The 72,089-nt window shown below is 44.1% G+C and overlaps 2 protein-coding genes and 1 pseudogene across 2 annotated transcripts; 1 reads left to right on the top strand and 2 right to left on the bottom strand.

The window, feature by feature from the left end:
* Positions 1-11,690: 11,690 nt before the first annotated feature.
* On the bottom strand, positions 11,691-14,995 carry LOC148815468 (uncharacterized; annotated as a pseudogene).
* A 21,737-nt stretch (positions 14,996-36,732) lies between these two features.
* On the bottom strand, positions 36,733-45,536 carry LOC148815467 (uncharacterized). Its single transcript, XM_088905732.1, has 19 exons — positions 45,446-45,536; positions 44,322-44,464; positions 43,837-43,971; positions 43,461-43,623; positions 43,138-43,236; positions 42,859-42,986; positions 42,404-42,550; positions 41,919-42,011; positions 41,491-41,613; positions 41,254-41,379; positions 40,764-40,886; positions 40,260-40,408; positions 39,965-40,085; positions 39,105-39,293; positions 38,721-38,870; positions 38,344-38,415; positions 37,922-38,018; positions 37,353-37,418; positions 36,733-36,815 (listed from the first exon to the last, which is right to left on the bottom strand). Exons 1-19 carry the CDS (start codon positions 45,534-45,536, stop codon positions 36,733-36,735), a joined length of 2,298 nt encoding a protein of 765 aa, XP_088761858.1.
* Positions 45,537-54,154: 8,618 nt separating this feature from the next.
* LOC148815466 (maestro heat-like repeat-containing protein family member 1) lies at positions 54,155-56,115 on the top strand. Its single transcript, XM_088905892.1, has 5 exons — positions 54,155-54,175; positions 54,391-54,510; positions 55,298-55,420; positions 55,652-55,731; positions 56,079-56,115. The coding sequence occupies exons 1-5, from the start codon at positions 54,155-54,157 to the stop codon at positions 56,113-56,115; spliced, it is 381 nt and encodes a 126-aa protein (XP_088762018.1).
* Positions 56,116-72,089: the final 15,974 nt, after the last annotated feature.

Here is a 72,089-nt window from a genome sequence, read left to right as displayed (position 1 = left end):
CAATGGCTGTACATCCTTTTGCAGAGCACAATCCCTGACACATGTGCTGTATCATTTTCTTAAAAATGACTGATTTCCAAGGTTTGGAAAAGGAGGCATTAAGTTGGAAAACGTATGGAAATCTTAGTATCAAAATAATGCTGACCCAGTGAAGTTCATTGCACACAAATATATTGGTGTTAAACAAAAATACACTCAAGCTGACCTCCTCCGTGTTTCCGAAATCATCCTCCCGAGAAACGCCAGGCTGTTACTCATGTTTGTCTGAGACAGCAGTTGGCTGGGTGTCAGAAAGTGGCTCAGCCAGTCAAGCTGAAATCTACCTGTGTCAAAATAACAGAAGGAGGCAGAGTTCATTTCCAATTTGTGATTTCAGTTACATTGAAGTTCATATGTATGTAATATTTAAATGAGTGATTAAAGATTTGCCATTCGTGCCCGATCACTCACACGTGAACACAGTCGACTGGTCCCTGCAGCTCACCTTCACCAACAGAGTGTGATGAGACTGTCAGCAGCGGAGAGCTCTCATGATGGTGTAATATTTCCATCCAGTCCTCAGTGTTGTCTGTTGAGTTGAGCTATTATGGACGTGATTTTGAATCATGAACAGTAAGTCTTCACAACTGTCTTGTCTTTTAAATTCGACAGTTCATTGCAGGGCATCAATGTCGATAAGCAGGCGAGCATAAAAACAGAATTACAGAACCTCTTCGGAACCGAACTAAGCTGTTCTCTGAGAGTCACACTAAGCAATTGCTATTTTAAACATTTGTATTTGAAATCAGTGATCAGTATGAGTTTTAAACTTACGAGACATCTAGCTAACAGTAATGTTTACAGTTTGACAGTGACACGTTGATGACACAAAGGGTTCAAACGATATTTATAGTTACAGTCAAACCTCAGTCCTGCTGGGCAAGCTGATCAGAATTCGCCAGATAAGTTTGATAAAAATTTTGGAAAAAATAATACTACCTAACAGAAAAATGTCGTAATTAGCCAGATATTTTTTTTTGCTAAAATCGTTTGAGTAATCTAGTTTCTGGGAAAATATATTTAGCCACAGCTAAAAATATGAGTAAATTAGAAAAATGTAAACAATGTAAAATACAGACTAGCTATTGCTGTACTATAGCTTTAGTCATCAGTTCAATACATCTGAGGAACAAAAGCAGCACAAATACTACTTTCTGTGGCGTTAAAAGAACCTCACAGTCTGTTCACAGGTAGGGCTGCGATTCCTTGTGGCTGGAGCGGTTTTTTACTGTGTAGGCTACTCGGAGTGCTTGCAAGAAGGAAAGTGATGTCTGAAGTGTGTGAGTCGTTACTTTCAGTAACTGGCACCTCCTCAAACAGAAATGACTTAGACAAAAGCTGTCCTATATTCAATTTCAATTTAATTCAATTTGATTTATTTTTATATAGCGCCTTTCACAACAAGGTGTCCCCAAGGCACTTAACAAAGCTGTGTGACAACACATGATGTTACAGCAGGGTGCGAATGATATCTTGGCATCAGGGGGAGCTCACCCCTGGTTTGGGGGGGGATGCATCACGTGTGAAAGGCCAGTCATATAACACATACAAAGTGAGCACTGGATTATATAGTTATAGTTTAACAGGAGTTACTCTTACCTTACAATAGAAGTGACCACAGAGGCCTGGGCTCAGCTGTCTGTGGTGTCCGTCCTGTTGCCCATGAAGTGGACGAGTGGTGGCCTGCTTTACTCCAAGATGATACAAGAGGCAGGGATCGAATCTCTCCAGAGGAGGTCCATTCAGATCAACAAAAAGAAGTGAGGAGAGGCTTCGTTTTCTCTTAGTGTCACTCAGGGCAGAGAACCCCCGCTCGCAGTCGGCTGAGGTGGCGAGGCACGTCCGGCCTGCTGTGGAGTTTTCCCAGCGTCTGTCCTGATGCTTTGCCTTGTAATTTCCAGTCGCGGAATTCCTCCCCTGCCTCTCTGACGGGTTCGCCCAGTGCTTTAGCAAGCGCGCCAACTTCACCTTCCCCGTAAAGAATTAAGACCTCACGATCCTGTGGCCAGAAGCCCTTATCCAGCGGTTTCAGCATCTGGACTAATTCAGATTCCGAGTCGCTTTGTAAGGCTATTGATCACAGACTGATAGAACTGGAGCCGGTTTATCTTTCCTGTACCCTCTGAGATTTCAACATCTTTAAACATGCCCAGTGACGAGCGCTGCTTGGCCTTCACTGCGGATTGACCGCCGGTGTCTTTCCTGGCTGTCAAGATATCGAAGGTCTGCTGAATGTGGCAACTGGACTCCACCAGAGATGTGTCTGTGTTTCGGAGTTTCAGGGAGAGGTCCAGCGGCTCACGGAGAGCGTCTTTCATAGATGCCAAATCAGCAACAGATGAGGAGTTAGTGAGGCATTTGTGTAGTCCCTTGTGTTTCTGTCTCTCAGTGGCACTGCGTGATGCATCCTCCCTCGCTTGCTGTTTTAAAATGGTGTGCTAAAGCAGGGAAGTCTTTCCATACTGCTTTTACAGTATTAAAACTGCTTGCCACCCATCTAATATTCAATTTTCAAAATCTGCACAGTTAGATCTGCGGCTGCTTTCTCGAGCATCCGAGCGTTCTTAGTCGATTGGTGATAAAGTGAATATAGTTTTGCGATAAAGAATTCGAAACGGTTACACCCAGCCACTTCTTTGAGAGCATCTTGGACTGCCAGTTCACGGCGATGTGCCAGACAGTGTATGGAATGCACTTTAGGAAAGTCACGCTTTAGCCTAGCAGTCAGTCCAGAGGATTTGCCAGTGAGCACTGCAGCCCCGTCAGTAGCTATGCTGATGAGATATTTCTTCATGAACTCATCATCAAAACCCACGTTACTAAGGCTCCCTCTCAGGCAACTGTAGATTGATTCCACGTCTGTGCCATCCGTCAGCTCTGTGATGTCCAAAAATACATTGACCACATCCCCTTTCCCACTCTCATCGCATCTCATGTATATGATGAGATGAGCACGCCCGTTCACTGTGCTTTCATCAATAGTGAGGCTATTTTGTGACTGAAGTTCTTTTATACTCGACACAAGCTTGTTCTGCATTTGCTTTGCAATATGACCTATATATTTATATATATAAAATATTTAATATAATTTCAGCACAGGAATGGTCTGACTTATGTACAGTGCCTACTTTGGCACCATTAAGCTCCGGTTACATTATTGAAAGAGTGAACTTTTTATAAGCTAGTCTTTCCTTGGACACCATATGGGCAGATCTGAATGAAACTGCAGTTTCTTGAATTAAATTCAAGTACCTTGTTTGGGAGAATTTCTTTTTGCTTTGTTTCTTCAATATCAACGGCCCTTTTATGTGATAAGCTATCACGGTGTTTATATATTTTTTCCGCTTCTGGTTCTGCAAAGGCCTACTCACATCTCCATGAATCCACTCCTCAGATAAATGCATGCCAAGTGCTTTTTCTGACAGCAGAAGACTCTTTGCATCTCTGCACAGTGTGCATCCCAAGTTTCCATTCTTAACGAAAAGCCATGGGTTACGTTTTTCCACTCTGTCCACTGCTGGCTGGTCCAGTTAGCCGGTAGATCGGTGCCGACTGGGGTCACAGAGGGACCAGCCTCTTCCTCTGGGGAGCCAGTGTTGCTGGTGGACGTATTCGGAGGGGCAGGCCAGGCAGGCGGGTCAGCAGATGAACTGTCTGACGAGCAACCACTAGCAGCAACAGTCAGATCGCCCAGTTTGGGTTGTTTTGTGAACCCAAAATTAGCGAGTACAGTTCCCTGTTTTCTCTTGGGTATTATCGTCGTTTTTCAGAAATATGTATTGAAAACTGAATGTCATTGGAAAGTTTCTCTGCATATTTACTGTGCACTTTTTTTTTTGAGAAGACGTAACCAAGAGTGACTTGTTAGCTTGTCCGTTTGTCACGTGAAAAGGAACGTTGCCTACTTTTGTAACAGCACCACCATGCCTTGATCGGTAATAGTATTCAATTGCTTAGCTATTTCTATGGCAGCAACACGCTGAAAACAGAAACGCAAATGTAGTCTATACCGGAAAAAAGCGACACATACTGTAGAAATAGGTACTACGCACTACGTGTTACAGTACAGAAAGAGAAGAGGCCAAAACACAACAGAGGAGAGGAACCCAAAACTCCTCAGTAAGGAGAAGAAAAACCTCTGGGGGTCCAAGGTCAACTGGCTGCCCAACCCCTCTGAGCATGCTAACATTATACAATTCAAAAAAAGTACTAAGTGTGGAGTATTAAACCTTCCATCATGTCCTTCTGTGTGACAGTACTCCATGCAGATCTCTGTAGACCAGCAAATTCTCCCTAAACGATGGCTATATTCGCGATGTCCCCCTTGGATCCGTGGCAGTGATGCAGCATCCGACTCAGATGGTCCCCAGCCCGGGCACCAACCGGACATGTGGGGAGGAGAATAGGATAGTTTGGTCAGAACAGATGTATCTACCTGGCAGGCCAACACAGAGACACACAATGGCATGTACAGCAGCACCAGCAGCCATAGCTCCAGCAGGCTATGATGTAAGGTGTGAGTAGGCTAGGCTGAAGTAATAGGTTTTCAGTCGGGATTTAAGTCCTGAGATTGACTTGACATCCCGTACGTAGGCTGGCAGATTGTTTCATAAACTAGGGGCCCTGTAGCTGAAGGCTTTACCTCCAGCTGTTATTTTATTAATATGTGGATTAAGAAGAAGACCTGCATTCTGTGATCTAAGTGGGCGACTTGGATTGTATACATTAATCAGCTCCATTAAACAGACAGGCACCTGACCTCTGAGAGCCTTATAAGTAAAAGAACTTTGAAGTCTACCCTGTACCTGACAGGAAGGCAATGGAGAGAGCTACCTATACAGTAGCTGTGTTTGTACTTTCTACTCGTAGTAACAAATACACAAAACCGCGTTTTGAATTCGCTGTAAGGTGTTGAAAGTGCGATAGGTGCTCCCTGATAGTAGGGCATTATAATAATCTAATCTGCTGTATACAAAGGCATGTATTAGTTTCACTTTGTCTTGAGTGGAGAGAAGATGCCTTAGTTTTGCAATGTTTCTTAACTGTAGGAAGCACACCTTCGATACTGCATTAATATGAGAGTTAAATGAGAGTCTTGTATCTAAGATGACGCCTAGATTACGTGCCGAATCTTTAAGGCAAAAGAGTTGAGTGACAAAAGGTTTTCACATATCCAAGTCTTTAATTCATTAATGCAATTAGCTAAAGTTACAATTGACGAGTTGGGTGATTACTTAACTCTTAGTAACCATTAGTCTAGTTACAATGACTCACCTAATCCAAATGTGGATTTGTGCCAGATCAGTGAAATATTGTAAAAAGGTGGAGATGAGTGGTTTGCTCTGTTTCCATTGGTATCTGTGGTGACTTGGTCGAGGCATGACTGCGCACAGTATCTAAAGAGGGGGTGGGGCCATGGGGAGGTTAGTCCTGCTGGGATTCACTTTCGGGATTTATATTGCACTCAAGCCAGAGGGCTAAATCTCTCCGTGTGTAATTGACTTTACACACTCCAGTCATCTTCTTACAATTATTACTTATTTCATTTTATTTGAAGTATTATATATTTAAGTCGGTGAAAATTTTATTTGAAGTATTATGTATTTACTTATTTAATTCATGTTCAAAACTTTATTTTATTGTTTAAGTTCTGCAAAATAAAAACGTGCTTAAAATGTTCGACATGCACTTCAGTTCAATGTGAAATTTCAAAAATACTTAAGGAACAACACAGTAGCCAACCAACAGTTAATAATAACCTAATAGTTAACTCAAGGCAATAAAAAAGTTGTACTCCTTTTAAACCATGTTCTATTGAAATTATGAGAAAACTATCTATATCGTGATATATATCGTTACCGTGCAAAATTAAAATTATGCTGGGCAAACAATTTTTTTAAGTTAAAAAAAAGAAATCGAAAATATGATACTGTAGCGTTTTGGAGTTCACACAGGATAAAGGACAAGTGGGGAAGAGATGGCGAAACAAGCAACTGCTTTTATTCTCTCGTCAAAACAAAGACCAACATAGGATTTACACACACACATAAGGGGACTGACGGAACACATACACAGTTTAGGGTGGTAACTCGTTAACAGAAGACTACACACTTACAAAGCTACACAGGACACTTAAACTAATATAACACTATTTACATAAGCAGGGTCAGCTGCTGGTCATTGTGTTGACCCTCAGACTCTCCCCGGCTACAACTCCCAGCCTAGGTGCGCTTCCTCCTCACCACCGGGAGAGGGCGCTACACTGCCCCCACCTGAAGTGTCTGGTATCCCGCCGACGTCGAACACCCCCCTCAGGCTGTCCTCATACTCGGCTAAAGGCTGTGGAACTCTGCGTGAGCGGCCGCTGCGCCCGCGGAGGCCCCACTGTCGGCCGACTCCGGCCCCGGCTGCTCCTCCGGATCCTCCCCACGGGGCTCCTCCTCCCAGACCCGGTAGGGTGCCAGGCGGTCTCGGTGCAGGACCACCACTCTCCCCCGTGTTCGCAACCAGACCCGGTAGCAGACCTCGGCCTCCACCCCGAGGACCTCAGCAGGCCCCTCCTACGACGGCGCCAGCTGAGGTCTGAGGCCTTTGCGGCGGCGCGGGCTGTACCCCCAAACCTAGTCCCCGGGCTGGAAGGCAGGCCCCCTGCAGCGCAGGTCGTAGTGCCGCTTCTGCCGGACTCCCGCCTGAATCAGGTGGGTCCGGGCAAAGCTGTGCACCTGCCACAGGTCCCACTTGTAGTCCGGTCCAGCCAGCGGTGCCGAATCATCTCCGGACAGCGGACCGAAGACCAGGTCCACCAGGGTTCGCATTTCCTGGCCCAGCATGAGCAAGGCCGGGGTGCACCCAGTAGATTCCTGGACCGTGGTCCGATGTGCCCAGAGCGCAAGGTGAAGGTGGCCCCCACCCGCTCCATAGGAGCCCCCACCTGGTGTTGTTGGAGGGGGGCCCGAGAGCGCTCTGGGGAACCCTCAGCACCATGCACACCGAACACATTCAGCAGTACCGCTCCACGTCCCGGTGGCAGAGACCCCAATAAAAGTGGCCTTGGAAACGCTGCAGGGTTTTGTTACAGCCGAAATGCCCCACGCCCGGCTGGCCGTGCACCGCTCGGAGCACAGCCCCGCGGAGCGACTGTGGCACCACCAGCTGACACCGGATCTCGCCACTGGAGGGTACCCGCCACCCCCAGCGCAGCACCCCGTCCCTTACCTCCAAGGCCTCCCACAGGGAGCAGAGGGCCTTGAGGGACTTTGGGTGCGGGGCGAGCTCCTCCGGCACAGGCCGCGCTCCTGCTGCCTTCCAGCGGAGCACCGGCCCCATGTCGGGATCAGCTGCCTGTTGCTGCGCCAGGTCTGACAGGCCCACCCCCAGTGACCCCTCCAGGGCCATGGCCGCAGTGCTCGCCTCCGCCACGGTGTGGACGGCCCCTTCACGCTGCTCCCGCCGGGTGCAGTAGCGGCAGTCCGCGGCCTCACGGTGTGCCGCGAGAGAGCGTCGGCATTGAGATGGCGAGATCCCGCACGGTGCGCGACAGTGAAGTCATACTCCTGCAGGACGTCTATCTATCGCGCCATCTGCCCCTCCGGCTCCTTAAAGTGGAGCAGCCAGATGAGGGACGCTTCATCGGTCCTCAACCAGAACTGGGTCCAGAACAGGTACGGCCTGAAGTGGCGGACCGCCGCCATCACCGCCAGCAGCTCGCGACGGGCAACTACACGCTCCCCATCTGGCCCCTCCTGCACCAACAATACGCCCACCCTTGAGTCACTCACGTCGGTATCCAGGATATACAGTAACCTAGGATCGGGGTAGGCCAGCACGGGGCCCCCCCCCAGGGCTTTGCGTAACCGGCCGAAAGCCGTCTCAAAGCCTGAGTCCCAGTCAAAATGGCGGCCCTTGTTGGTGAGGCAGTGCAGCGGGGCAGCGATGCTGGCAAAGTCCCGGATGAACCTCCAGTAGTACGAGGCCAACCCCAGAAAGCTCTGCAGCTCCGCGGCGGTGTGGGGAGTCGGCCAACCCCTCACTGCAGCGACCTTACCTGGGTCTGTAGCCACCCCTCACGGTCCAACAACATGTCCCAGGAAGGTCACCTCCTGCTGCAGGAGCTCGCACTTGCAGGGGTTGGGCCTCAGGCCAGCACGGCGGATGCAGGCAAGCACTGTCTGGAGGTTCGTCAAGACCTGGTTGAAACCCCGGGCATGAACCAGCAGGTCGTCCAGGTACAGCACACACTGGTTCCAGGGGACCGATGCCAGCATACTCTCCATCAGCCTCTCGAACGTCGCCGGGGCATTGTAAAGGCCAAAGGGCATGACAGTAAACTGCCAGGGGCCCTGTCCAATGGAAAAGGCCGTCTTCGGGCGACATCCTCCTCCGGGACATCCAGGAGCAACTGGCAGGCCGCTCCTTTCAGCGCCGCCGCCAAGAGGCCGGCCATCTCCTCCCGGCTCCAGCCATTCGTCTGGGCCGCGAGCTGGAACTGCGCCTTGTATGTCTCCCAGGGCGCTTCCCCATCATAGTGACCGGGTCGCAACTACGCCGCGGGTGTAGGAACAGCTGGTCGGCTCCGGCAGGGAGGGCATCTCCTCTCTGGGGCACCTGCTGGGCGGGAGTAGCGGGCAGTCGCCCCAATTCTACCGGCGGGACCACTACTGAGTAGCCCTGGTAAGGGCTGTGGCCACCTGTCGCACCCAGGAGTTGCTCAGGCTCCATGTGTGCTGCTGGTGGGCTTTGTCTCTTTTAGGGTCAGCCAGCGCTTGACAGAATCGGCTAGTGTCTGCCACAGGTTGTCCATCCTGTCCGCTTCTGACACCAATGTAGCGTATACAGGTTCTCTCAGGACAAAGGACTAGTGGAGACGCGATAAGTAAACCTAAAACTGAACGCAGGATATGCACACACATGAGGAGACTGACGGAACACGTACAGTACACATCATTAGGGTCGTCCTTACTTAACAACAGGCTATACACTTATATAGCTACACAGGACACTAAAACTACTATGACTATTTACATATGCAGGGTCAGCTGCTGGTCATCGTGCCTGGAATAATCACAGAATAAGTCAGACTCACAACCCTCATGCTCCCAGTGGACGACCTTCAGTGATGCATGCCTTCCCCATGTTTATATGGCGCACAGAACTACTTGCAGGCAGTTGACCAAATCAAAGTTGATATCTGTCGAGAGACTGATAGAGAAAATAGAGTACAAATAATATTCATTAAACGCAAGGCATTTGAACTCATCAAATTTGAACTCATCTGCACGTTTCATAAAAATGTCGGATAAAATCCACAAATAACCAAACAAGTCAAACAGAAATAAAAAAAAAATCAGGTTCTGCAAAGTTACCGCTACCCCAAGAAACGTTTAACTGAAGAGTTAATGACAAAGATTATTTCTAAATCAAGTGCTGACCAAAGTGAGCACTTAGAATTCATCTTCGTCATGAACTGTCCAGTTGTTGTGCAAATAAACTCTGCTGCCATATTGTGACTAAATAACATACAATGCAAAAGTTGTAACATTATTAGTCTCAAAGCCTGAGTCCCAGTCAAAATGGCGGCCCTTGTTGGTGAGGCAGTGCAGCGGGGCAGCGATGCTGGCAAAGTCCCGGATGAACCTCCAGTAGTACGAGGCCAACCCCAGAAAGCTCTGCAGCTCCGCGGCGGTGTGGGGAGTCGGCCAACCCCTCACTGCAGCGACCTTACCTGGGTCTGTAGCCACCCCTCACGGTCCAACAACATGTCCCAGGAAGGTCACCTCCTGCTGCAGGAGCTCGCACTTGCAGGGGTTGGGCCTCAGGCCAGCACGGCGGATGCAGGCAAGCACTGTCTGGAGGTTCGTCAAGACCTGGTTGAAACCCCGGGCATGAACCAGCAGGTCGTCCAGGTACAGCACACACTGGTTCCAGGGGACCGATGCCAGCATACTCTCCATCAGCCTCTCGAACGTCGCCGGGGCATTGTAAAGGCCAAAGGGCATGACAGTAAACTGCCAGGGGCCCTGTCCAATGGAAAAGGCCGTCTTCGGGCGACATCCTCCTCCGGGACATCCAGGAGCAACTGGCAGGCCGCTCCTTTCAGCGCCGCCGCCAAGAGGCCGGCCATCTCCTCCCGGCTCCAGCCATTCGTCCGGGCCGCGAGCTGGAACTGCGCCTTGTATGTCTCCCAGGGCGCTTCCCCATCATAGTGACCGGGTCGCAACTACGCCGCGGGTGTAGGAACAGCTGGTCGGCTCCGGCAGGGAGGGCATCTCCTCTCTGGGGCACCTGCTGGGCGGGAGTAGCGGGCAGTCGCCCCAATTCTACCGGCGGGACCACTACTGAGTAGCCCTGGTAAGGGCTGTGGCCACCTGTCGCACCCAGGAGTTGCTCAGGCTCCATGTGTGCTGCTGGTGGGCTTTGTCTCTTTTAGGGTCAGCCAGCGCTTGACAGAATCGGCTAGTGTCTGCCACAGGTTGTCCATCCTGTCCGCTTCTGACACCAATGTAGCGTATACAGGTTCTCTCAGGACAAAGGACTAGTGGAGACGCGATAAGTAAACCTAAAACTGAACGCAGGATATGCACACACATGAGGAGACTGACGGAACACGTACAGTACACATCATTAGGGTCGTCCTTACTTAACAACAGGCTATACACTTATATAGCTACACAGGACACTAAAACTACTATGACTATTTACATATGCAGGGTCAGCTGCTGGTCATCGTGCCTGGAATAATCACAGAATAAGTCAGACTCACAACCCTCATGCTCCCAGTGGACGACCTTCAGTGATGCATGCCTTCCCCATGTTTATATGGCGCACAGAACTACTTGCAGGCAGTTGACCAAATCAAAGTTGATATCTGTCGAGAGACTGATAGAGAAAATAGAGTACAAATAATATTCATTAAACGCAAGGCATTTGAACTCATCAAATTTGAACTCATCTGCACGTTTCATAAAAATGTCGGATAAAATCCACAAATAACCAAACAAGTCAAACAGAAATAAAAAAAAAATCAGGTTCTGCAAAGTTACCGCTACCCCAAGAAACGTTTAACTGAAGAGTTAATGACAAAGATTATTTCTAAATCAAGTGCTGACCAAAGTGAGCACTTAGAATTCATCTTCGTCATGAACTGTCCAGTTGTTGTGCAAATAAACTCTGCTGCCATATTGTGACTAAATAACATACAATGCAAAAGTTGTAACATTATTAGACACTAGATGGCAGCAGAGTTCATTGGCACAAGTGCTTGGTAGAGAATGCACATGGCTCAAAAAAAGAACGTGTTTATTAAACTGCATCACCATACTTTTTTGAAGGTGAAAAAACATCCATTAGTTTCTCACTCAATATATGAACAATCAGTCTAAAAGACATTCTTGTACCAAAATGACAAAAATAAAAGTGCAATTTAACCTGAGACTTTTTAATTTCTTAAGTGAAATGATGAACATTCTATCATAAGTACACTCAAAACTCATATTATCATCTTTTATGCTTATATACAGTGTATAAAGGTACAGACTTGGTCAGATGGCCTTTAAATGCGTACTGTGAATAAGTATACCTTACCAAAAGTTTTGAATGGTGAAAGATGCACATATTTCTAATCTGGGTAGTCTGTAGGTTGACAGACTAAAATACTAAATTATGTCTATTACCCATATATTACTTTCCAAAATTGTGTTCATTTCACACCTGAAGTCAGGATAGCTATCATAATGAATAGACACTCTCAAATACCAGCCACATGTATGTGCCATAGGTCTTCTCTCAAATCCTTGCATATCAGTGAAGTCAACAGTTACAGTCTTGCCAAGAAAGAGATCTGAGCCTGTGTTTCCTTCCATCACACTCTCGCAGGTATGTTGTAATATGCTTTGATATTTCCTTTTCCTGTGCATTCATTGTGCAGAGAAACTTCAGTGACTGCATGCGTTTCCTTGCCGTTGGCTGCAAGTTTTCATACACAGTTTCCATTTTCTCAAGGGCTTTGCTGAGGGGAGCGAGTACACTTTCCCACTGTTCGATAACATACTGTAAGCAGGCTCTTGAATAAGGGTTTTGCGAGCCTGTTCTTGCAGAATTTGTTCAATGTTGTGTGCACTTGGCATTCTTCGGCAGCTGTAGTTGTCCAAGATTTCCAGTAATTCATCTTGGTCAGAACTGTTGAAGTCTCTGCGACAACATTCCAAGGTATAACGGTCAGATTCTGAGACATACTTTAGAAAATTGTCAACAAGATCACTCTTCACATATCCAAGAGCTGCCTGTTCCAAGATTACAGGAGCAAGCTTGATGAGCAAATACTTCTCTTTCTGCCAACCAAAAGAAATGGTATCTTGAAAGTGCTGCCTGTTGTACATTGTTCATAGAATTCATGCCAGAATTCAGAGAGGCAATCTCTGAGAACGCCTCCTCATCATATCCATTCTCATATTGCCCATTTGATAGTAGAAGCTTTACTTGAATTTCTGATTGAGTATATGAAAGGTGTTCCTCAGTGAAATGTTCAATAAGCTCAGATAGTATTTGGCTGCGATGGACAACAAGAATTTTTTTGTCTGGTTCCTTGTGCCAGAGGCAAAGTGTCTTCTAGCCTTTGTTCTCCCATCTCAGAGAGGTCTCCATTGAAAATTGTAATGATATTGCTATCCTCCACATTTTCCCCAGTAGTAGAACTTTGCAGAGCTAAACCGGAATCATCTGTGACATTTGCAGGATAAAATTGTGCCACGTCATCACTGCCTAAGTTCAAATCATTTCCAGTATTTCCAACATAGATGACATCTAATGTTTCTAATTCCAATGGTGGATCAATTTGTGAGTCTGTAGAGGGAAACTCCTGTGTGTTTTCCTGTGAGGGACCTGCAGTGTTTGATTCTTGCTGTCTCCACACCACCACTGTCATGTTTCTTTTTGGTTGACTGATAGAACCTCATGACAGTTAACTTTGAAGCTTCATATAGAGCTCCCACTGTACTGTCCTCATCTAAGGAAACTTCTTGGTCATTTGTCAGATCCACCTCAGACTCAGAAATATTTCCATGTGCATTCTTTCCATCTGGGAAAAACAAACTTATTGCCTCCGCTATGAGGTCTTTTTTTTCCAGTGCTTTGAAACACTTAACTTTCGTGTTCCACCACCCTTTTTGGTTCTCACCTGGATAAAGCCTCCTTCTCCTTCCTCATACAGCATCCAGCCCAACTCCACTTTCCTTACTTTCCTCTCTGTGTTCCCCTCTTGATGAGGAGTGATATTTTCTGGATGCTTATGCTTTTTTCTTTTATTCAGTTTTGACTTCAGTCTATCAAAAAGCTTTGATTTCCTACTGTTGGGCTGTTTTTCGTGTCTCCTACAATATCCCATCACTGCCAATCTGCCTCCATAAGACGGCAAATAATTCCTCATCTGTTCATCTGTCATTAACATCAGGACACTGGCATCAATCTAAAAATGAATAGTGTATTACCAATTTTCAGTTTCAAAATACCATACTTAAAGCATCATTTTATGTGGATCAATATGCTGATACTGGTTTAAGGGAAAAGTCCATTTGGGATTGTTGAGGTATAAAGTGAAAATATCTACTATACATGAAAATATCAATATACTGTACAGTACTGTGCAGAAGTCAGAGACCACCCTTGCATTTATTTAATTTTCAGTTAAAACAGCCATTCAGTGCAAATTATTTAGTTTTTGGTGTCAGAAAATAATGCAAGAAACATATTTGACAGAAAAGTACACTAAATATAACATCAAATCAATCAGTATTTATTTTGTCCACTCTTTACTTTTGTGCACCCTTCTGGCACTTTAAGTCTTCCACCCTTCCACTCAAACAAGTTACAGCTGTGTCCTCCCAACACAAGTTGATCCCAAAACTGTCACTGACATTATATTAGAACACTTTCCATTAAAAGTGACACTAACATTGGGTAGACACTAACATTGGACACTAACTACCCAAACACACCACAGCTGCCTTGCATATATCTTTGTCATGTGCATCTGAAATGGCTAGAGGCGATATTTCTGATAAGATTAGCTATAAAGATAATTCACTTGCGTTAGGAAAATATAAGTCAAAGGAAAATAAGTGAAAAACAAGAGTTTCCAAAACTGGAGTTAAAAATTACTACAATATATAGAGAAAATGGGACTCCTAACAATCGTGCAGGGCCTGGTAGACATCACCATCACATAGACAGAAGTGAATGTTTTTATCACTCCTGCATCAGATCTGAAAAAAATCCACAAGTGTTTCTGTCAATACTTCCATTGTAAGAAGACAACACAATGCAATGGGTCTGAAGGGGTGTGTAGCTGTCAAAAAGTCACTATTTGAAAAGGAAATAGACAGAAGAGAAGAAAATTTGCCCTAGAACACCAAAACTGGACACTTGAGGTAAGTAAGGCTTTATGGACGATGAGTCATTGAGTGGATTTGGATTTGGATCGGCAGAAGCAGAAAATACAACCAACTTCTAAGACTGAACTTTGGAGGTGTTTACAAGAAGCATGAAAAAATATCCCAGTGGATTTATTTGAAAAACTCAAAGAAGGTCTCCTGTAAATAATGGAAGCTGTAATAAAGGCAAAAGTTGGACACACTAAACAATGAAAGATCTGACATTATATTTAGTTGTGGATGCTTTTGTGTAAATTTGTGTTAAATATATGTTTCCTGGAATAATTTCTGACATTGAAAAATAAATTAATTGCACTTAATGGCCGTTTTGACGGGAAATTAAATAAACGAAAGGGTGGTCTCTGACTTTTCACAGTACTGAAAGTGCGGTCAATATCTGCAGTAGGTCAGTGGGAGTTAGTTACAATAAACATGAACACATCCATTCTGTTAACTACCTTTACTTCCTTCATTCTTTCGATAGTGGACTCTGGAATGTCCCTCTCCCTGAGGAAATCGATAAGATCCTCCATCCTGCAATTGTGGCCTAGGAAGCACACATGGGACAGTGGTGCAGCATTGATTAGTTAGCATAGTGTAATTACCTAGCCTCCTGTTTGCCCAGACTCCAACAGTATGCATTATAGTACATTTAGAAGTAGTCCAGGACAGGCAATGATGACCAACCCTCGCCACAAATTTGCATTCATGTTACTGTGCTGAAATAGCTGCTGGTAAAGTGTTTGCAGGAGCTGCCTTGTACAAACAGACGAAACCCCACAAGAGTACAGGCCTACTGTTAGTTTTGACTCATTAATTAGGTCGCACTTGAAAAGGTTAAATTGCTCAACCAAAGTAGCTCTTGCATATGTTTTTTTTAAACTTAGCTACGTTAGTCTATGTACAGTTTACGCAGATGTTATTTAAGTCTGTGAAATGTATGAAGATATCAGTAGAATGTGGCACTGTACGTGGACTGAATTGTGAACAGTGGATTTCCTATGCCAGATGAGCAACCTACTGTACTTTCATTGCTGGCGCCAGAAGTGACGTCAAAACTGTGAGACTTGAAGTCGGAATTCTGAGATACCATAGCTCGTTTTTTTTTACTCCCTGGCGGAAACGGGCTTCCTGTGGTGTGAAACAGATCAGCGGGTCCGTGTTCCCAGTCAGGCTATTGTTGCTCTTTTTTCCATATCTTGTAAAAAGTGATAATTTACAAGACTTTGGTCAAATGTGCATTTGATCTGACAAACTAAAATCAAAATATCACAAAATGAAAGAAAACAAGTAAATTATAAAAAATAAATTTGGCACTAGTAAAATAAAATATATCAAATTAAAGTTCTAAAATAATAAGAAATAAAATGTAAAATATACTGAGAAAAGTTCCTTTTCCCATCGGCCCTGAGATGAAGCCCATCAGCAGCAAAGGCCTGAGCAACGGGCTGCTGGTTCTGCAGAAGCACTCTGTTGCTCCTGAGGAGCTGCACATAGCCCATGTGAGAGGGGAGCTGTGAAAGAGCCCGGGCAGCTTCTTTCACAGCTCCAGCAGTAAAGAGGCATCCCAGAGCCGTGGCAGAACTGAGCAAATTGCCATGTGAACCTTACAAGGAGATGCTCTTACTGCCACAGTCAGTTCTTTCCTAGCTCTAAGGATGTCATAGGAGGAGTCACCCTGGGCTCTGTTATTGGTCCCTATGTTAATGATCAGTAATATATCCTCATTCAGGGCCTGGAAGTGGTACAGGTGCTGGTGGGCACTGCGTGTTGTGCCAGGGTGCAGCCACACCTGTTCTGCTGGCATCAGTGTTTCCAGGCCCCACAACATAGAGTCGCTGAGGACATACACTTTCTTTGGACCTGATGGGAAAAAAGGCATTATCGCAGGCATTGCACGGCTACATCATAAGATAAATCTTAAAAGTATATAAACTGTACCTGAACAACATACATATCCAACGAATAACAATGAACAACAGTGTAAAAATCATAACTCACACGTAACTATAGACAGTGCTGGAAACCAGCTATCACAAGGCACGGGGAAGTTATTTGCATCAGCAGTTATATATAGAGCAGTAATTTCGCATTGCTGGCTCCAGGGATCAACTTTTCACCAGCCTCCCTGGTGCATCAGCATCAGCAACAAGATGTTTTCCTTTTCGTCTTCCTCAAAATTATCTGCATCTGACACACAGTGTAACATTAGTAACTGCCCGAACTTAAGAAACCTAAGCAACAATCCTCACCTCATTATCCATGTGATCATCTAACAATGGATAATCAATTAAAGCCACTAATGTCATCATCACCCTCCTCTACACAATCCACAACAAACAAGTCTCCTGTTCTGTTTACACGGACTGCCCTGCCTGGCCACAAACATTCACTCCCATCTTCACTGCTCACAAATGTGCTCCATTTTCTTGCCTACAAAGTCCTCTGCACTAACAGGAAGCAATTCTAAATAACTATTCATATAATCTTTGCACAAAGCAAACCACCACATTTTTCTAAATCCATCATCATCTTCTTCTTCTTCTTTTTCACAGCCTTAGTCCCAGACTGTCCTGGGGTCAGCTGCTTTGGTTGTTCTTCTCCACTTGTCTCTGTCGAGCACATCTTCCTCACTCACTTCTCATAACTCCATATCTTTTCTCACACAATCTATCCATCTCTTTCTAGGCCTGCCTCTTCCCCTATAACCTTCCACCTCAAATTCCATCACCCTCTTTGTTACTTCCTCAACGTCCCTCCTCATGATATGTCCATACCACCGTAACCTCGCCTCTCGCATCTTCTCAACTACATCCACCACCCTACATCGTCTACGGATTTCTTCATTTCTGATCTTATCCTTCATTGAAATCTGCAGAATCCATCTCAACATCCTCATTTCAGTTCTTCTCATCAAGTTCTCTTCCCTCTTTCCAACAGCCAAGCATTCAGCTCCATATAGTAGTACAGGTCACAGTCTTGTACATTTTGCACTTTAACTTTCTAGGAATTTTCCTGTCACAGATTATTCCAGCTATTTCCCTCCACTTGTTCCATCCAGCTTTCACTCTTTGTTTTACTGCCTCCAGTGTTTCTCCTCCCTTTACCAGTTTTGATCCAAGGTATTTAAAGCCATCAACCTGTTTCAGTTTTCCTCCATTTGTCTCCTCAACATTGGTCATAGTATCTCCTCTTCTCTCCATTACCATTATTTCAGATTTTTCTGCATTCATTTTCAGTCCACCCTTTTCCAGACTCCCCTGCCATTTGAACACTTTCTCCTGTAGTTCTACTTCTGAATCTGCCATCAGTGCCACATCATCAGCAAAGATGAGTTCCCAAGGCACTTCTGTTCTTACCTCCTCTGTCAGTGTGTCAATAATGTTTATAAAAAGGAAAGGACTTATTGCTGATCCTTGGTGTACTCCAACTGTGATTTCAAACTCTTTTGTCTCTCCCCATTGTGTGACCACCTTCATAGTTGGATCTCTATAGGTTGCTTGAACGAACTTCACCATGCTTTCTGGTACTCCTTTCTTCCTCAAGCACCAATACACCACCTCTCTGGGCACACGGTCATATGCCTTCTCCAAGTCCAGAAAGGCCACATACAGCTTTTTCCCTTCCTCTAGTGTCTTCTCCTATAACTGTCTCATCACAAAAATGGCATCTGTTGTGCTTTTCCCCGCTGAGAATCCAAGTTGTGAGTTGTGGATCCTGACTATCTTCCTGAGTCTCTTGTCCAGAATTTTTTCCAGGATTTTCAATCCATGTTCCAGAAGTTGTATTCCTCTATAGTTTTTATACTCCATTGGGTCTCCTTTCTCCTTGTAGATGGTAACCATGCTGCTTTTTGTCCATTCTTCTGGAATTCTCTCTTCCTTTGCAATATTATTTAGCAATCTCGTCAGCCACTGAATCCCCTCTTCATCGAGGTTTTTAAAGTGTTCTGCTGCTATTCCTGATGGTCCAGTTGCTTTGCCCACTTTTATCTCTTTGATAGCTTCTGTCACTTCCTTTACTGAAATTTCTTGGATTGGTCCACACACTATGTCTGCCTCCACTAGGTTCTCCCTCTCATTTTCTACATTTAACAGATTTTTGAAGTACTCCAGCCATCTTTTCTTGATCTGTTCTTCTTTAATCAAGACTCTGCCTTCTCCATCCTTGAGTACTGCCACCCGGATAATATCTTTTTTCTGTCTCGCTCTATGTTTAGCAATCTTGTAGATTTGGTCCTCTCCTTCCCTTGTTTCAAGTTTCTCATACCATTCTTTCCAGGCTCTTTCCTTTGCTCTTGCTACACTTCTTTTTGCTACCTTCTTTAGTCTCTTATATTCTTGTAATTCTCCAGTGCCATCTTTCAGTGCCTTGTATGCTTTTTTCTTTTCCTTCGGTGTTTCCTGAACTTCCATATCCCACCACCACTCTTCATTTTCCCTCGGTCTGCCCCCTCTTGTCTTTCCACAAACCCTGGTAGCAGCCTCTTCTAGGATGTGGCTCATCTCAGTCCACTCTTCTTCAACTGAAGGCTCCTCTGTTTCCTCTGTGTTGTTTTTCATTTCTCTCACCAGCCTGTTGAAATCTACTTTGTTTTCTCTCAGTTTCCACACTTTTGTTCGTGCTGGGTGTTTTCTCTGCTTTATTCTTCGCTCCTTCAATATTCTGATGTCCATCACCAGTAGCCTGTGTTGTCTGGTAACAGCCTCATAGGGCAGGACTTTAGCATCTTGGACTTTCGCTCTATCAATTCTTCTCACTAATATGTAGTCTATTTGGGTATGGCCTCCACTCCTGTCACCTTTTGCTCATAATTCTTCGTGAACCCTGTGTTCACTGCAAACAATTCAAGAGCTTGGAGTGTTTCTAGTAGCCTTCCTCCTTCTTCATTTCTCTCTCCTAGCCCTCCCTGACCATGTTCATCTGGATAATCTGGGCATTTCTCTCCTAAATGCGCATTGAAGTCTCCTCCAATTACCACCATTTCATTTCCTGGGATTCTGTTAACCACTTCTTCGAGATCTTCCAAGAAGCTATCCTTTTCCTCCTGTGGTCTTCCTACCTGTGGTGCGTATACAGAGATGATATTCTACAACCCGCCCTCAAAAGCCACCTGTACATTGATAATCCTGTCTGAGTGTCTAACCACCCTCACTATCTTGTCTGCTAGGTCACACCCACTCCATTCATTTTTGTACTCTTTCCAGCGTATAGAATCTTGTATCCCTCTAATAGGTGTCTTGAGCTGTTTCCTTTCCACTTGCACACACAAGATCTCCACTTTTCTCCTTGCCATAGTTTCAACCAATTCTCTCCCTCTCCCTGTCATGGTACCAACATTCCAACTCCCCACTCTCATTGACTTAACATTCCTTCCAGGCCCCTTCACCTTGTTTCTTTTCTGTAGCCCCCACTCTACAGTTTTCCCCACAGTAGCATAATTTCCATTAGTTTCCTGTTGGGACACAGCACTAATGGCGGCCGTTGTTAACCCAGGCCCCGACCGATCCGGTATGTGCTTTGTGTTCTTTGCAACCATGGTTTTGGCAAGATGGTTTTACGTCGGATGCCCTTCCTGACACAACCCTTTTAGTCGCCTCTTATGACAGGCAGGGATACCCAGGAGGTATTCTGATCCCCTTCCCGAGGGAATTCTAAATCCATCATATTTATTTAAAAACATACTCCTGGCCATCTAGTCTCATTTCAACGACTGTGCCCTTGTACCACACCTTCCTATCTTTCTCATCAAAAGCAGGTCTAACTCTCTTTCCTAACAAGTGTTCTGGTTTAATTAACATAAGAATTCCTGATCTTTTGTTTTTAGAAACTTGTCTCGCTTCTAACACAAGATATTTACAAAAACTTTCCCCTGGCAATCTGTCGACCTGAATACCTACAGTACCATTTTATCCAAAACTATTCTGACTATCTTAGAAGCCTTTGGTGCACGAACGCCCATGTTTGCTACTAAATCCCTATAAGCCTCTCTTACAGCATCACTATACTTTCCTTTTTCACATGTGCTAATATTGTGACTCGCTCTCCAGTCTGTCTCTGTTTTCAAGCCTTCATATTCTCCCTGCCAGAACTGCACCTGCTCATTCAGGTCCCTCTCCCCATGTGCTAAATCTGCTTCAGAATCACATTTCCTTTTGTAATACGCAACCTTCTGTGATTCCTTTTATTGTATATCTAATCTTTTGCAACTGTTCCTGCAATTCATCAGTACTCTTCTCTAGTTGTGCCTTTTCCTTCTCTAACTCACTTTTCTGCAGTTCATTCAAAATGACTGCCTGCTCACATTCCACAACTTTTTGCTCAAGTGTCCGAAGTTTACTATCCCTGCGTCTAAGCCTTTTTTTCACATTCCTAACACTTCCATGTCCTAACTTTTCATTTGCCTTGTGTAATTTTGAGAGAGCTTGAATTTCAGCTTCAGCCTTATAAAGCAGAAGTTTTTTTCCTTCTCTACCCTAGCTCTTTCATCATCTAGTTTCCTGCATTCCTCCAGTAATCTATGTACATTTTTAAACTGTGCTCCTAATAATAATAATAAACTTTATTTATAGAGCACCTTTCATACAGATAGCAGCTCAAAGTGCTTTACAAACCAAGCGTAAAAATAAAATCTTAAAATTAAGAGATATACTTTTAGTTGTAAAGGAAAACACAGTAATACAGTAAAGCAACATAAATGTCAATTTATGCTTGAAAAATAAATAGAAATTAGGAAGGTCGTAATAGAATAAGAACAATAAAAGATAAATAAAAAAGAAAGATAAATAGAAAGAACAGAGAACCATTTTAACTAAAAGCTAAATTAAAAAGATGTTTTCAAGTGTTTTTTAAAACAATGTACCGAGCTTGACTACCTGATAAAGAGTGGTAGTGAGTTCCATCATTTAGAAACATACAAACAAAAAGCAGCCTCTCCACTCTTTCTGTATTTCACATGTGGTATCTGCAGAAGGCCAGTATTTTCAGATCTCAGGTCACGTATAGGAACATATAAAGACAGACATTCAGTAAGGTACATAGGTGCTAGGCCGTTTAGAGCTTTAAAAGCAAGTAAAAGAACTTTAAAATCTATCCTAGAAAATACAGGTAACCAGTGGATCTTTCAAAACAGGAGTGAAATGTGTTCTCTTTCTTGTTTTTGTTAGGATCCGTGCTGCTGCATTTTGAACAAGTTGGGATTTCTTGTTTTCTTGGGAAGCCCACTAAACAGAGCATTACAATAATAGATTCTACTGGTAACAAATGCGTGGACACATTTAACACATGAAGCAAAAGAGCCCAATTTATCCTGCAAGAGTTCTTTCTGAATTTTAGTACCCAATATCAATATTTCAGTCTTGTCTTAATTAACTGTAGAAAAGTTTGGGACATCTACTGAGAAATATCTAACACACAGCTGATTAGTCTGTTGACAGAGTTTTGATCTTCAGATGGAATAGAGATATACAGTTGTATATCATCGGAGTAGCTATGAAATTGATCCCATGGTTCCTAATTACATTACCTAAAGGTAACATATATAATGAAAAGAGCAGAGGTCCTAAAATGGAACCCTGCGGAACTCCACAAGAAATGTCCAAATGTTTTGATGATTGATTTCCCAAAGCAATAAAAAACTGTCTATTCTTCAAATAAGATTTAAGCCATTCTAAAACCATCCCTGAAAGACCTACCTACCAGTTTTCAAGTCGGTTGATCAGAATCTTGTGATCAACTGTATCGAAAGCTGCACTGAGATCAAGTGAAACCAAATTATGTTTATCAGCACTCAGTCTCAGGTCATTCACAACATGGACCAATGCCGTCTCTGTACTATGGTTAGAACGAAAACCTGACTGAAATTTCTCAAAACAATTCTTAGAGACCAGATATTCTTTTAATTGAATAAAAACAACTTACTGCAAAATTTTCTTAAAAAAGGAACATTTGAAATAGGTCTAAAATTGCTAACAACTGCAGGCTCCATATTAGTCTTTTTTAGTAGAGGCTTCACCAAAGCATTTGGGAAAACTCCAGCTGACAGAGAGCAATTTACAATAGTAAAAACATGATCTTGCACACAATCAAAAACCTTCTTAAAAAGAGTTGTAGGAACAGGGTCAAGATCACATGTGGAAGATGTCTGTAACAGTTTTAAGAGTCTGAAGATTAATAACAGAGAAAGATGTCATAACAGATGTAGGTGGCTGATTAGGACAATCGCAGACACTCGTCGTGGTTGTCTGAGCTATATTCTGTCTAATCAAAGTTATTTTATCTTGGAAATGAATTGCATTGTAGAAGATACATCATTAGAAATATTACGAGAATAAGTAGGGTTTATTAAACTGTCTATAGTGGGAAAAAAAGTACTTTAGTGTTATCTTTGTGTTTGGTAATTACATAAGAGAAGTACAACTGTCTTACCCTTTTTATGGAAGTATTGTAGGTGGAAATCTGTTCTCTCAGAATGTAATAATGAACCTGCAGTTTAGGTTTTCTCAATAAGCGTTCTGATTTGTGACAATTTCTCTTAACCTGAAGTATCTCCTCATTCATCCAAAGAGTGTTATGAGTGAGTGTGATTTTCTTAAGTTTCCTTAAGTTTCAGAGCATGAACCAGATCGTTACAAGAGGGAGATGACACTGTGCGTGAAACATTATTTAAAATGTTTTTAAACTTCTCAGCTGTTGTTTAGTTCATGTAGCATTTCTTAACATAAGATTCATATACTGTACATTCTTCCTGACTTGTAAATTAACTTGAAAGAATACACAAAGATGGTCCGATATCAGTACATCAGATATTAGTAATAGACATTTAATTTTTATTATAAAAATAAGATTTACTGTGTGTTAGATACATGGCACATTAAGGACTCACTGTGCCACGTGGCATTTTAGCAGAGTAATGCTGTCCTGCACCTGAACATCTGCAAATATGAAAAGGTGTTGGGCAATACCTTTCGATCTGCTGCAGTGCTCTTTGTGGCAGCCTGAGCATTCCGAGTGACCGGACCTGCAAGAGCTGATTATTAAAGGTGACGTCTTGGCAAGGTGACGGAAGCCTGTCAAAGGTTCTTCATGCGCCGCCCAGCTTTCCAGTAGAAGGGGAACTGCAGTCCCAGTTTCTCAGACCTGTTAGTAAATCTCTGTAGCAAAATGAATTGATTAACGGCATAGAAAACATTGACAAATATCGAATTAACCACAAAATCATGAATGTTTTGAAAGTTCTGTAAGTCGCCATATTGTCACAAACCCCTGTTCTCTCCACAGGGAGAGCGAGAGTTCGTATGAATTGCGCCGTGAAGCGGCCCTTCCTGCTCACTAGTCACTAAAATGATACATGTACTGTGATGTACGAGTGAATACGTACAGGTTGTGCTGCAGGCATTTGATCACAGAAAGTTTCCATCGTGATCTGCATTAAGAATGAACAAATAAGTTCAATTTATCTGCAAGACAGAGATGATAAAAAAGATATACTAACAAGCCAGCTATTTTGCAATGAATCGCTGACGTTGGGCATTCCTGGAAATTTGATCTATTTTGTGATGTACACAGTAACTTGTAAAGCCTCCAGTTTACATCTGACTTTTATTGTGGTTTTAATACACTCATCAATGAAGTCCTCACATCTCAGGAGTACTTCACATATTCCCAGACACAGCAGGATACAGAGCACAGACACATGACAGCAGAGCGAGGCCAGATCACTGCAGCTCTGACTGTACCTGATTGCTGGGGTTGTGAAGGGATGCCACAAAGCTCATGAGGACATACTCCTTCAGGGCCTCCTTGACACAGACTGAAAAAACACACAACCCTGTGTGTGCGGCCCTGGTCCAAACAGCTTGACCAGACACAGCAGATGCAAGAGGACGAAGTAGAGACTAGGAATCTGGTGTGTGATTGTACACAAATGGCAAATCTTTAATTAATCATTTAAATATTAAATACATATGAACTTCAGTGTAACTGAAATCACAAATTGGAAATGAACTCTGCCTCCTTCTGTTATCTTGACACAGGTAGATTTCAGCTTGACTGGCTGAGCCACTTTCTGACACCCAGCCAACTGCTGTCTCAGACCAACATGAGTAACAACCCGCGTTTCTCGGGAGGATGATTTCGGAAAAACGGAGGAGATCAGCTCGAGTGTATTTTTGCTTAACATAAATATATTTGTGTGTAGTGAATTTCACTGGGTCAGCATTATTTTGATACTAAGATTTCCATATGTTTTCCAAATTAATGTCTCCTTTTCCAAACCTTGGAAATCAGTCATTTTTAAGAAAAGGATACAGCACATGTGTCAGGGATTGTGCTCTGCAAAAGGATGTACAGCCATTGTGAATTTTCAAAGGTTCCACAATGCAAGAGCAGGTATTCTTAAGACACCGTCTGCCGTCTGTACCCAACACTAGCGGCTGAGTCTAGCAGTCCTACCTGGAGCTCAGGGCCCCTGGGATCCTGCAGAGGCAGTGGCAGCACATCCTCCACAAGCACACGAGTCAGGTGCTCTGCACTGCAGGGAGCTCTGGGCTGCAGCTACAGTGGGACAAGGAACAACAGGACACTGTTAGCAGCTCTTCCTCAAGACTCATCATGATGTAAACAGAGATGGAACTCTGACAAAAACTCAGTGTTACATCCTGCCAGTATATCAGTTTTAGTTACATATGGCAATAAAGTTAAATTTGAGTTGTATTTGTTTCTCCTGGGAGCACTGTTCAGGATCCTATTTGAGATCTTCTTGCCTCATCTCTAATGATGTTAACACTTTATAAACTTTATTATATTTGACATGTTTATGCTGAATCAGATGTTTTGTTAATTGTTTTTTTTTCAGTTTTATTTTAAAACAAGCACTATCATTAAAATAAATGGTAGGCAGTTTATTACCCCATGTGAAATCCATAGTTGTGATTTGAAATCATGTATAGAATCAGGTCATTACGAGAAGGCTGTGGAGAAGACTAACTCCACATTCAACACAAAATGAAGCCCCTGAGCTGTCAACCTCTGAGAGAATCCAGAAGAATCCAGAGTGCTTTCTAATATGTACAGCAGCTCAGAAAGGTTCCATTCACTGCAGGGCGGCTCAGTTGTTTTTCACTTCATCTAGAAAGCTGATTTGAAGTCTTATGTCTCCAATCATATCAAAGCAGGTCTTTCATGGTCAGCCCACACTGGAAGAGAAGTTCCACCACCACAAGCTTGAAGGTCTTCGCCTGAACACCTGCAGCACTGACCCGAAATTCACAAGTGAGTAAATGGAGATCCAAGACAGACTGTGAATCCCATGACTGTGGCACAGTCCTGTATGAGCTCCAGATTGAACCTCACACGCTCATCTCTTTTCAATCTGGACTGGCAGATCAACACTGAGAGAATCAGTGGGATGTCTTGCTTAAGACAGGGGTGACTTTCTACCTTAAACAGGGCAACAAGCAGCTACAACAACGCATCTAAGAAGATGGCGCCATGTTAGTGGCAGCCTGCTACAGCAGCTCTGTGTCTTTTTGTTTCTTTCTGTTAGTGCTAGTTTGTTAGTGTTTTTTCTTCATACCCTTGCCGGCAACTAGATTTGCGATCACAACATGATGGATACTAGGAAAGCTGAGATACTTTTTCTTGTTTTTTCTGATACTCGGACCTCTGTTTCTATCGGGTTGCAATGCCGATAGCTACAGAGGCATTGTCTACACGCGGGACCAGCTGATCACGCTGATGCGTCCGGCTCTACCCACTGGAGAGAAGCCATCAGTTCCAGAGTAGCTGAGGAGGAGAAGCCGAGGCTGTAGGGCTAGTGCAACGTGAAAGGCAAAGAGAAGGAGATTTAAACCCTATCTTCCTTCGATCATCATGGGAAATGTGAGGTCCTTAGTGAACAAGATGGACGAACTGGGAGCATTGGTGAGGAGCGAGGGAGTATAGAGAATGCAGTATCATGTGTTTCACCAAGACGTGGCTGCAGGAACTTATTCCGGACTCGAATGTTACAATCGGCGGCTTTCAGCCGGTGTGGGCAGACAGAAACACCGAGAGCGGTAAGAGGAAAGGAGGGGGCTCGCTCAAGAGGAAAGGAGGAGGCTGCAGTCCTAAAATCCACACCACTGTGCTGTCCAAATGGAATATTTCAATCTAGGGCCCAGATATTTTCCTCTAAGTGCTCAGAAAAATGTAATCTTTAATCTGGGAGATAAAATCCGAAATGAAAAAAATATCTCATGACAAAGAGCAAGAGTAACCAAATATTCAGCTTTGCAATGAAACTATTTGTCTCGTTATCTAATTTAGACCACCCCTGACCTGCACTACTGGAGGATGTCACTGCTGGTATTAGTACTAATCCAGCTCATGACTATCTGAAGCACTGGGCTTCAATTTCAGTTTTTGTCGCCATGATTCCTAAACCCTGAGGATAAGGTCTATGGAAAGAATATAATTAATGATGTCTTCTGTAATTGATACTTGAGTGATTCAATCAATTCAATTCAATCAGTTATGGTTCACAATTTAACACCTGGTTAGACAGGTGTGTGTAGGAGCTGAAGCCCAGCAGTCTTGAGTATATAAAGGCCACTGTGGGGGTTTATACCATACATGAGGTTTGTGTGATCACTCATCAACATGGAAGGGAGAGGCTGTGTGTTGTGTTTGCTTTTGGGATTCTTTCTGGTAAGATTTCCTTTTATTGCTTTGACTAAAAGGAGCACCACAAAGGCAGATGGGAGGATTAACTGCATGCTGCTAGTATTTAAGGATTTCAGTGTAGTTATTTGATCTTGAGTAGAGATGTTGCCTGAGTGTTAAATCCATGACATGGATGTTTGTGTGCTCTTGAAGTTCTGCAAACCTTTGATTCACTGTGCATTGAGCTCTGTTCACTTGTGGTTGTTGCTGATTCATTAATGCCCTATTGGCTTAGTCCCTCAGTGTCGGATGCTCATGATCCTATGTTGCCTTAAGCCCAGGCTGCTTCCATGTGATCATTGACCCAGTGGTGTCCTCTCCTCCCCAGTGTCTGTGACTGAAGCCCTGCAGTGTCGGGCTGTGCCTGGCAGTCTGAAGCAGATAGGTGCTGGAAGGGTGTGTGGAGTCAACAATGCAGACAACCTGGTCAGCTACCAGGGCAACAGCTGGGTCTCTCTGGCCATGAAGGGGAAACGTGAGTGTGGGGCCGGCAGGGCTCTGGAGTGTGAGTGTCGCCAGCCTTGTGTTCAAATGGCTTCGGGGAAGGTGGATCCAAGTGCAACCAGGTGAGGCTGCAGCTGATCTATATAGGTTGGAAATGATGGCTTTCATGTTTATCCATGTATAGTGGCTGCTTTCAGCCAGAACATTTCTTTCACTCCTCAAGTGTTCATGACCTCATACTGAGGAATGAGCACTGCACTACCCCCTGCTGAGAACAGCTGTTTCTTGCTCTCCTCTGCAGGCTCCCTCATCCAGATTGATGCTGGTGGAGACAAGCTTGTGGTTGGTGTCAATGCTGCCAATTCCATCTTCTGCCTGAACAGCGGGCCTGTGCTGCAGTATGCTGGCCAGGGCAACATCCCCTGGATTCCTGTCGTGGGCTCCCTCAAGTACTATTCCTGTGGGCCTTTTGGCTGCTGGGGAGTGAACAGGTTGGACCAGATCTTTGTCAAGCTGGATGTGAGTGGGGATTCCTGCAAAGGCTCTGACAGGTGGTACCCCCATCCAGGGCTCCCTGTCCCTGGTGGAGGTGGGCTCAGATGGCAGTGTGTATGGGGTGAACAGGAATGGAGTGGTCTTCAAGAGGTGAGCTGGGGGAGGGTTTAATGCACATGGGTGCATGAATGACTGTCCTAATTCTAGGCTGCTCTAACCCTGTGCCTTTTCCTGCAGGCTTGGTATTGATGCCTGTAACCCCTTTGGCAGGAGGTGGTGGGCTCTAAGGGCAGCTGGTGTGGCCAGGCATGTGTCCTATGACCGAGGAATCCTCTGGATTGTGTGCAAAGATGGCCGAGTCCAGAGGTGCCAAGTCTGAGCAGCCTGTGTGGCTTGGTCCTGAGTGGAAAGTGACAGACATGACTAGGCTGCATGAAGGATTCCGAGTGGAATGAGGCACTAATGCCTGTCTTGGGTTTTCTCTGTGCTGCAATAAAAATGCCTGAAAAACCCTGTTCTTCTGTGGTGTCTAATTCTGTAACTTCAAATTGGTTAATGAAATTAAAACCAGTCTTCCTGATTTAATGAGGAAGACTACCTGGGATGTCACATTAAGCATTCTTATCCACATGGCCCTTTGCCTGTAATAAGCTAATAATGAAACATATCTAGTCTCTTTCCACAGTGGCTTAGTCCCACTTTTGTGCATGAATAGATTAGCTAAAATGCTACCATGTTTCTTGGGGAGCATCACTGATCGGTCTTTTCCAGTGGCCCTAAACAGGGATGTGAGTTGAGGCTGTGACTGGGGTCCTCAAGGCCTTTCACTCTCTTAACCCTAAGCCACTCCAGTGTAATGTTTGTTTCCATAATGTGTTGGCGCAAAGCACTTGGTCTTAACTTTCTATTACATCCCTAACCATGTTGACTGGGTGCTTTTTTTTTTTTTACAACCGAGTTCATCTTCATGGTTGAATCCTCACCTGAGGTTTAGCTCAAGTTCACGTGTAATACTTCATTGCTGTAACTAGTTGAGTGGGATGTGGTTTGGTGAACTTGTACAATTTAAAATGCAGTTGCCATATGAATACCTGCAACACATGCTACAAAAATAACACCTAATACAACTTTACTGAGTTGTGTGTATTTGTAATCATGTGAACCAGTATTGCGTACGGTCCACTCAACTGTGACTTTTTTCAGGTGCTTTACATTTTCATTTCCATACTTGTAATCAGTTTTTCCATTTATCTTTCATAATGTAAATTTAAACTTTTAAAGTAGGCTGAGTATGTAACAATTGCTGATACAATGTCATTGAGACATTTGTTTTTGCAAAAGATCATTACCAACTGCAACAATATGGTTACATACAGCACTTTTGACCACACTTTGTGCACAGAAGTGACTCCTGTTTCCATACAGGAAGGTGAAGGTCATACACTAGATTTGTTGTTGCCCTTTAGGATTTTCAATACTTAAATTGGGCCCCTGAACAGTGCAGGACAATCACTTAAACCTGAGAATGTATCTGGTCACTCTTTACAGTTTGGGCTGATTCCAGAGCAAAATCTTTGTTGTAACAGACAGCAAATTTGAAATGAAGCATTGCTAGTGGTACAGTTTTTATATAGCATCTCCTGCTTTAAATGTTACACTTAACTATATATCCTAACATTTGCTTTATAATTTTTCCCACATTATCCCTCGTCTGGTTATAGTCCTACCAGTCTGTGCTCAGCTTTCTGACCACTAGGTGGCACTGCTGCTTGACTGACTGGCTCCTGGACAGACTTCTCTGGGATCTTCAAAACAGCTTTGATATTTTTAATGAGAAACATATGAAAAACAGACAGATTAAAATACCTCAAATTTGCTGCTGCCTTTTTAACAGTTTTCTTGTTAAGTCAAAATTTGTGACAGCCATAATCACACAATTAATGGTTGTATAAAACTATCAGGGATATTTAACAAAGCTCTATGTTTTTAAATATATTGAGGAAAAGGGCCCCAGATCTCATGGAATGGCTCCAGATTGCTTGTGCTATAGAAGCAATTTTGTTTAGCCACAATTATTCCAAACGCCAGTGCTGATGGTTAATGTGAACATTGTCTCTGAACAACCAGAGAGTGCTAATTCAGGGTCTGGGGTATATTCTTCCAAAAACACCTTTGAGTACCACTGAAATATTTCTACCCAAAGTTTATAGAACTTGGGGCAGAGCCTTCAGAAGATCTGCACCTGTCACATAAAGGAGAAACAGATATATCTTCAATTTAATTTGAGATTTTAGTCAAATTAGTTTTAAAATAATGCAGTCGACCTACGATCTTCTGCAATATCTGGTGTCTAACATTATTAGAGCACCAGTGGATATTGTTCTAACCCTCGTTAGTTCCTGACATCAGGTGTCCTTCAGGTGTTTAACAGACAGCTCTGTGTGTCTAGAAAAGCAGGAAACAAACTGTGATATTAGTTGTCTAGAGATGTGAGGTCATTGCACAAGATTGTAGAACAGATCAGCTCTTGTAAATTGATCATAGAACATCTTGCTGAACAACGTGTCTGACCTGTAAATAAAAGAGCATGTTTGTGAGAGGTCAACACTCTGGGATATTCTGCCTGAACCTCAGCAGTGAGCTAGTGAAGTCTCTGTCGATCCCATTTGAGAGCTGGTCCACAGTTCTACTGGACTGATGTCAGGAGAAAAGGTCTTGTCTCATCCCAGCAGCTCCCCAAATAAGCTCACAAATATAGAATTGACTGTGGCTTTGAACTGCATATAGAACTAATGGTGGCTTACAATGAGCTGAACAGCTGTACAAGTCACTGACCAAGTCACTAAAAGGAAACACCTTGGGTAAATAATACTACAATTTTTATTTTTTAATTAAATATTTTGCTTTCTTGTTCCATGTTAACAGACAACAATATGTGAAAATGTAACTGCAGCAGATAAAAATGCAGATCGGGGGAATTTCAAGCTTTTCAAGAATGATGAACAACAATGTGGCAAATCTCTGTGTCATTTGTGCGAACACTCTTACCGAAAGAGTACAATGTGAAAAGCTTTTGCATATGTAAAGTATAGAAAGTGCCTGTGTATGTTGATTTTCTCTTTTGCAATACTTTAAATGGGATTATTATATGGTATTTTAGCCTATAAAATAACTTGACCTACAGTGTATATGTGCATGTATAAGACTCTTGTAAAACACATTGTGCAAAAGAATGAATTGATATTGATACTCTCCATGGTTACACAAACAAAAGGTGATGTCAGAGGTTATATCAGTTTGAATGGAAAGAGCCTCTCTGGATATGTATCAGTAAGACACTGTGTTCAAGCAGCAGCCAGGTAAGACTACAGCAGATGTGTATCATTCAACAGCTAAGCATAAAGCATGTTAGATGAGTGACACCTGCAGGAACAGGAAACCTGTTTGCAAGAGGGAATTCTTTTCCTTCCTACAAAAAAGGCGCCCTGGAAGACATACTATTCCGTACAGTTGTTGAACACATTCCATTCTGAAGCACAGGTGAGCTGTGTATTGGGCCGAGTGTAGTTTAGTTTCTGCCATAAACCCTCAGATGGAGGAGGTGGATAGAAATGCCCAAGTTACAACACCCAGCTCTACCTGGGAGCCTTGTTGACTAACGGCCGAGTAACTCCTGAGTAACAGGGCTCTATGCAGCTGATGTTTGAAAAAAATGCTCCTTTGCTACTTGTTATGATCCCCGCTTCCCTGTTGCGTAGACCACGCTGAATTAGGCAACCTACGGGATCACTAATTCACCACCACACCACCATCTCATTATACACTGAAGCACAGTCTTCCCTGACCTCCTCGCTCGGTGGCCATGTGAGCTTTATTATTGCTTTTCGCTCGTCTCTTTTACACCTCTTCGGCTTGGAACTGCTTGTCTCTGTTGGACCTGCGGCTTCTGGATTGCGGAAAGTACACTCCTCGGTTTCGGACTCCTGGCTTTCCGCTTTGAACGACGGCTCTCGGATTACGGCTTTGATTTAGGATTACTGGCTTCCCCGTCTGATTTAGTTTTTTCGAATTGCGGAAAAGATCGGTTGCAGGATTATTTTCCAGCTCCCGCATTTATATTTTATCATATAAAATATGATATTATATTTTATATTTTAGTTTCGGTTTTATTAGCCGGACTCGTAACACTACTTTGAATTGGAATTGAATGAACTGAGTCTTTATGACATCTGTTGTTAAGTTTCTTTAATGGTCTTCATCCTCCCTCTCCCTAATTAATTCAGACTGAGACCGGTGAGGTGTCTGCTGTAGATGAGGCTGCAGTAACATGGGGGATGGGAGATGGGTGTGTCTTTATTAATTATCAATCACATGGGAGACTCCTGGGAAAAAAACCCTGCGGTCTGTGTGGGTCCTAATGCCCCAGAATAGTGACAGAGACGCTATACTGTAAAAAGGTGCCGTCCTTCGGATGAGATGTAAAAGTGAGATCCTGACACTCTGTGGTCATTAAAAATCCCAGGGTGTTTCTCGAAAAGAGTAGGGGTGTTACCCCTGTGTCCTGGCCAAATTTCCCCCTGGCCTTTACCCATCATGGGCTCCTAATAATCCCCATCTCTGAACTGGCTTCATCACTCTGTTCTCCTCCCCACTGAGAGCTGGTGTGTGGGGAGGACTGGTGCATCATCCAGATTGGACTGCACACTGGTGGTGGTGGAAGGGATCCCCATTACCTGTAAAGCACTTTGAGTGGAGTGTCCAGAAATATATATATATATTTATTTATAAGTGTAAGCAATTAATATTATTATTATTATTATTATAGGCTAGGCTGAAGTAGTACAGTAGGTCTTCAGTCTGGATATGAATCCTGAAATATGGGCTGGGAGACTGTTCCATAAGCTAGGGGCCCTGTAACTAAAGTCTTTACAGCCAACTGTTATTTTATTAATATGTGAAGAAGACCTGCGTTCTGTGAACTAAGCAGGCGATTTGGATGTTAACATTAGTAAGTGCATTAGATAGACAGGTGCCTGACTTCTGAGAGCCTTGTAAGTAAGTAGAAGTCCGCCCTGTAGCTGACAGGAAGCCAATGAAGAGAGCTAAGTTTGGGGGTTATATAGTCGTACTTTCTGCTCCTAGTAACAATTCTAGCTGCTGAATTCTGAATTCGCTGTAAGGTGTTGAAAGTGCGATAGGTGCTTCCTGATAGTAGGGCATTGCAGTAGTCTAACCTGCTGTTACAAGAGCATGTATGAATTTCTCTGTCTTGAGTGGAGAGAAACTACCTTAGTTTTGCAATATTTCTTAATTATAGGAAGCATGTTTTAGATACTGTTTTAACATGAGAGTTAAACGAGAGCCTTGTGTCTAATATGACGCCCAGGTTACGTGCACTCTTTGAGGCAAATTCTTAAATCCTCTGAGTTCAGTGCTGAAGTTATAGTAGTCCTGTCAGTATTGTTGCCTCCAAACAATAGAACCTCAGTTGAGTAACAGAAAGTTTTCACGCATCCAAGTCTTTATTTCATTAATGCAATTAACTAACGTGATAATAGAAGAGTTGCCATTTGGTGTAAATGAAATCTATATTTGAGTGTCACCAGAATATGAATGAAAGTTAATATAATCTTTTCGTATTTTCCTACCTAGCGGCAGCATGCAGAGAGAGAACCATACTGGTCCCAGCACTGATCCCTGTGGTACCCCAAATTGAACTGGTGACATTAACGAAGCAGTACAATAATTAGACATTTGAACATAATGAAAACGATGAGTTAAATATGAACTAAACCACTTAAGGACGTTCCACATAAGCCAACCTCAGACTCAAGCCTGTGTATCAAAAGTTTGAGACAGACCTGTAGTTGTTAAGAACTTGTGGGTCCAAATTTGGCATCTTAAGGAGTGGTCTATCAACCGCTACCTTAAATTGATCAGGTAAAATGCCTGATGCAAGGGACATGTTCATCATACTAATTATAGGTCCTGCCAGTACTTCGAGGGAATCTTTGACTAGCTGAGTGGGGATGGGATCTACCGGGGGGTCTGTACACTAAAAGAATGTATGTAGATGATTCAGGAGCTATTTTAAGGAGCATTGTTTCAAATGTGTGAAAGTCATTAATAGTTTTTAATTCAATTCTCAGAGACTCACTGAAGATGACTGCTAGGCCACCTCCATGCCCTGAGCAACGAGCTTTCTACAAAAATGTTTCGCCATTAGGTGAGACTTCAACTACAGGAATAGTGTCAGTGGGTCAAAGCCAGGTTTCTGTTAGTAGGCACAGGTCAGAGTTGGTGTCAAGCACCATATCATTAACCAGAACTGATTTGTTGCCTAGTGAGCGGACATTTAACAGTGAGCATTTTATGGTAGTTTCATGTTTTAACTGATTTGGGTTTACCAGTGGAATGGAGATTAAATTGTCAACACAGGAGCCCCTAAAGGATCGTCTGAATTCTAATCTAGGTCTAGTGATAGTTGCAATACTCTGTCTATTCACACTCATATCTGGTTCTGGATAGTAATGTGATTGATGGGATGCCGTGTGGTAGAGAACCTGGGTCGGTACAGGAGGTGAACTAGAGCTGGGAGTACAGACAGCACACGATTTTAGATCACATGGCTGAGGCTCTTAGTAGTCAAGCAAGCAGCTTTTCTGCTATTTTTTGGGATAGAATAAATTATCCCTTCTGGTTAAGCTGGAGACCATCCCGTTTATAAAAGCCATTCCCAAAAAATGTCCCAACTATTAATTAAGGTTATTCTATTGTATGCACACCAAGTCTCTAACCAGCGATTTAGGGAGTACAGTCTACTATAGGGGACGTCCCCTCTGTATAGGATTGGTAAGGGACCAGACACAATTAAATTCCGACATTTTTCTTTGTGCTCTTTTGCACATAGAAATAAGGCTGCTCTAATACCCCTCGGATTGTTGGTACTTTATATCATTAGTTCCAGTGTGAACAACCAAGGTGGAGACTTCATTGCTGGAAAATGTGTCTAGTTTCGCCTCAATGTCAGAAACTCAGGCCCCAGGGAGGCATTTTACAGAGACCACTGTTTTGTGATGGTTAGGATTTCAAAAATTCCTGATTATCGAGTCGCCAATTATGAGCACCTTATCTGCATTAACAGACGCGCTGCCTAAAGCAGAGAACCCGTTTCTCAGTCGGATTGGTGACTGGTGTGCAGGGGGTCTAGTCCTTGAGCTCTTAGACCCCTGTCTGCGACCCAGGGCTCACGTGTGGTTGCTGCTGGTGCCGGCGCTGACCTGGAGACAGCTGGGCCAGGGGGGATTGCAGTCAATTCTGAAATGACAGAGTGCTCTGAATGAGCTGAATCTATCCATCCCTCAATGTGGTTAACATCTAATAGTGTGCTAATGCACCCCTCCAAAACATGAATTCTGTCCTCCAACTCTACTATAACTAAACTTTTCTGGCATTTAAAATTATCAACACAGTGAAGACGTGAGCTGGACATGGCTTCACAATCATGACAAGTCAACGTATTGCTCACAGGCCAGAAGCGACACTCACTAGGTACCATAGAACTCTCTTTTACCAACTTGTCGTACTGGAATACAATCCACGTCTGCTAACTGGCAGAAAGGGGAAATTAAGGACGCAAGGAAATCCTGCACTTCATTAACAGAATCAACAATTCATTTCTCCTGAGATCTGCACTCTGTACATAGTCTTCTAGTGAATACAAAACACCCCAAAGTTAACAGCCTTGAACTCCTTCCTGCTCAGACCGTCATGTTCACACAGTAATAACTCGATCTGCCCAGGAGAAACAGCACTAGAACAATGCGATCCGTGTGACCGAGCCTCAGCACGTCCCTGCCTAGTCCAGTAAACAGCCATGACTTTTGAATCCGCAGTGAAAAAAGAAGCTCAGAAGGTGAGATGTTTTCTTTGCTTCATACTTGAGTTCTGAGCAAGTCAGTAAAATTGGAACGCGCTCTTGACCGCCAAATGTTACGTCACAATCCTGCTGCCACTATGTGACACATGCGCATAATCAGTGATTATTATCATTAATATTATTCATTGATTGAAAGTTATTACATAACATTGTATTCATCCTGCTCTTCCTACAAGCAAATGGTTCTCTTATTCCCAGTGTCAGTTGGAAAGTGTGTGAAGACACAGAGCAGCGCTTCTTCTTTATGACATGACCTCAGACATGCGTCTCCCCACGATCACTTCCGACTGATGCTTCCTCCCACTTTCCACAGACCTGCTACCTTGTCTTTCATGCTACACCATAACCATAACCTCTCCTGCGCCCCTGTCTCTCAAGTGTTATTCTGTCTCCTGCACTTCACTGCTCTGTATTCTGTACTTCTGTGTGAAACAGCTTGTTTCCAGCTCCTCCTGTCTGAACACTTGCAGACTGAAGACAGAAAAGCGCTTCATACACTTCAGTGTTGGTTCAGCACCATTCATACATTCTGGAATGAAAACCAGCTTCTGTACACGTTGTTTAATTTATTTAAACACAAATGTGTGTCTGGAGGAGAGAGAGAGGTGTGCTGTCAGGTCCAGAGTGAGCTTTTGCGCCCAGGTGTCTCTGCAGTGGACGGGGAGGGGCGCCCCGACTCCAGAGTGCTGCTCAGGGCCGGGTGAAGAGCCCCATGGCTTTAGCAGCCCTCTCTCGCACCTGTGGCTCTGGGTCCTGCAGCAGGATCCTCAGGGCTGCGGAAGGAAAGAGACGAGGCTGTTACTCGGGGTCCTGCAGTCCTGCTCAGCTCCTGACACACAGCTGCAGTGCTGATCCAGCTCTTGCCCAGCAGGTGTGAGTTAGGAGACACTGTGCAGAGCAGCAGGTCTGGACCTCATGCAGTTGGGTTAAAGAAGGAGTGTGAGATCCTTTCTGTGTGACATCTGTGTTCTCTTCACTGTCAGAAGGAACAGTAGTCAAAAAATGTCAAAGTATGAAGCTGGAAGAAACGGCCACACTGTAATTCACAGACCAAACAAGTCTCTAAAAAGAATAAAATAAAGCAGCGCTACTACAGATGTGCAATTCCACAGAAATCTGCTAAACAGGACAACTATACATTTTTCATCTCCATGCTCTGAACTTCTCAAAACTTTGTACGCTGGGTATCTATGGTGTGAGAGGCTACAGCCAGAATTTCTGGTGAAACAGACTCTAAAATACTAGAGTCTGTATATACTGTACAAGAACAACTGGTCAACATACTGGACACAAAAGACAAGCATCGTTACCTCGCTGAGCTCTTCTCAGAGCGAAACAAGAGCAGAGTCTCCTCTGCAGCTGCTGCACTTGGAGGCCTGAAACACAGAGGGGTTGAACAGCAGAGCTCCTGCACACACAGCACCACACAGGATACTGCACCAGCGCACACTGCCAACACTTGGAATGGGGAGCAGCTCATGGAAATGTGTTTCTTGGTGACATTGGTAAGTCTGATTAACCTGCCTCACTACTGACAGAAAAGTGCATTTCAAACACTAGACAGAAGAGGCTGAAAGTGGTGCCCAGTGTCCTGCTGCCGAAATGAGACTACTGTAGCTAGACATACTAGAGCCTTCTTACTAGAGGCCTTTTACTAGCGTGACATATCAGAGCCTGAGTCCTTTGAGAAAACCCCAGTGATCAAACACCTTCAGACTCAAAGCTGTTTCAAGGGAAACCTACAGAGTATCCTTTTAATGCTTGAATTCCCATCCCGGCAAAACCCCATCACTAACCACAGCACAACTCACTTTTACCAGTGGAGCATCACCTCTACACTGAGTCTCAATCACTCTCCTCATTGTCACTGAGCTCTTACCAATGAAGATGGCAGCACTTTCCCGAACCCAGGCCCTTCTGCTCTGTGCACCCTGGAGCGCAAGCCTCTGGGCCAGGCTGAACTGCCCACTCGTTATCTGGACACAGGGAATATTGCAGGGCAGTGTGAGACAGCACGCTACTACTGTACAGGAGCCCCCATGTGAGAGACAGCCCTCCATTAAAGAGAAGCACCTCTAATCCATCTAATGAGAGTGTATGAACTCATCAGCACTACTGTCATTATAATCTGGCACTTTCAGCTCTTACTCACTGTAATTAGTGCTCAGTGTAAGCCTGGTTCAGCACAAATATATTTCCTAAATCTGACACAACTCTTCATGTGTTTGTGTCCCAAAAGCAGGGTATGCTCCCCTCTCTCACCAGCAGCCCAGAAGCCAGCCCTAGGAGAACCTCACTCACCAGGATCCTGCACATCTCCTTCATGGACAGCACACATTCCAGGGTGAAGTGCTGTAGGACTGTCCAGCAGGCCTGGGGAAATACACATAGTCAAAACCAGTTTATCTTCACACAGAGCCCAAATTAAACAGAATGTACACAAATGTCTCAAAATAGCAGCCAGCCCTGAAACCCTTTGACACATCCTTGATAGTAACCCTCTGAATGTTTAGATTTCCAGGCTACAAGTTCATACTGACTGTAGGGTTGTTTTTCTTCACCGATTGCAAAGCTGGTCAAACACTGGATAGGTGACAAGTATCATTATCAAAGAAGGACGTGAGAAGACCCACAGTCCCACAGGCTGAGCCCAGCCAGTGGCAGCTCTGTCTCTTTACCTGGATGGCCTCTGGGCTGGGGTCAGTCAGGTTCAGCAGCACGCTGACCAGGGAGCTGTGGACCTCTTTGTTGAGACGGGCTTTCTCAGAGCCCAGCCTGACCAGCTGCCCCAGCAGAACCACTGTGGCTCTGCGGACCTCCGGGCTCTCCTGTAACACAGACACAGGACAAGAGGGAAACTTTACACACAGACACGCACAAACTGTCACCACTTATTTTCTCCTCTCAGGGCTGGAGTCTGAGCCCACTGTCACTTTAGCTCAAAGGGCAAACACTGTAATCGTGGATATCCAATTGATTACAATTAAAAATGTTATATTTAAATTTAATAGACAAAAACAAATGACACAATATTTGAATAAAGAACATCCTAAAAAACTTACACTTTCCAAGCAGGGCCTGGCTCTACAGTACACAAAGGGCACCAGTGCTTTGGCTTGACTCTTGTCCGCGATGGACAGGACAGTGACCAAGCCCAGTAGAGCCCGCAGAACAACTGGCGCAGCTGGGGTCTCCTGCTCTGTCAGGGCTGAGCTCTGAGCTGCCAGCTGCTCCTCTGTGTGTCTGTGGATCTGAAGACAGGAGGACACCAGTCGGCCTTCATTCCCAGTAGTGCTGGGACAAGGGTTACACTGACGGAGGGTCATGCTGGTTGCTGCTGGTCAGCAGAAGGGACAGCTAAAACTGACGTGCTAGCCAGCCACATCTGAAGATAATTGTCCATCACGCCCGTCTCAGGGGTTCATGCTACACAAGCCCTTGGCCTGGCAGCGCTCAGGAACTCGGTCCTAAACTCTCGAGCTTCTCCCTGACTTCCGAGTTTGCTCCTCGGATACTGGCCCCTAGCTTCACCCTGCCTTTGTTGTCTAGATTACCCTCTTGTGCTTGTGTGCTGTGTCTGTCTGTTTACAGACTGTGCATATTACCTTCAGCTCTGAGTTTGGAGTTTGCTGTGTGCTGAGCCTCTGTGTTCACCCAGCTTTGATCTGGCCTGTTCTGGATGTGGCTTTGGGCTGCTGGTCTGCACCACGCTTTTCTGTGCTTGTCTGCCTGTCCCTGTGCTGCAAACAGGGAGCTGTTTGCTCACACAGCCGCTTGCCTGCTTGCTGGTGTCTCTCTGCCTGCTCTTGGGCAGCGACATATTACAGGGAGACAGTACCTCCGTGCTGTAGCTGTCAGCTGTCTGACTATCTGTCCTCTGCTCAGTTAGAAACACCAGCAGATGGGCTCTATAGTCACTTACATCCAGTGCTGGATCATCCACCTTCATGTCCATCATCAGGCCGAGATGATCAGCCAGGTGCTTCACAGTCTCCGAGACCACCTGGCTGGTACTGAGGACCTGCCACAGCTCCAGGAGTGAGCTGTAAAACACACCCCCGAGTCAGCCTCACACCCCCCAGCTGTGAGTGCAGGGCTCTGCATTCAAACCCATTCTCAGAGCTAAAATACAAAAACACTGATGCCACAACACAGTGCCGTTGTTGTGATGCTTTTATCATTGCAAAGAGCCTCTCACTGTTAGAACTCTGCTCTACCTCTCAGAGGGAGATGTGAGGGTCACTAGGGACTGGATGGTCTGTCTGAGGTCCTGTGCAGCCAGATATAATATCCCCTCCCTCAAGCTCTCTTTCAAGCTGTCATCCAGAGTGTAACTACTGCCGAAGAATTGCAGCAGGTCAAGAGCCTACAGGGAACAAGAACAACAGGTCAATCTCAGACAGATCACATGAGCTCTGTTACACTGACTGTTGAAGTTGTCCACTACTGCCCCTTTGTTGCAGTTCTCAGTGCTTTCTTCAGAGACAGGACACAGGATCATGTCACTAAGTGTGAACAAAGGAGTCATTTTTCTGAATACTTCTGGAACAGTGTTTCCCAAAAGCTAAAAACACAACTGTATTGATCAATAGCAAAACAGTTTCCCTTCCAATCACTTCTCACAAACTATCTGTTCTCCGATTCACAGTGACAGGATACAGCTTGTCCAGAGCATCCGTGTGGGAAAACAGCAGACAGGCGGCTGCGTCAGACACACTGACCATCATTGTCGCCAGGAGCTCGGCCTTGGCAGGGAAGCTGGGAGCTCCGGAGGGACTGGCGCTGCGCACTGCCTGTGCAATCATGCCTACACTGCGGCACAGGCACAGTCTGACACTGGGCTCCTGCAGGGGGACACACAGCAGCTCACTCACTGACAGCCCAGACGCCACCTCACCACCTCACCTCCACCAGCCCTGGGCTGTGATGGACACTCACAGCCTGGACAGCCACGGACACTGTATCCCTGTGTCCTCCTCCCCATAACAATCCCATCAGGTTCAAGTATAATTAACAATTTCTACCCAGACACTGCAGGAAAGTAGCAGAACAAATAAGGAAGAACTTTTGCCTGAGAGTTGTTACGAATACCTCCCTGCATTACAGACACAGATTACAGAATGTATCAGTGGTTGAATACACTCATCAGACAGGAGCTGTGAGGTTCACTCTGTCAGATCTCTTGTTCTTAAAGGAGGACATGTTGCCTACCTTAGTGGTGACATGGGGTCTCAGTCTCTCCATAAAGTCAGTGTCCATTCTCTGCAGTAGATCCTCTGCAGGTGCTTTAAGTGCAACGTGCCCATAGCACAGAATCAGGGCACAGGTGAAATCACTCTGCAGTAACAAGCATGACAATCCAGATCAAGGTGCTGAAACTTGTACGTAGAAGCTGACATTAAGAGCAGCTTCAGTTTGTCTGTCAGGACTCTGATGCAGTACACCTACCCCAGAGCCCTGCTCATTGCAGGGGAAGGCTGGGTCAGTCAGCTGGGTCTCCAGTCTCTTCAGCACAGACAGCACCACATCCAGGTGCACACTGGCACACAGCCCCATCAGCACTGCCAGATCCTGGGACACCAGACAGGCATCAGAGCACTCTTATAACACCCACAAGGGCATCATGCACACTCTCTCACGGACTGCTGTTCTAATGCCATGATAAAATGAGCAGTCATCAATATCTGTTCAACTGAACGAATAAGGGCTTCAGCAGTCAGATACACGGCACTTCAGCGTTGCCATGAGAGGGGTAGATCACAGCACTGAGCTGCTGCATTGATGTGGGTCCTGAGGGCTTCACCCCTCAGACAGACACTCTTACTGACTACTGTAACGTCTTTCTGTGCAGGTGAGCAGGCTGCTGTCCCCATTACCTGGGCGTGCACCATGGTCAGCAGCTGCTCCAACCAGGACTCCAGCACTGGTCTAGCCTTCGGCACTGCTGCCTCCACAAGCACACTCAGACTCTGAAAGAAGAGCACGATGGAGTCAATCTGGAGAGGCACTGGTGCTTCATCAAGAGGCCTCACTCTCTCACTGTATGCAATAACACATTAGCATTAGGATTTTGGTAGTTTGATCACACACAAAAATCTGACACAGCAGGATAACGCCTCCCCTGGACTCTACTCCTGGCAGATCCACCTTGTTCACACCCTTCACAATCACATGGGGCACCACAGACCATAATCCTCTTCTGCACTGGGCCTCACCAGGACATCACTGGAGCTAGTGGACAAAGGGACACTGGGAAAGTGCTACTAGTGATTGTTTGAATCAAAATCCATTTTCTAAAAGAAACGGACCTCGCAATCCACAACCTGTACACCTAAAGGCCCATTGTCGGTCACAGGCCTACCTTGTTTATTCTGGAATAGCTGACGTCCAGCTCAGCTGCATACAGTGGCTGGAAGGCCTGTAAAACTGCTGGCAGCTCACACTGAAACTTCTCCTCAGGGAGCAGGCAGCACATAGCTGCCAGGGCCAAGACAATGGCCTCTGTCACCTTCAGACAGAGCAAAACACAAACACCATCATCCTCAAGGAAAGGATTCAGTCACAGGAAAGCAAACTTGTCTAAAACCACAGACAGTTAAAACAACTTTGAGCAATGAATAAAACCTGCTTCATAAGAGCACACTATTCAGCTTTGCTAACTGTAATCTGAACCCTGGACCTTGATACCCTTCCCTAATACCTGCATGGACACATCTTTTCTTTTCATTCAAGTCCATTCTTTTCTCCAGAACATCTGAGAAATCAAGATGATTAATAAGATGTCAAATAACCTACACTGGATTAAAGATCCCATACCTTTGGCTCAGAAGACGGCAGCCATCTGTGCACTACATCAAAACTTATCATGACCTGGCTTGAACAGTCCTGAACACACTGCCCGGGACCCTGGAATTTCGCCCAGCTCTCATACAGGCCTTCCAATGCTGACAACACAAGAGAGGAACAGCCTGCTACACTCCTCAGCTACATCAAAGCAGTCCTGTAGCTCAGTGGGAAGAGGTCTGAACAGGCCTTGTCAGTGGATTGCCAGTGGAACCAAGCAATCCCCCTAAATGAGACAGCTTGAACACTTACCAAAAGCCATCATTGCCTTCATTTTATTAGTCACAGCAAGGGGGAGAACAGGCACCAGCAGGTCCAGAAGTCTCACTATATCCCTTGCTATGTCACGACCTTCAAAGAAAACACATTTCACACTGGGTAGGGACCAAGGCTCATGATAACACTGGAGACTCAGCAGCGGGATGAGTAACAAACACTGAGCCTTCATAATAAGCTCATGTATCAGGGCTTGAATGGACAGATACGAGCAGTATCATGAAGTTTGAAATACAGCACAGTAAAAAATCTGGAATATATCTGTGCAGATCACACCCCATTACCAGCACAGAACTTACTGCAGTTGCGGGAGATATCTCCTAAAGCATTAAGCAGCGCGTGGTGAGGGAGCACTCCGGGCTGGAAGAAGGACAGCACCATATCCATGGTACTGTCGTAGTGGTCTCTCACCACACAAACGACAATGTTGCTGGCTGGCTGTTGCCAGTCAGGCAGCCATTTCTGAAACAACAGTAAAAAGAGATCAGAGCATCTTGGGAGTCGATGGTATTGGAGTTGAAGCAACAGCTTGGATCAAGTCAATGAGCACACAAGTTAACACACAATGATTTGCTTCCATTAGATGCATCAATGTGTGCTACAGGAAAGGAAACAGACCACAGTACTGCAGCAAGACAACAGTTCGATAGGCAGGAATTAAAGGGGTTTACATACCGGTGACATAGTCATCTCATTCAAGGCCATCGAGACGGTGCTCTTGGCCAAGGACTCATCCAGATGCTGCGCAGATGTTTTGCGCAGCAGCTTCTCCACTGCCTGGAGGACAGCAGAGCGATGGGCAGTTGTCACCTAGAGCAGGGCAGAACCAAAGCCAGGGGTGAGACTGCTGCTCTCATCACAGCACCAAGTGTCTGTTCAAAGGCTTCTCCTTCAGGGCCAGTCAGCCTGGCCAACGGGAACTGAGTGTGAAACAGCAGAACCACCCCAGCTCACCACACGAGGGAGTGGAAACGCACACAGAGAAACCCCAGGCTTCCACTCAAGCACATCTGTCAAGATGACAACACGGTAGGGCTTATCCTCTGACCTCTAGTTGTAAGAAACAGCACAGACAGTATCTTGGAGCACACTGGGCTCCTGATTAGAGTGCGTTTGCAACGAGTATGTCAGGAGGTGTGTAGGGAGCTCCTTCATGTTACCTGGGGGCTCTCGAGGAATCCCAGGATGACTGGCAGTGTCCCCTTGGTGTTCCTCTGCAGGAGGGAGAGCAGCTCTTCTACCAGGTTCTTCCCAAATTCCTCATCAGCGCTGCTCATTCCCTCCAGAACAGCCAGGACCTCATCTACAGCAGACACACAGACAGGGGAAACACTGGTGTCGCCGCAGCACAGACTTCTTGGGAGAAAACTCCGAAACCGACCTGTTGACTGAGGGACCTAAAACCCTACTGACACATGTCTGAGAATGATAGAGATCAAAATGATTATTGATGCACAGCCCATAAAAGCTGGGACTCTTTCACCCCGGACAGTTTTCCAGTAGAGAGGAATACAGATCTGCTCTAAGGGCAGGAGGCTTCAGAGTGCAGGGTTTTGTTTTCGTGGTCCTGAATAACAGCTGCAGCCACTGGGACTTCTTAACCCTTTAGAGCCCACAAAGAGAGCTGCTCTCTGGGTCACATCAGTCCTGTTAGCAGCTGCTCCTCAGCAAACAGAGGATCTCAGTGTTGAAGAAGAATCAGGGCAGCAGCTCTGCTCCCAGGTGGAGAACCTCCTTCTGCTGCTCTAAGGGGATTAGAGCCTCTAATTCAGCTTCTCTCACACCCAGTCAAAAGGCCTTGGACAGATCTTCATAAATATACATTTGCTTTTCCCCAATTTACAATTAAATGTAAATGAAAGAATAATTGCAGTACATCACTCAGACACAGCTCATTTCATAACCACTGTGAATTACTCATTTTCAACACTTTCAATAGTTTCATACCTTACATGGATGTTAGTCTTCTTAAACATACTCTCACGCACTAAATTATATTATTTTATATCTTATTATTATATTATATAATATAATATATTATTATATTTTATGTTATATCTTTTATTTATTTGTGCTCAAATCATCATTTAGTTGAAAAGATGAAGAGACTGCTGTTGCTTTCCCTGCCTCGAGCTGAGGAGACCTGCAGGGTGACAGTGAGGAGCCCCTCAGGTCAGTCAGAGCTGAGCCCAGGGATGCGGTCCCAGTGGAAAGGGAAGCCAGGAGTCAGTGTGTGGGGGGACTGGCTTCAGGGGGCACTGGTCTAGATCCAGCTGTGTCATACCTGGCCCGGGGCACTGGCAGCCTGTGCGCTGCACACAGGAGGAGAACCACTTCACCCTGCTGGGCTCACAGCTGCACTCCTTCGGGCTCATCTTGGACCTGTCAGTCAGCCAGTAGAACACCACAGTGAAGCAGGGAGCTGGGCGGCGCTTCTCACACACTGGGAGTCAAGGTACTGCTGACAGGCCAGCAGTTGACCCACTAGACACCACAGAACTCTCTCTAACCAGCTGGTCCTACTGGAATACAACCCAACAGGCTGAAGGGCAGACTCAGGATATTGAGGACACAAGCAAATTCTTCACATCAGTGAAAGCAGAGACAGGAACAGAAGCAGCAATGAATTCCTGTTCAGATCTGCACTCTGGGCTTTAATAAAACTCCAGCAGGTTAAGAGCTTTTAACCCCCTTTCACTGAACACCGTGTTAACACAATAACAGCTAGATCTGCCCAGGAGAAACAGGTCAAGAACAATCGGATCCGCGATACTGAGCCTCGGCAGGTCCCTATCTAGTCCGTAAACCACCAGGATATTCAGTGAAAAGACAGAAGATTGACAAGCCGTGTTGAGCTCAAGTGTTTTCTTCGCTATGAGCATCAGCGCTGAGCGACTCAGCAGCACCGGAGCGCTTTCCCGGACCGGAATTGTTGCGTCACAATCCCGATGTGTCGACGTCACGCTCATGTTTAATAAGTCATTATAATCACTGTATTTAATTGTAAAATTACAATTTTATATGCTTTCTGATTTTTCCCAACTCTATCAACAGAAGTACTGATTGTCTGATTTCCAAAGTGTCAGCCGGAAAGTTTCAGAAAACACGGAGCGGAGCGTCTTGCTCACGTTATGATGTCAGACACCACTTCCTCCCTCCATCCAGACTCGCCTCTCCCTCCTCTCTCACACGACTCGCTCATCAGGGCTTTTACTGTCACTCCAGTCTCCTGCCAGACCTCTCCCAGACACAGCCTGCTCATTAGTCCTCCTGTGATCTAGACTTGCCCTGCAGATCTGCTCTCCGGCTCCTCCTCATGTTCACTCCGCTCGCTCACGCACAGACCTTGTGCTCTAAACAGTCCGCAATAACACATCTGGTCTTGAAGCAGCTCGTCTTGCAGCGCCCTGCAGCAGCGCCACGGTGTGTGAAGCCCTGCGGCCGGGAGCAGCAGAGACCCGTCGCTGGGCCGCAGGAGGTCCGAGATTGACGGTCCTGCAGACCCGCTGGTTCGGGGCAGCTGGAGCCCCTGATCTCTCTCCCTGCGCCCCTCTTCCTCTGAGGAGGCGCTCTCTCTCTCCCCGCCTGTCCCTGGCGCTGTGCTGCACTGGGCTCTGCTCCAGGCCGCGGGGATGAGCAGGGTCCCGGGGCTCAGCAGCGCCTCCTGGCTGCAGACGAGGCTGGCGGGACTCCCGGGCTGAGCTCGGTCCAGTTACCGGCGGGCCTGCGGTGCCGAACAGCGAACAGGACCGAGCAGCCCCGCTCCCTCTCATAGGTCTGCCCTCGGCTCTTCTCCGCAGTGTGACAGGAGGCAGAGAGCCGCGCCTCAGGAGCCCCACACGCCTCCACAGGGATCAGCCGCAGGGAGACGATCGCTCCTCCGACACACAGCCGCTCACAAATAACGGCTGCGCTCCTCTCGCGCCCTCAGCGGAGCGGGCAGCCGAGAGCCGGAGCCGGAGGAGGCGAAGACGCCGAGCGCTCGGAGCTGCGACTCAGCCAATCAGAAGCCGCGATCAGCAGGGGGCGGGGCCTACATGAAGATCAAGATACAGTAGAAATATTTTATGTTATTAATATAATAATAAAACAGTTGCCTATGAAAATACTTGTCAGATACCCCTCAGTTCAGCTGGAGCCATTTCTGCGTGAAACAGCTTGTTTCCTGTCTTCATGACAACTTGTCCATCACATTCTGGATGAAATGAAAAAAACTGAAGTTTAAACATTTTTTTCCTCATTTGACTGAAACCCAAATGGCTGGAGGTTTAACAGCAGGATATGCAACATGTGTTTCTTCCAAGTGGTCATTTTCCTTCTGCTTCTAGAACCAACTGAACTCTAAGAATTTTTCTTTTCAGTACATTAATTTCACCAGAAGAGTAGTATCAAAAATCGGCTGCACATAAAATGAGCATTTCTGTCAGAACTCGTCAGTTTAACCTACTGCTGAACAGGCAAAGTAAGCTTTCCTGCAGGCAGTCACTTTCAAGATTCAAGATGTTTTATTGGCCATATACAACAAGTGTGTTGGAATGCCTACTCGTTCAGCTGTACCCAGTAACAGTGGAGGAAAAAGAAATAACAAACAGACATGGACAATACATTTAGACACTAGACGTTATAACACAGCCAAGACAGGACATAGTGCAAACAGTGCAGTACCTTAAAGTGCAGGTGCTAATTTGAGCTGTTTATGATGCGGACTGCCCTGGGGAAGAAATTGTTTTTGAATCTACAGGTCAGTGTTCTGACACTGCGATACCTCCTACCAGAACCCAGGGGTGAAACCAGATCGTGGCCAGTTTAGGTCCCAGTTTCTGTGAGACACCCCCAGACTGTCCTGATCTGAGTCTCCTGTGGGACGGGTGGTGACTCGAGTTTGGCAGCAAAGCAGCTGTGTGCTGGGCTGATTCCTTACCTTGGCCTCGGTCTGGCTCAAATCCCTCAAGCCCAGAACAGACACACTGAAGGTCACACGCAGCTGGAGATCCGCAAACACTATCAGACCGATATCCAGTCCCTGCAAAAGCATCTGGAGACAAAGCAAAGGAGACCGTGAGTGAAGCTGAGGCCAGCCTCACACACTGTGAGCTGCAGGTGAGGCTCTCCAGGCCTGCTTCTGGTGAGCCCTGCTGTAGCTCAGCCCCAGTCCTGCTCATGGATACCCAGGGCGTCGGTGAGGTTTCCAGGGGTCTTCGAAGCAGCAGCTTCTGAAGAGCTGGAAGAAGCTATAAAACTGGTCCAATTAAGTCAATAATGAGCTAATTGAGGTCACTGAAAGTCCAGCTGGACTGAAATTCTGCAGACACACAGGACTGGGGACCCTGGTCACAGGCTTTCATTCCTGCTGAGCTCTTAGTGTATCGATGGAGCCGTTTGCTGAGCTGATCAGCTGAGACCAAGTTAGCTCTTCGATCAAACATCTACAGCCCTTTAAGCACCTGAAAAGGGGAGTAAAACACCAAACGAAAGAACAAAGACAGACAGAGAGAAGCAGCGAAAGGCAGGTGGATTTTGTCCTGATCAGTTTTGGGGACCAGATTCTGGCTGAGAAACTTGATCCTTTGTTATATCAATGTTGTAACAGAGCTTGCAGTTCCGTTATTTTAGGAATTTCTGATTATGGAAACGTCTGTCCATTTTCAGTTCATCCAAATTAGGGTCACAGGGAGCTTGAACCTGTCCCAGCAAGTAAGACGCCTATCGGGATACACCCTGGACAGGACACTAGTCCACTGCAGGGCAGACTCACACAAAGACAAACATAGACACGCACATGCTCAAACACACTCACAGACTCACACACAATCAAACACACACTCACAGACACGCACAGACACAGACACACTCAAACACACACACACTCAAACACACACTCACAGACACACACACACTCTCACACACACTCACAGACACACACATACACGCACACACTTAAACATGTCACAGAGAATTTTCCCAGAAGCCAATTAACCTACCTGTACATTTTAGGACTGTGTTGGGTGGGAATGGAGCACCTCGAGGAAACCCACACAAACACTGGGAGAACATGCAAACTCCACACAGACCACAGCTCCAGAGTTGAACCCTGGGCCCCAACACTGTGAGGCAGCAAAGCTGTATTTAATTTAAAATCATTTAAGTATTTTGAACAGTAAAGGTGAATATACATCCACACCCACGCACACAGTACTAACTTGTATCTGTATCCAGGGAGCTGTGCTGCAGACAGTATTTACAGTCTTTCCTCACAGCTAACGAGACATGAGACACATTAATGTTTAGTGCACATGCCAGAAACAGATTCATGTCAATGATGGGCTCTTGAAACATCAATCTGAGCAATCTGGTATCAGATTTAATGACAATCCAATGTGTTTTATACAACCAAACTGACCTAATCATTGAATTAACAGCTCAAATTCTAGGGCTGGTTGACACAGGCCCGAGAGAGAGGAAACACTCTGGTGGAGAAGCTGTCCTCACCTCCAGATATAATGAACATCCTCAGCTGAGACACTGACTGTGTGGGTGTAGAAACTCTCACTGGCACTGATCGCAAGAGTGGGCGCGTTCCCCTTGGTGCCCCTGTTTGGCTGCTGTGTGTCTCTCAGGCTGGTCTCCAGTCCCTGGTGGCAGAACTGGGCCCCACCCTTCCTGTGAAGCACTTGCTGAAAATGTGAGGCAGGTGAAAAGAGTTCTTCCCATTCACACGATTCTTATCATTTGTGCAGCAATAACACAGAGAGGGACAGGAGCTGTGCTGCACCAGATTCTTCTAGGAGGAAAACACTCAGCCAAGGTATTGTACCGGTCAGAGGGACTGAACTGCTCGCCCTACTAGTTCTGTCATTCTCACCAGGATCTACTCCTGGGGACTGCTCACCCACACGCTGCCTGACACTGTTCCAATGGGGCTGGGGGTCCTAACAATGTCAATGTAGTTTACAGGCATGTTCTTGCAGGTGAGAACCCCTCCATCACCTCATGCATCAGGTCACCTGTGTCTTAAGCAAGACATCCCAGTGATTCTCTCAACGTTAGCGTTCCAGTCCAGATTTAAATGGGACAAGCGCCTGAGGTTCAATCTGGAGCTCATACAGGACTGTGCCACAGTCACATAATTTACAGTCTGTCTTGGATCTCGATTTACTGATCTGAGTAGATCTCACAGATCTTGATTTACTGATCTGGCCTCACTTGTGAGTTTCGGCTCAGTGCTTTAGGGGTTCAGGCAAAGACCTTCAAGCCTGTGGTGGTGGAACTTCTGTTCCAGTGTGGGCTGACCATGAAAGACCTGTTAGATACGACTGGAGACATAAGACTTCAAATCAGCTTTCTAGATGAAGTGAAAAACAACTGAGCTGCCCTGCAGTAAATGGAACCTTTCTGAGCTGCTGTACATATCAGAAAGCACTCTGGATTCATCTGGATTCTCTCAGAGGTTGATAGCTCAGGGGCTTCATTTTGTGTTGAATGCTGTTGAAGAAAAGTCTTCACTCAGGTTAGGTGTGGTCAAGCAGAGTCCTTTATTCATGTGCATGGGGAGAATATAATCATGCAGATCTGAGAGCAGCCTCTCATACAGATCTGTGAGTAACCTCTCCACCAAGATGGTAAATGCAATGAGTTTTATCCAGAAGATTCACACAGGAAAGCTCATTCTAAGTTTCCATATTAGGAGTTTTTTTATCTCTACAAACATTTCTTTGTAATTGACCACATTCTTCTTAAGGAGCAATTTTACCTTGTATACAGACAAAAGGAAGTATATAAATAAAAGGTGTGAAATGAGCTAGACATTCTCCTATTGTAGCATTAATATCAAAAAGTCAAATAATATGCTTGCAATTGTTCTTTCATACTGTTGCTGGGTAAAAGGCATTTTTCAAAGCCAACTATTCACTATCTTTTAAACTTTAAAAAAGGTAAATGCTAAAATTCTTCCTCAATACAGAGTTAGCCTTCTCATAATGACCTGATACTATACCTGATTTCAAATCACAGATATTGATTGCACATGGGGTAATAAATTGCCTACCATTTATTTTAATGATGGTGCTCGTTTTCCAATAAAACCGAAAAAAAAATCAATGAACAAAACATCTGATTCAGCATAATCATGTCCGATGTAATAAAGTTTATGAAGTGTTTATAAAGTGTTAGAGATGAGGCAAGAAGATTTCAAATAGGATCCTGAACAGTGGTCCCAGGAGAAACAAATACAACTCAAATCTCCCTAAATCGGACGAGCCTGCCTTTCACTATAAACATGAATTGCCGGCGTGTTAAAACTGGAAAGGAAGATACAGGAGTCTCTCAAGAAACTGTCCCAGTACATGGAAATGTTATTGTTGGAGTGTGGAACAAGCTGCCCAACAGTGGCGTCTTTCAGGAAACAGCTGGACATGACTCACCAGTAAGGACAGGAGTGAGTTCTTTACACAAAGTATTGTAGGAGTGTGGAACAAGCTACCCAGCCATGTTACTAAAACCTCTTTTAGGGAAAGGAAGGATGCTGAACTGAGGTGTGTCTGACAAATATTTTCACTGGCGCCTGTGTTATTATTGTGTGAATAATTAATCTAAAATATTCCTACTGTACTATAGTTTATCATTCAGGCCCCGCCCCCTGCTGATCGCGGCTTCTGATTGGCTGAGTTGCAGCTCCGCGCGCTCGGCGTCTCCGCCCGCTCCGCTGAGGGCGCGAGAAGAGCGCAGCCGTTATTTGTGAGCGGCTGTGTGTCGGAGGAGCGATCGTCTCCCTGCGGCTGATCCCTGTGGAGGCGTGTGGGGCTCCTGAGGCGCGGCTCTCTGCCTCCTGTCACACTGCGGAGAAGAGCCGAGGGCAGACCTGCAGCCCCGCTCCGCGACGGGTCTCTGCTGCTCCCGGCCGCAGGTATTTCCCGCAGCAGTGTGTCAGCCTCACACACTGACAGCGAAGCTCTCAAGAGAGGTTTTGCCTTCAGACTCAGCGAGTCCGGGTTGCAGCGGCGATGTGCTTCAGTTCCCGCAAAGCACTCTGGGAGGGTTTGCTCCGGCCGCAGCAGTGACGTCACGGAGGAAGGAGAGTTCCGGCGTGTCTGCTCCTGAGAGGGTGTGCTGGCTCTCCTGAAGCGTGTGGAGTGGGGACTGTTAACACACACAGTGAGAGGGAGGGGGCAAAGACAGTGAAAGTGATCTTCTTCCTCTGTTAGGTAATGTCATGTCATTCAGATGCAGTGACAGCTGTCTTGTGCTTCCTCTCCTGGGTTGCTGTGGATTCAAGAGAATAATCTCTCTTCTCTTGTTGAGGTGGTCCTGTCATGCTGTAGTGTGAGAAAATCGTTGTCAGTCCTCATAGCTGTGCAGTAATTTCAGCTGCCCAGTGTGGTGTGTGGGTGTGTTGGCTCATTCTGCTGTGGACCTGATTGCCTCCCCTGTGTGTCTGCAGCTGCTCTCTAACACACTGAGCGCAGTGGTGGATGAGGTGTGGGCCTGTAGGCTCACTCAGGACACAGTCAGAGTGCTCTGCGCTCTCAGCTCCACCTCTGAGGAGAAAGTGAGTCTGACAGAAGGCTGAGCTACATGAGAAGCTGGGACTTTTACTCTCTAAAAGTCTTATTCCTCACCTAGTGTTGTGACGTAGTGGACATAGCAGGTGTGTCTGTAATTTGCTGTGTATTACATGTTGTAAGGTGTGTGTCTGTTCAGGCTAGGTTCATACGTGTGTGCTGTTGTGTTGATGTGAGCTGTGAGCAGTGTTTGATTGTGCAGTAAAGGGGAGAGCCCCTTCAGGGTTCTGCGCTCTGTGCTCTACTTCAGGGTGTCGTCTCCACAGCTAGGGACACTCCCATCAGGCTGTTGAGGGCCGATTCCCTGTCATTAGAATCGGACGCTTTTTTCTGTTAAAATCATTACAATAAGCCATGTACACGCCTCATGTCCCATGGCCAAGTGTTACCCTGGTTATTTTTTCCCATTAAAATAAACTAGACCACAGGTATAATTTGTTTATTTTTATTAACAAAATAAAATGTAGTGGGCTTATTGTTCAATTACCATAAAATAAACACTACTGACTAAAATAAATAAAATAATCACTTAAAATAAAATAAAGACTTTTTACTCATCAAACATGCATACAAAACCTTTATAAATATTACATATACATTTGGCACATATATAGCAATAACATAAAAACAGCTAAAACAAAATAACAGGCTTGTCTTAATCACAACCCACAATTCTAATAAAATAAAATAAATAAAATGTTCAATAAGATGTTTAACAAGCAGATTGCAGCCGACTACAACCAAAAGGAAACAAGTCAGAATCATTTGGCTCTTTAGCTACTGAGCCTCTTGTTTACTAATCATCGAGGGCAGATTCTTGTTTATGAATAGGAGCAGCTGTGCGTGTGTTGAAGACAATCTGTTCCTCCTCTCATGCAAAATGTGCGCTGCTGTACTGAATAGACGCTCGCTGTCCACACTAGTACAAGGAGCACAAAGGTAGACCTGAGCTGCTTCTGTCAAGGCAGGGAAACGGCTTGGTTTGCTCTTCCAGAAAGCCACTGGCTCTGCGCTTCTTGGGATGAGTTGCTGACTGAGGTGGAGATTAATCTCTGATGCTGTCGAGTCATTCCTGTCCCGACCATCGCTTTTATCTTCATTCAGAATCTCCTCATACGTCGCCTGCAGAGATCCTGCCCGTAGTTCTTTCGGCTGTCTTGCTGTGCCTGCTGTAAGGCTCCAATGTTTTAAGTGTTGCCGTTATTGATGGCTGAGCGAGAGTCGGTTTGCTAGTCGCCGCAGCTCTTGCACTTGCTAATTGTTCACACTCTGCGTATTCTGTTTTGTGTTGAGTTCTCAAATCTCTGATGAGGTTCATGGTGTTGAACGTTCTAGCCGGTGATCCCCCACGAGCGACTTCTTTTGCACATGTATTGCAAACTGCAAATTCTTCGTCTTTTGTAGAAGTGTGGAAAAAGTGCCAGACCGGCGAGGACATGTTGCTACTGTATGTTCAGGTAATGTCGGAAATGTAGTCATCGCAAAATTGGTTTTTGAGATTGGTCAATTTAGAGACCACTGATCGAGTCATTTGGAGTGAAAATCGGCTGATATCTATCGGCAGCCGATCGATTGGAGCATTCCTTTCCACAGCTAACATGTCCTCTCAGTGCAGCTGTACAGAGCAGCCTCCTGAGCTCAGTGCTCACTGTCCTCTTCTCCGGTGTCACAGGCCTTCCTGTACCAGTGTGTCGGTGCGGCTGCCCAGCACCTCTCTCAGCAGGAGACTGTGAAACAAGCCCTTCAGGACAGTGTGAAAGAAGCAGGGTTTGAGAATCCTGTGGAGAGAGAGGTGAGGTGATCTGTTCCCACTCCTCACACACAGACTCAGGGCTTCTGCTGCTGTTGACGACAGCCATGAAAACCGTAATCTCAGTGATTCCTTTCTACACGACTGATGGACAGACGGGGAGCATCTAAAAGTATGAGGACAGATGGGGAGATTTTCAAAGCACTTTTCCGTAGACAAGCATTTTCTACCTTTTTCAGAAAGTCACTGACTGTAGAGATATGTCATTCTAGAAACGGACAATATATGAATGGAAATTAAACATTAAACCAATGTTCTAACTGCTTTATCGAGTATAGGTCATGTACTGCCTGAGCCTATCCCAGCAAGCAACAGCACAACGCGGAGTACACCCCGGGCAGGACGCTAGTCCTTCACAGGGCACACAGACACTCACACCAGGCTAATGTTACCGCAGGCCAGTTAACCTACCAGTATGTTGCTGGACTGTGGGAGTAAACTGGAGCACCTGGAGGAAACCCAGGGAGAACACGCAAACTCCACACAGCAATCACCCCAGGACTTGAGCTAAAACTAGTGTTACTGGTCATTTGACCACCGGAGAGGAAGGAAATTTAAAGATCACTGTTAAGTTTTTTATGTTTAAATTTGCTATTAAGAACAGAAGACCTCATAGTGTGAACCTCACAACTGCTTTCTGCAGACTTGACTAACCTGCTGGTACATTCTGTAATGTGTGTGCAGTCAGGATTTATTCCAGTGAGTTTTTCACTCCTTGCAGGGCCTGCCTGGGCTGTCAGTGAGTGAGCTGCTGTGTGTCCCCCTGCAGGAGCCCAGTGTCAGACTGTGCCTGTGCCGCAGTGTAGGCATGATTGCACAGGCAGTGCGCAGCGCCAGTCCCTCCGGAGCTCCCAGCTTCCCTGCCAAGGCCGAGCTCCTGGCGACAATGATGGTCAGTGTGTCTGACGCAGCCGCCTGTCTGCTGTTTTCCCACACGGATGCTCTGACAGTCCTTACTGTCAGTAGAAATCAGAGGGGAGAGAGGTGCCCTCGCTCTCTTCCTCACTGCAGCTCCACACAGTCTCTGGACTCTCAGCTGTGCCTCTAGATGAGCACAGGCCCTGTCCTGGTGTCTTTTGATGGAGGGAAGTGGGGTTTACATTTCTCTCCCATCTCTTCACAGGCGTTTGTTAAAAAGCAGCCCAGTGATGCCCTGAGCCGAGCTGTCTGTCTGCAGGCCTTGCGCGCCTGTTCCACACTGAGGTACTGTTTCCTGATGAAAGTGCCTTCACTGCTTCCATTTCTTCACAATTAAATTTTTAAGTGTGCTTGAGGCAGATGGACATTATGTTTGATGCAGTAAGTGCCATTTCCTAACATCAATATGTGGTGCATCAACTGCAGTACTCCTACGTCTAAAACTATACATTCAAAATATATGATGTGATGTATTTTCAGACCTTGATAATGGCTTCAATAGGACTGGCCTGTGGTCATGCTTTTTCTAAATGAGCTCTAGTGACAGGTTGTATAGTTCCATATGTTTACATCATGATGAGTCTTGAGGAAGAGCTGCTAACAGTGTCCTGTTTTTCCTTGTCCCACTGTAGCTGCAGCCCAGAGCTCCCTGTAGTGCAGAGCACCTGACTCGTGTGCTTGTGGAGGATGTGCTGCTACTACCTCTGCAGGATCCCAGGGGCCTGAGCTCCAGGTAGGACTGCTAGACTCAGCTGCTGGTGTTGGGTACAGACGGCAGACGGTGTCTGAAGAATACCTGCTCTTGCACTGTGGAACCTGTGAAAATTCACGATGGCTGTACATCCTTTTGCAGAGCACAATCCCTGACACATGTGCTGTATCCTTTTGTTAAAAATGACTGATTTCCAAGGTTTGGAAAAGGAGGCATTAAGTTGGAAAATGTATGGAAATCTTAGTATCAAAATAATGCTGACCCAGTGAAGTTCATTGCACACAAATATATTGGTGTTAAACAAAAATACACTCAAGCTGACCTCCTCCGTGTTTCCGAAATCATCCTCCCGAGAAACGGGAGAAACAGGCTGTTACTCATGTTTGTCTGAGACAGCAGTTGGCTGGGTGTCAGAAAGTGGCTCAGCCAGTCAAGCTGAAATCTGCCTGTGTCAAGATAACAGAAGGAGGCAGAGTTCATTTCCAATTTGTGATTTCAGTTACATTGAAGTTCATATGTATGTAATATTTAAATGAGTGATTAAAGATTTGCCATTCGTGCCCGATCACTCACACGTGAACACAGTCGACTGGTCCCTGCAGCTCACCTTCACAAACAGAGTGTGATGAGACTGTCAGCAGCGGAGAGCTCTCATGATGGTGTGATATTTCCATCCAATCCTCAGTGTTGTCTGTTGAGTTGAGCTAATATGGACGTGATTTTGACTCATGAACAGTAAGTCTTCACAACTGTCTTGTCTTTTAAATTCGACAGTTCATTGCAGGGCATCAATGTCGATAAGCAGGCGAGCATAAAAACACAATTACAGAACCTCTTTGGAACCGAACTAAGCTGTTCTCTGAGAGTCACACTAAGCAATTGCTATTTTAAACATTTGTATTTGAAATCAGTGATCAGTATGAGTTTTAAACTTACGAGACATCTAGCCAACAGTAATATTTACAATTTGACAGCGATACGTTGATGACACAAAGGGTTCAAACGATATTTATAGTTACAGTCAAACCTCAATCCTGCTGGGCAAGCTGATCAGAATTCGCCAGATAAGTTTGATAAAAATGTTGGAAAAAATACTACTACCTAACAGAAAAATGTCGTAATTAGCCAGATATTTTTTTTGCTAGAAATCGTTTGAGTAATCTAGTTTCTGGGAAAATATATTTAGCCACAGCTAAAAATATTAGTAAATTAGAAAAATGTAAACAATGTAAAATACAGACTAGCTATTGCTGTACTATAGCTTTAGTCATCAGTTCAATACATCTGAGGAACAAAAGCAGCACAAATACTACTTTCTGTGGCGTTAAAAGAAACTCACAGTCTGTTCACAGGTAGGGCTGCGATTCCTTGTGGCTGGAGCGGTTTTTTACTGTGTAGGCTACTCGGAGTGCTTGCAAGAAGGAAAGTGATGTCTGAAGTGTGTGAGTCATTACTTTCAGTAACTGGCACCTCGTCAAACAGAAATGACTTAGACAAAAGCTGTCTTATATTCAATTTCAATTCAATTCAATTTGATTTATTTTTATATAGCACCTTTCACAACAAGGTGTCCCCAAGGCACTTAACAAAGCTGTGTGACAACACATGATGTTACAGCAGGGTGCGAATGATATCTTGGCATCAGGGGGAGCTCACCCCTGGTTAGGGGGGGACGCATCACGTGTGAAAGGCCAGTCAACTAACACATACAAAGTGAGCACTGGATTATATAGTTATAGTTTAACAGGAGTTACTCTTACCTTACAATAGAAGTGACCACAGAGGCCTGGGCTCAGCTGTCTGTGGTGTCTGTCCTGTTGCCCTTGAGGTGGACGAGCGGTGGCCTGCTTTACTCCAAGATGATACAAGAGGCAGGGATCGAATCTCTCCAGAGGAGGTCCATTCAGATCAACAAAAAGAAGTGAGGAGAGGCTTCGTTTTCTCTTAGTGTCACTCAGGGAAGAGAACCCCCGCTCGCAATCGGCTGAGGTGGCGAGGCACGTCCGGCCTGCTGTGGAGTTTTCCCAGCGTCTGTCCTGATGCTTTGCCTTGTAATTTCCAGTCGCGGAATTCCTCCCCTGCCTCTCTGACGGGTTCGCCCAGTGCTTTAGCAAGCGCGCCAACTTCACCTTCCCCTTTCTCGAGCATCCGAGCGTTCTTAGTCGATTGGTGATAAAGTGAATATAGTTTTGCGATAAAGAATTCGAAATGGTTACACCCAGCCACTTCTTTGAGAGCATCTTGGACTGCCAGTTCACGGCGATGTGCCAGACAGTGTATGGAATGCACTTTAGGAAAGTCACGCTTTAGCCTAGCAGTCAGTCCAGAGGATTTGCCAGTGAGCACTGCAGCCCTGTCAGTGGCTATGCTGATGAGATATTTCTTCATGAACTCATCATCAAAACCCACGTTACTAAGGCTCCCTCTCAGAAAACTATAGATTGATTCCACGTCTGTGCCATCCGTCAGCTCTGTGATGTCCAAAAATACATTGACCACATCCCCTTTCCCACTCTCATCGCATCTCATGTATATGATGAGATGAGCACGCCCGTTCACTGTGCTTTCATCAATAATGAGGCTATTTTGTGACTTAAGTTCTTTTATACTCGACAAAAGCTTGTTCTGCATTTGCTTTGCAATATGACCTATAATTTCAGCACAGGAATGGTCTGACTTATGTACAGTGCCTACTTTGGCACCATTAAGCTCCGGTTACATTATTGAAGGAGTGAACTTTTTATAAGCTAGTCTTTCCTTGGACACCATATGGGCAGATCTGAATGAAACTGCAGTTTCTTGAATTAAATTCAAGTACCTTGTTTGGGAGAATTTCTTTTTGCTTTGTCTCTTCAATATCAACGGCCCTTTTATGTGATAAGCTATCACGGTGTTTATATATTTTTTCCGTTTCTGGTTCTGCAAAGGCCTACTCACATCTCCATGAATCCACTCCTCAGATAAATGCATGCCAAGTGCTTTTTCTGACAGCAGAAGACTCTTTGCATCTCTGCACAGTGTGCATCCCAAGTTTCCATTCTTAACGAAAAGCCATGGGTTACGTTTTTTCCACTCTGTCCACTGCTGGCTGGTCCAGTTAGCCGGTAGATCGGTGCCGACTGGGGTCACAGAGGGACCAGCCTCTTCTTCTGGGGAGCCAGTGCTGCTGGTGGACGTATTCGGAGTGGCAGGCCAGGCAGGCGGGTCAGCAGATGAACTGTCTGACGAGCAACCACTAGCAGCAACAGTCAGATTGCCCAGTTTGGGTTGTTTTGTGAACCCAAAATTAGCGAGTAAAGTTCCCTGTTTTCTCTTGGGCATTATCGTCGTTTTTCAGAAATATGTATTGAAAACTGAATGTCATTGGAAATTTTCTCTGCATATTTACTGTGCACCTTTTTTTTTGAGAAGACGTAACCAAGAGTGACTTGTTAGCTTGTCCGTTTGTCACTTGAAAAGGAACGTTGCCTACTTTTGTAACAGCACCACCATGCCTTGATCGGTAATAGTATTCAATTGCTTAGCTATTTCTATGGCAGCAACATGCTGAAAACAGAAACGCAAATGTAGTCTATACCGGAAAAAAGCGACACATACTGTAGAAATAGGAATTTTTTTAATTGACAGTTTCCATATTTTAGAGACCCCCCCCAAATTTTGCAAATGGTCTCTTCAGGGGAGCTCATGGCTTATTCAGGGGAGCTAAGCTCCCCCTAGCTCCCCCGTAATTCGCACTACGTGTTACAGTACAGAAAGAGAAGAGGCCAAAACACAACAGAGGAGAGGAACCCAAAACTCCTCAGTAAGGAGAAGAAAAACCTCTGGGGGTCCAAGGTCAACTGGCTGCCCAACCCCTCTGAGCATGCTAACATTATACAATTCAAAAAAAGTACTAAGTGTGGAGTATTAAACCTTCCATCATGTCCTTCTGTGTGACAGTACTCCATGCAGATCCCTGTAGACCAGCAAATTCTCCCTAAACGATGGCTATATTCGCGATGTCCCCCTTGGATCCGTGGCAGTGATGCAGCATCCAACTCAGATGGTCCCCAGCCCGGGCACCAACCGGACATGTGGGGAGGAGAATAGGATAGTTTTGTCAGAACAGATGTATCTACCTGGCAGGCCAACACAGAGACACACAATGGCATGTACAGCAGCACCAGCAGCCATAGCTCCATCAGGCTATGATGTAAGGTGTGAGTAGGCTAGGCTGAAGTAATAGGTTTTCAATCGGGATTTAAGTCCTGAGATTGACTTGGCATCCCGTACGTAGGCTGGCAGACTGTTCCATAAACTAGGGGCCCTGTAGCTGAAGGCTTTACCTCCAGCTGTTATTTTATTAATATGTGGATTAAGAAGAAGACCTGCATTCTGTGATCTAAGTGGGCGACTTGGATTGTATACATTAATCAGCTCCATTAAACAGACAGGCACCTGACCTCTGAGAGCCTTATAAGTAAAAGAACTTTGAAGTCTACCCTGTACCTGACAGGAAGGCAATGGAGAGAGCTACCTATACAGTAGCTGTGTTTGTACTTTCTACTCGTAGTAACAAATACACAAAACCGCGTTTTGAATTCGCTGTAAGGTGTTGAAAGTGCGATAGGTGCTCCCTAATAGTAGGGCATTATAGTAATCTAATCTGCTGTATACAAAGGCATGTATTAGTTTCTCTGTGTCTTGAGTGGAGAGAAGATGCCTTAGTTTTGCAATGTTTCTTAACTGTAGGAAGCACGCCTTTGATACTGCATTAACATGAGAGTTAAATGAGAGTCTTGTATCTAAGATGACGCCTAGATTACATGCCGAATCATTAAGGCAAAAGAGTTGAGTGACAAAAGGTTTTCACATATCCAAGTCTTTTATTCATTAATGCAATTAGCTAAAGTTACAATTGACGAGTTGGGTGATTAGTTACTTAACTCTTAGTAACCATTAGTCTAGTTACAATGACTCACCTAATCCAAACGTGGATTTGTGCCAGATCAGTGAAATATTGTAAAAAGGTGGAGGTGAGCGGTTTGCTCTGTTTCCATTGGTGTCTGTGGTGACTTGGTTGAGGCATGACTGCGCACAGTATCTAAAGAGGGGGTGGGGCCATGGGGAGGTCAGTCCTGCTGGGATTCACTTTCGGGATTTATATTGCACTCAAGCCAGAGGGCTAAATCTCTCCGTGTGTAATTGACTTTATACACTCCAGTCATGTTCTTACAATTATTATTTAATTCATTTTATTTGAAGTATTACATATTTACTTATTTAATTCATGTTCATAAGTTTATGGTATTGTTTCAGTTCTGCAAAATAAAAATGTGCTTTAAATGTTCAACATGCACTTCAGTTCAATTTGAAATTTCAAAAATACAAAAAGAACAACACAGCAGCTAACCAACAGTTAATAATACCCTATTAGTTAACTCCAGGTAATTAAAAAGTTATACTCCTTTTAAAGCATGTTCTATTGAAATTATGAGAAAACAATATATATCGTTATATATATCGTTACCATGCAAAATTAAAATCGTGCTGGGCAAGCGATTTTTTTAAGTTTTAAAAAAAATCGAAAATATGATACAGTGAAGTGTCCCTGCTTGGGACATTGCATGACTTTAAACGCTGTAAAAAACGTGTTTAGATCATTAAGAAACGGGTGATCAACTTAGAATGTTTGTGTACATTGTAGGTTTTTTACTTTATAATTAAACCTTTAAAATACTTGAATTTCATAAATGGAGTTTATAACGAAAGTACGCGTTTCGTACAGAAACAATCTGCTTCTCTTCTCTTCCTGTGGTGTGAAACAGATCAGCGGGTCCGTGTTCCCAGTCAGGCTGGAGAACAGCGCCCCGCCCACTGCACTCCGTCACGGAGGGGGCGGAGCCTAGCAGCACAGACTGAGCGCTAATGGCACCGATCGCGTCTGCATTTATAACTTAGTGTTTAAAATGAATCAAACAGTGTAAATCATTTCTTTTTACTTCTAAGTTCTTTGCTTTTTTAACAAATTAGACTGATCATTTGATAACATTGTTAAAGCAGGATCTTATTGTACTTCTTAATTATATTACACGTCTTAAATAATACTGTAACAAAATGGAGGCTGTGTTACACTCTCCCCCACTTAACTCACCATCCTCGTCAAAGGGCTATCCCATCCCACTGCTGACACCAATGTAACGCTTCGGGGTTCACATGGGCACCCTCGCCGCTGCCGCATCAGGTCGGCCCCCCACCATCAGGGACTCAAACCCAGGCCTCCGGTGTCACTCAACAGGGACCCAGCCTCTTGAGCCAAAGGGAAATCTCCCAACAACCTGCGGGCTGCGGGCCCTGCTATCCACAGGGAAGGGCGGTGACGTCACCGCGCTGGTAAACCAGCTCTCACAAGCAATGGAGGCCATACAGATGCAGCCATTCAAAGTGTGCGTCACAGACACGTACCGCAGGTGACGTCGCTCAGTATGACGCAAGATGACGCGTGGCACCGCAGTAAGTGATTGGTTGACCGACAGGGGCACTCGTGGTCCGTTGGTCTGTCGTAGAAAGACTTACAGTAAAAACGTCTTTGCTGTGCCCGTTGTAGATATTGAATTTACCAATGAAGGGAAATCTTAGTAGCTGAGCATAAAAAGAATAGGAGCATACTGTAACGCGTGTGAAGGCCATAAACGATATTAATTTTGGAACATAAACATACAGTATATAGCTGGTCTTGGTACTTTAAAGAAAAAAATACACACCAGTATTCCATTTCTCCCTAAACATTTTAAGCTTTCAAGTCTTTAACTAACGTGATACCGGAGTCAACAAGCATACTTTTAGAATTTGATTAAAAGGGAATATAATATGGAATCGCGTATCTAAGGAATTTAATAATGGTATTCGTGTGCTGCGACAGGGCTGTGTAGGGCTGTTTCGCCTGCCTGTTCATGCGAGCTGTGTTGTAGCCGACTGGTCTAGGTGCGTGCCTAGCAACTGGTAGGTTGTGTGTTCAAATCCAGCTGGTACCGGACTTTTCTTTTAACAAACATTTCTTCGAAAAAATAGAATAGCGATATTATGGACAATCAATTGACTTTTATATTTCAAAATATCGCAACATGATCGATATTTGCGATATTTTGAACATATCTTCCCTTCTGACAGCGGTTCCTCCTTCTATTGTGTGTGTGTGTGCAACAGAGTAAATTTTTATAGAGAAATGGAGGCTGGACAGTATGCGTTACAATATAAACATTTATATTGATTTAAATCGTGTTCTGATTTAAATCGCAAACGCGTGTTTAATTATGTGTTTTTTAATCATAATCAGGCTAATGCATTTCTACATTTTCTGTATGAACCAGCTTAGAGGTTCATACAGAAAGACAGCTTGTGTTTAAATTGAGTGTAAGGTAATTTATGCTTCTAAAGTCATGGTCAGCATTTATTATCGTACTGTGCTGTAAACTTTTTCTGTGCCTAGTCACATTATTTTATAGCGTTTTTATTGCGTTATTAAATCTGGTGGCGCTGTGTGTTACAGTAGTTTCGTGACTCCCATGTCACATGGTCTGTGATTGAATCCCATAGAACTATGACTTTATTTTTTAACAAACATTTCTTTGAAAAAAATGAAACGTTTCCCTTGGTCAGAGATTAAATAAAACCTCACTCGCACCAAACAAATTTATATTTCTAAATATCACAAAATACGTTCATTGTCTTCCAATCGAGTCGAGTTGACATTGGAAGCCTGCCACACCCGGACTCTTAAACCAACACATTAGCACGTCAAAGCCCATCGAGGGTATTGAGCCAGTATTGGCTTTAGTATTCCCCCCCTCTCCCCTCAATTCAATTCAATTCAAGGTGTTTTATTTGCATGACAGATGGGTACAAGCAGTGTTGGGTATGTATATTGTAACGCTTACGGCAGACAGGCACTGTGTAAGAGCCGGCGCACCAGAGCAGCGCACCGAGGGAGCGTCTGCATTTCTAACTTAGTTTTTAAAATTAGTCAAGCAATATGAAGCATCCCCTTTTACTTTGTGCCTGAGCATAAAAAAGAATAGGAGCATACTGCAACGCGTGTGAAGTCCATAAACGATATTAATTTTGGAACTTAAACATACAGTATATGGCTGGTATCGGTACTTTAAAGAAAACATACACACCAGTATTCCATTTCTCCCTAAACATTTTAAGCATCGAAGTCTTTAACTACCGCGATACCGGAGTCAACAAGCATACTTTTAGAATTTGATTAAAAGGGAATATAATATGGAATCGCGTATCTCAAGAAATTAATAACGATATAATTATATTCATGTTGCAAAAGAACTGCAACGGACATAAAAACTCCCTTGCTTTTAATAGAGCGTTCCATAATTTCTAACTACGAAAATGCCAGGTGAAAGGATTTGTAAACATATTTTGTTAAAGCAAGTCAGTTTTTTCCGCAACACATAAAAGACATTTTTCCAAGAAAGTTTAGCCTTTGTCACTAATGAAACCACTAAATAAAGACATAAATATAGAAATCTTAAGATTTGTTTTATTTAATGTTGGTAGCAGGATGAACTGTCAGAGTGTATATTTTGTCGCAGAGTTGCTGCAAGATGTTAACAGTGAAAAAGGTATTTAGAAATGAGTTATTTCAAGATGAAAATTTTCAGAATAATTGCAAATCTAGCAGGATAGAGAAAGCACAGAAAACTGGCAGTTAGATTGATCAGATTAGTATGAAAAGTCATTTAGCAAAGGGAATTAGAAGAGTGACAAACTAGTATACTTTAGATCTTTTTTTTCTGAACCAGGGACAATCTGATCATGTTTCCCTATAACAATAATAAAAAACTTTATTTGATATATCACCATTAAAGGTGGCATCTCAAAGCAATACAGTAGATGTAAAAACAGATAAAAGGACCACAGATTACAAAGTAAATGCATATAAGAAAGACAAGCAGGTAGAGGTGCTACCAAAATTAGAAAATGAAGCAGATACAGACACTAAGTCTTCTGAAAAGAAAGGTTCTGAGGTTAGATTTAAACTGGCCCTGGTGTGTGTGTGTTTGTGTCTGTCCTGTGATGGACTGGCGCTATGTCCAGGGTGTATTCTGCCTTGTGTCCGTCGCTTCATTCATGTGCATCCAACACACAGTTCAACGCTAGCAACTACACAAAATCTAAAATATGAGCTCTACTTGCCACTTACAGTACCAACAGTACCAGCTAACTTTAGTAGTGACATTTTCATGGATCTTTTTAACAATAAAATTTACAACATCAGACTTCAGACACAATTAAACAGGCCTCAAAAAAGTCTGGTACAAACATTTTCAGCATGGAATAAACCGTTACTTTAATGGTATAAACCTTAAATGGATTCATATTCTCAATAAGATTTGGTGCTCAGTAACATGACTTAGAAAATGACAGAAGACATACGTATCATGCTTATCCTTCTATTTTTCATAATCGTAAACTCCTTAAGGCAGTTACATTTTCTCTGTTCTGACCTGGAGTTACAGAGAAATTTAAATTCTAATAAGAGATTTGTAATGAGGAAAGTCATACCAATCACTCATACAGTACCAGGATTTGCAATTACAATACAAATACTTTCTTTCTGTATGTGTTTATTTTGCAGTTTGAGTCTATGGCATTCCTTTGGGGGTCTATACTCCAAGGCATGACTTTTTTATGTATAAACATCAGTATTTACTGCTATTAATTACTGTACGATTTATAGTTGAAATCTGAGCCTAGATATAAAGTTAAAATCTCGACAAAGCAATGTAGGAAATACAGAGAAAATAAATCCTTTCTGACATCTAAAATCAGTTTCGATCAAGGTCTCTAAAACGAACAAGAAAAAGAAGATTTTCGGAGGGCAATTACGCTGTGTTTATATAGAATAAGTGATTTATGAGCAATCTAATTTCTTGTTCGTTTAAAACAGTGAAATGTCAGCTGTAAAAGATCGCACCAGAAACAGCACTCTCTCTGCCTGTCATAGACGTTCAGGAAAGGCTGAATGAAGTCATGTCAAGTACAATAATTCGGAGATCAATAATACCAGTTGTAGGACAGTACATAAGGAGGATAAGGATTTTGAAGTTGACTCGAAATCTGATAGGTAACCAGTGCAAGGACTTGAAAACAGGTGTAATGCATCCCTGATAGGATTCTTGCTGTCATATTGTGAACATATTGAAGATTGCTCAGTGTGGATTTAATTTCCCCAGTGAACAGGATGTGCATTTATTAATTCTAGAAAAAAAGCCTTTCTTGATTTCTCTAGTTCTTAGTTTCTCTAGTTCCCTTTAAAATAAACTATTATTCCACAATGCAGAGTATTACATGGCCAGTATTTACACATGATATTTGTGATTTAAAGAAATTAACACAAGCAGCTTTTGGAGATTTAAGTGTTGGCTGAGTTATTGCAAGATAAAAGACTAGAGATGTTGGCAAGAAGAAGATAGTTTGGGGAAAGCTGAGGAATACACTTATAACAAGAACACTTCCTAATGGGGTTAGGCATACTTTTGATGAAGATGATGAAGTTAACAGACTATATGTTTACATAGATACTGAAATAAGGATTGTATTTTAGATTATGTGTAGTTGCTGGCATTGAACTGTGTGTTGGATGCACATGAATTGAAGGAATGGGCAAACATAGCTGATGCGGATCCACAGAGCCAGCATATTAAGATGTTTATAATTAGAGGCAATTTGTTTAAATAACTAGGTATGGATACTGATGTGCAAGAGAGGTGGAAAGGCTGTTTCCTTAAGCCAGCAGTATAAAATATTTTATTCTCAGTGAGATGCTGCCATTTCATAGTGGGTTTCTAACACTGTGTATAGTTCCATCCACACAGTGCCTTTACTTCCATTTCTAATCTCTTTATCCAGTACAGAGGATTTGGAGCCTATCCCAGTAAGCAACGGACACAAGGCAGAATACACCCTGGACATAGCGCCAGTCCATCACAGGACAGACAGACACAAACACACACAGACCAGGGCCAGGTTTCCCATAAACTAATTAACTTACCAGTATGTTTTGGAGTGCGAGAGGGAGTCATATCACACATATGGAGAAAAACCATGTAACCCAGAGAGAACATGTAAACCCCACACACACAGGATGGCAGGAATTGAACCTAGGACCCCAGTGCTGCAAGATAGCAATGCTAACCACTTTGCCACCATTATAAATGGATGGATATCTTAGTTATCTTTCTAGTTCACAGGTTTGCATGCATAATTTAATTTTGAAAGCCACTGAGACATCAGGTACTACTGTTGTATTTATGAAAAAGAAACAAAACAAAAAACATACTAACAACTGTGCCATCCTACTCCTTAGCTAATACATTTTATTATTCATAAACAGTTAACATTGTTAGCAAAATATTTTGAATTATATTTAACCCTATTTTTTCTTTAGTTTTGTATTTAACTTATTATATGATAGTCAGACTTAATGTATATTTGAACAATGAAAATATATTTTTACAAGATTTTACATTAAGCACTTAAAATTAATATGGTTAATAATAGTAAACTGTAACATGCTGTAACAAGATCGGTTAAACAGCGAAGAAAATGCTTTCAGAGAAAATGTTTCAGGTGTGAAGAACATAGATCTCCAATGCAATTTCAACCAAACCTGTTCCCACACACCCTGCCCCCACTACCATTAGAATATACACAAAGCACTCAAATCTTTCGAGCTAATGATCAGGTGACCCGAGAGAGAGCGAGAGAAACACCAAGGGGTGCGGAACCAGGGAACTATTTACATGGAAAACGGGCGATCTCCCCAGACTGTCCGCCCGTTTCACTGTTACCTGGATACCTCTTTATTTAGAACTCACTAACACTGATTTTAAGTTTAGAAGGATTCAAGTAGGGTTTTAGATGAAAGGCAGCGACCTTAATCAAGCCCAAATCACAATTGAACCCATTCAGAGCCTACATTACATTTTAGCGTTTCATTCTGAGCAGAAGACCCTCACACCTGAAGAAGGGGGAGGTGTTTTTCGCTGGAAATCTCGCCTGCTTCTACTTTACAACCGGAGTGCTGGCTGTGACGAATTAAACCGGTATTACAGGTTTCAATCACAGACCATGTGACATGGGAGTCAGGAAACTAACACCGCGCCACCGGATTTGATAACGCTATAAAAACGCTATAAAATAATGTGACTTGGCACAGAACAAGTTTACAGCACAGTACAAAAATGCTGACCATGACTTTAGAAGCATAAATTGCCTTACACTCAATTTAAACACAAGCTGTCTTTAGCCCTCTAAGCTGGTTCATACACAAATGTAGAGATCCAGGCTCAGAACACACAGCTTCATTAGCGAATACATATGCAGGACAACTAGAGAAGACGTTTTACAGAGGATGGATTTTTAGAAACATCCCATCAGTGACATCACTGAAGTCAACTCCTAGGTACTGTAACTGTCGTGTGGATAGTTTCACAAGAATCAGACAAAGGTTTAAGCATCGCTTGTTCTAGATAAAACTGCAAAAAAAAAACAACCACCCATAATGTACTTCTTTGCGGCTCTGTTTGCCCAAATCATATATTCACAACGTGAAATCTAGAACATAATATTACGTAACCAAAATCCGCAATATGGAAACAGAACCTGTGTAATTGTTGATAGATGATGTACTCGTAACATTTTTTCAAGACGAACTACAACATTTAAAAAATGACTTGTATGTACTTGATATCTCTAATCAATCCACGGGTCCCAGCACGAAACGAAACTAAAACGCATACCGTTTCGCGCTTCTTATTAGTTGCTCAAAAGTAATTTGACCGTATGAAATGCATAATATAAACCTAGAAACATATACGTGAGTAGTACTTAAGCACTGTAGTATCTGTGTTAAGACATCAGGATGTCTTCTATCTTCTTCAGGATGAATAAAGTGGGCCTATTTATCTATCAATCATATTTAAATAACTAGTGTTCTGTACCGTGGTACCCCTAAAAGTACCACACTTGTACCATACAACAGTAGTACCTGATGTCTCAGTGGCTTTCAAAATTAAATTATGCAATAAATAACCACATGTAAGACTCTGATGCTTAAAATGTTTAGGGAGAAAGTGGAATACTGGTGTGTATTTTTTCTTTAAACTACAGATGCAGCCATTCAAAGTGCGCGTTACAGACACGTACCGCAGGTGACGTCGCTCAGTATGACGCAAGATGACGCGTGGCACCGCAGTAAGTGATTGGTTGACCAACAGGGGCACTCGTGGTCCGTTGGTCTGTCGTAGAAAGACAGTAAACGTCTTTGCTGTGCCCGTTGTAGGTATTGAATTTTACCACTGAAGGGAAATCTTAGTAGCTGAGCATAAAAAGAATAGGAGCATACTGTAACGCGTGTGAAGGCCATAAACGATATTAATTTTGGAACATAAACATACAGTGTATAGCTGGTCTTGGTACTTTAAAGAAAAAAATACACACCAGTATTCCATTTCTCCCTAAACATTTTAAACTTCGAAGTCTTTAACTAACGCGATACCGGAGTCAACAAGCATACTTTTAGAATTTGATTAAAAGGGAATATAATATGGAATCGCGTATCTAAAGAATTTAATAACGGTATTCGTGTGCTGCGACAGGGCTGTGTAGGGCTGTTTCGCCTGCCTGTTCATGTGAGCTGTCTTGTAGACGTGACTACCAGCTGACAGGTTGTGTTTTCGAATCCAGCTGGTGCTGGACTTTTCTTTTAACAAACATTTCTTCGAAAAAATAGAATAGCGATATTATGGACAATCAATTGACTTTTATATTTCAAAATATCGCAACATGATCGATATTTGCGATATTTTGAACATATCTTCCCTTCTGACAGCGGTGCCTGCTTCTATTGTGTGTGTGTGTGCAACAGAGTAAATTTTTAATAGCGTTTTAAGCGAATAGGTAATTAGATTGCTCGTAAACCTAATCGCTTTTTCTACATAAACACAGCATGATTACTCTCTGAAAATGCTTTTCCTTTATTTTTAAAGTAGGCTCAGATTTCAACTATAGATCGTATTATTATAAACTTTCTTGGAAAAATGTATTTTATGTAAACCATGTTTGCTATTAATTCATTTAGGGCTAAAATACGTTCATTGTCTTCCAATCGAGTCGAGTTGACATTGGAAGCCTGCCACACCCGGACTGTTAAACCAACGCATTAGCACGTCAAAGCCCATTGAGGGTATTGAGCCAGTATTGGCTTTAGTATTCCCCCCCTCTCCCCTCAATTCAATTCAATTCAAGGTGTTTTATTTGCATGACAGATGGGTACAAGCAGTGTTGGGTATGTATATTGTAACGCTTACGGCAGACAGGCACTGTGTAACAGCCGGCGCACCAGAGCAGCGCACCGAGGGAGCGTCTGCATTTATAACTTGGTTTTTAAAATTAGTCAAGCAATATGAAGCATCTTCTTTTACTTTTGAGTCCCTTAAATACATTGAACACAGCTTTCTCACCACTTAAGATTGCTCTTGATACCATCCTTACACAAAGCAGAAGGGAGATTTTAGTGCCTGAGCATAAAAAGAATAGGAGCATACTGCAACGCGTGTGAAGTCCATAAACGATATTAATTTTGGAACTTAAACATTCAGCATATGGCTGGTCTCGGTACTTTAAAGAAAACATACACACCAGTATTCCATTTCTCCCTAAACATTTTAAGCATCGAAGTCTTTAACTAACGCGATACCGGAGTCAACAAGCATACTTTTAGAATTTGATTAAAAGGGAATATAATATGGAATCGCGTATCTCAAGAAATTAATATGCAATAACTGAGTCAAGGGACTCAGAGGATCCAAGGCTAGACTGAGTATAATAGGCTTCGGGCTTCTATTGTGACATCTACTGTAAATTACAGAAATGTTAAAAGTAAACAAAATAAAGTAACTAAAATGTGGTCTGAAGTCACCCCTTTAGACACCCCTTTTACTTCACTGGTGTCAGATATGAAAGGCAATAGTCTCCCGTTCTGTCTGCTGTGTGTTGCAGCAGAGGGACTCCCTGCAGCTGAAAGGGGCAGAGTAACTTGCATGCCCTCTAGTACAGTTTACACATGCCCGACTTTAAAAGCTAGCAAGACAGGTTTCGATTCACATTAGCTGGCGAGCCTTGTTAAAAAAACGAATGATAATGTAACATGCCACTGTTCATGAACAAAGTTATACTGAGATTTCCTAAGATACGCGATTAAAAAATAAATAAATAAAAATTTGAATCTCCTGCGGAACACATTCCATAAGAATCAGTGGTTTTACAGTATATATCGCCTTTAAAGGTGGCTTCTCAAAACGCTTTACGGGATAAAAACAACCAGAACAGCAGCAACAACAATATTGTATTTCGTTGCACTTTGAAAACCAAGTAATAACTTAACTATACAGTACGTGCAAACGTTTCGTATGTTGCTGTCGTGAATGCCTGCGTACCCATAAGTATCTTATTTGCCTTGAGTCTGTCTACAGTATCTCTGTCCCACTACCCCCATCTCTCCCTCAATTCAATTCAAGGTGTTTTATTTGCATGACAGATGGGTACAATTCTTGTTGGGAATGTATACTTTGATATTTACACCCGGCGCGGCACCGAGGGAGCGTCTGCATTTATAACTTGGTTTTTAAAATTAGTCAAGCAATATGAAGCATCTTCTTTTACTTTTGAGTCCCTTAAATACATTGAACACAGCTTTCTCACCATCCTTACACAAAGCAGAAACTGTCCGATGACTCACAGTACAAGTGGAAAGATTACAGATTTTAATCGTCTTTAATTTTGTCTTTAATTTTGTCTTTAATTTTGCCTGTGGAGTGTATCTTATTAAGCTCTAAATTGCATTTTGAGCGCGGTTTTTGACTTTTTT

The sequence above is a fragment of the Atractosteus spatula genome, chromosome 25 (genome assembly GCF_055471065.1).
Source record: "Atractosteus spatula isolate fAtrSpa1 chromosome 25, fAtrSpa1.hap1, whole genome shotgun sequence".
NCBI lineage: Eukaryota > Metazoa > Chordata > Actinopteri > Semionotiformes > Lepisosteidae > Atractosteus > Atractosteus spatula.
Note: the sequence above shows the minus strand (reverse complement) of the source record. Positions and strands in the feature narration are given on the sequence as shown.

Coding starts and splice junctions, on each gene's coding strand:
- LOC148815467 (XM_088905732.1), bottom strand. CDS start 45,536: ATGAGCCCGAAGGAGTGCAGCTGTGAGCCCAGCAGGGTGAAGTGGTTC. Junction 42,012..42,403: donor GCTATTCCAGAATAAACAAG/GTAGGCCTGTGA, acceptor CTCTTCTTTCAG/AGTCTGAGTGTGCTTGTGGA. Junction 36,816..37,352: donor TCTGAGAAGAGCTCAGCGAG/GTAACGATGCTT, acceptor TTCCTTCCGCAG/CCCTGAGGATCCTGCTGCAG.
- LOC148815466 (XM_088905892.1), top strand. CDS start 54,155: ATGTTGCTACTGTATGTTCAG. Junction 54,176..54,390: donor TGTTGCTACTGTATGTTCAG/GTAATGTCGGAA, acceptor CCGGTGTCACAG/GCCTTCCTGTACCAGTGTGT. Junction 55,421..55,651: donor AGCTCCTGGCGACAATGATG/GTCAGTGTGTCT, acceptor ATCTCTTCACAG/GCGTTTGTTAAAAAGCAGCC.